This window comes from Staurois parvus, unplaced genomic scaffold (genome assembly GCF_062004578.1).
Source record: "Staurois parvus isolate SC_StPar_1 unplaced genomic scaffold, SC_StPar_1.0 ptg000287l, whole genome shotgun sequence".
In the NCBI taxonomy this organism is placed as follows: domain Eukaryota; kingdom Metazoa; phylum Chordata; class Amphibia; order Anura; family Ranidae; genus Staurois; species Staurois parvus.
In genome coordinates, this window is record NW_028318083.1 from 16,251,332 (window position 1) to 16,323,420 (window position 72,089).

Below are 72,089 nucleotides of genomic sequence, written 5' to 3' on the forward strand. Positions count from 1 at the left end.
TTGTATTAGAGAATTTACACTGACCACCAATGTATTAGAGCATTTACACTGACCAGCTGCATAATTAGGTAAGTGAGGGACCCCCCTAAAAAAGGAAATATGGGACTTTAAGGGCAACTTAAAAGACAAAAACTGAGGTAAAATCAGACAATACTTTATTACAATGTCTAAAAGACAAACAATAATACAATTATAATAAAACCAGAAACCATGTGCTTGGTTTTACATGGCTGCAATAATTAAGAGAGATGCAATATAACCAGCAAAGTCAAAATGGAATGTCCTCCTTGTCCTATTGAAATATCACCAATGGAGAACCCGACGTGTTTCAGATCATTCTCTTTCATCAGGGGTAAGTTGAGGAGGAAAATGCATAATTAGCTGCATAATTAGAGTATTTACTCTAACCACTTACGTAACAGGAGCATTTACACTGACTATCTATATAACAAGGGCATCTGCGTTGTCCAACATTGTCCTCAATTCATAACATTAAGGATCAGTGTAAATTCTCCTTTTATGTTGATAGTCATTGTAAATACATCTGTTATGTTGATAGTGTAATCTCATGTAACATTGGTGGTAAGTGTAAGCTCCCGTTACACTAGTGGTCAGTGTAATTTTTCCTGTTACATTGGTAGTCAGTGTAAACACCCTTGTTACATTGGTGGCCAGTATATATTTCCATGTTACATTGGAGGCCTGTATTATTTGTTTCCCCTGATTGTTGGCTGGTGTAAATACTTTTATTATATTGGTACTCAGGGGCAGGAGAGTCATGTAACAATAGGATTTAGTGAAGTGGTCCTAAGCATTGATATTTAGTGGAAGAAGGTGTGTGATGTCATTGGGTGAAGAAGTCACATTCATTACTATCAGTGGGAAAACGTCCCCCCATTCTTTGGTGGCCAGTGGTTACTTTTTCTAAAACAGGAGTTCTTCTGGACATGTTGGTTCCAAAACCCTTTTTGTTGATTGGCGTAAATGCTTTTATTATATTGGTACTCGGCCAGAAGAGTCCTGTAACAATAGGGTTTAGTGAAGTGGTCCTAAGCATTGATATTTAGTGGAAGAAGGTGTGTGATGTCTTTGGGTGAAGAAGCCACATTCATTACTATCAGTGGGAAAATGTCCCCCCATTCATTGGTGGCCAGTGGTTACTTTTACTAAAACAGGAGTTCTTCTGGACATGTTGGTTCCAAAACCCTTTGAGCTGGAATCATCAGGTACTGCACATACAGTTGCAAGAAAAAGTATGTGAACCCCTTGGGATTACGTGGAGTTTTGCATGAATTGGGCATAAAATGTGCTCTGAACGTCATTTAAGTCACATTCACAGTGCAGGGAGGAAAAAGTATGTGAACCTTTGGACTTAAGAACTGGTTAACCCTCCTTTGGCAGCAATAACCTCAACCAAACATTTCCTATAGTTGCAGATCAGACCTGCACAACGATCTGGAGTAATTTTGGACCACTCCTCTTCACAAAACTGTTTCAGTGTAGCAATATTCTTGAGATGTCTGGTGTGAATCGCTCTCTGAATCGCCACAGCATTTCAATCGGGTTTAGGTCAGGACTCTGACTGGGCCACTCCAGAAGGTGTATTCTGTGCTGTTGCAGCCATTGTTATGTTGAATTACTTGTATGCTTTGGGTCATTGTCCTGTTGCATCACCCATCCTCTGCAGAGCTTCAGTTGGCGGACAGATGGTCGTACGTTTGCCTGCAAAATGTCTTCATAAACTCTGGAATTCATTTTCCCATCAATGACAACAATCCGTCCGGGCCCTGAGGCAGCAAAGCAGCCCCAAACCATGATGCTCCCTCCACCATGTTTTACAGTGGGGATGAGGTTTTGATGTTGGTGTGCTGTGCCTTTTTTTCTCCACACATAGTGTTGTGTGTTCTTCCCAAACAACTCAATCTTGGTTTCATCTGTCCACAGTATATTTTGCCAGTAGTGCTGTGGAACATCCAGGTGCTCTTTTGCATGTTAACATGTTATGTGCAATTAAACCATGGCAACATCTAATGTTTGTGTAGTATTTTGTTCAGCAGACTGTGTTCTTCTATTGTTGTGACTTAGATGACGTTCAGAGTACATTTTATGCTCAATTCATGCAAAACTCCACGTAATCCCAAGGGGTTCACATACTTTTTCTTGCAACTGTAGAACCAGAATCTGGTGAGGGTAATTTCTTACACTAAAAGTACACTCGGGATGATCTGGCCACTGAGATTCTGCGGCTCATTATAGGCAGGAGCATTCCCTAACTGTAATGAGCCCCAGGATCTCAAAGGACCTTGTAATCCTGCCCAGGCTGCACAGCTGTTACAACCACCCCCTTCCTGACCCTTCACATTTCCCAGTCTTTGTTTTTTTTTGTTTTTTTATGCATTCAGTGGTCTCATTGACTAGGTGGGGTGGGGTGAAGCTTGACTTTTACAGGAAAAGCTGAGATTTGCGTGTAACTTCAACTGATGATGTCTCTAAAGCTACTAATGATTTTGATGGGTGGTTTTCACCTAAGGTAAGAACTGCCATTGCTTTTATTTTATAAATAAAAGTAAGGCTGAATTTTTGTACAGCTCCTCTTTGTAGGAACAGCTGCCAAACATACATGGCTCCACAACATATATTCTATATGTACAGCCTTTACTGTGACAGAACCTCTTGGGAAGCCAGTTTGGCTAGCAAAAGGTGGGGTGTGTAGCTGAATACCTCAGAGCAGGGGCGGACTGACCATTTGGAAACTCGGGCACTGCCCGAGGGCCCAGGGTCAGTAGGGGGCCCCATGAGATGCCCCTGAACCTTTTTCACAGGCTTTTTTGAGTTTGGGCAAGGACACAGGGGCCCCATGATCCCCTATTGCTCGGGGGCCCCATGAGTTGTCAGTCCACCCCTGCCCCAGAGTAATCAAGAGCAGTTCTGCTACTGCTGGGATTATTCTTGAGAGCAAAAGAAATTGTGAGTTTTTTTATCTCCATAAAAACTGGCAAACCTCAGGGAAGCCAGAGTATGTTGCACTACAGAGAGACATGGTATAGTGGCAGATTCAACTGGTAAAAACTATTGTTTTGGGTATGTGGGCACAGGGTCTATTGACTAGAAGGGGTTTTGATTCTTTAGTATAAATTAGTATTACTATATTAAGGTATTGCCATGCAAATTAGGATTTATTTTTATTGTTTAATTATTGCTGTGAGCAAGCAGTTTGTTTTATCTGATATGGAATGTGACCAGTTTGAAACTAGAAACTGCTGGGCTGGTCTTCACTATAAACTTCCTACTTGAGACTGTCTACCTGAAGAGATGATAAAGACTGTCAAGACAATGATTATTATTTTAAAATCAGTTTTTCAGATACACCCACATATCTAAAGTAGCCCTTAGGGTCCTATAGATTCTCTTAAAATTGGATTTATAATTAGAGATGAGCGAAGTATTCAAAAATTCGATTCGACTGATTCGGCGAATTCGTGAAAAAATTTCGATTCGAATCGAATATATTCGCTGCGAATTTAACTTATAAAAGGGTGTTTCTAGGCTTCAGAGAGCCTTTATATTAGTGCAGAACACTGTACCTTTAATTTAAATGCCCTTGGAGTCTGCTGGGGAAGAGAAATAATACTGACAGTCAGTATGACATGCAGATGAGTGCCGTCGATCTTAGAATCACCGCACACTTCACTCATTTGGGCAGTCACGGGGCCAAAACCAGAGTGTGGAGCCACAGTGTGGCGGTGGAGGCAGCAGCAATGGGAGGCCATACAGCACCCTATGACAAAAATGGAAACCACCAGCAGTGTGAGGAGACCTGAAAGTGGCACATGGCAGAGTGTGGCGATGGAGACAGCAGCAATGGGAGGCCGTACAGGGACCCATGACACACTCTGGACCTGGCAGCAGCATGAGGAGGCGGTACAGGGGCCCATGACAGATTACGGGCCTGGCAGCAGCATGAGGAGTAGGTACGGGGGCCCATGGCAGATTACGGGCCTGGCAGCAGCAATGGGAGGCCGTACAGGGACCCATGACACACTCTGGACCTGGCAGCAGCATGAGGAGGCGGTACAGGGGCCCATGACAGATTACGGGCCTGGCAGCAGCATGAGGATTCGGTACGGGGGCCCATGACACACTCTGGACCTGGCAGCAGCATGAGGAGGCGGTACAGGGGCGTATGACAAATTACGAGCCTGGCAGCAGAAACTTGGACAGGAGGACGTTCAGCTTCTGCACCGTCGGGTGCGTGCTCGCAAACTGTTGTCTCTTGGAAACGTATTCCAAGAAAGACTGCTGACGGAATCCGTGAAGAGGAGTAGCAGGAGAAGGAGCATCTGAACGAGCGGAATATGCCAACAAGCGACAACAGGGGCCCATGACAGATTACGGGCCTGGCAGCAGCATGAGGAGTCGGTACGGGGGCCCATGGCAGATTACGGGCCTGGCAGCAGCAATGGGAGGCCCGTAATCTGCCAGCACCCTATGACAAAAAATGGAACACACCAGCAGTGTGAGGAGACCTGAAAGTGGCACATGGCAGAGTGTGGCGATGGAGACAGCAGCAATGGGAGGCCGTACAGGGACCCATGAGAGACTCTGGACTTGGCAGCAGCATGAGGAGGCGGTATAGGGGCCCATGGCAGATTAGGGGCCTGGCAGCAGCTATAGGAGGCCCGTAATCTGCCAGCACCCTATGACAAAAAATGGAACACACCAGCAGTGTGAGGAGACCTGAAAGTGGCACATGGCATGAGAGACTGTGGACCTGGCAGCAGCATGAGGAGGCGGTACAAGGGCCCATGGCAGATTAGGGGCCTGGCAGCAGCTATGGGAGGCCCGTAATCTGCCAGCACCCTATGTCAAAAAATTGAACACACCAGCAGTGTGTGAGGAGACCTGAAAGTGGCACATGGCAGAGTGTGGCGATGGAGACAGCAGCAATGGGAGGCCGTACAGGGACCCATGAGAGACTCTGGACCTGGCAGCAGCATGAGGAGGCGGTACAGGGGCCCATGGCAGATTAGGGGCCTGGCAGCAGCTATGGGAGGCCCGTAATCTGCCAGCACCCTATGACAAAAAATGGAACACACCAGCAGTGTGAGGAGACCTGAAAGTGGCACATGGCATGAGACACTGTGGACCTGGCAGCAGCATGAGGAGGCGGTACAGGGGCCCATGGCAGATTAGGGGCCTGGCAGCAGCTATGGGAGGCCCGTAATCTGCCAGCACCCTATGACAAAAAATGGAAAACACCAGCAGTGTGAGGAGACCTGAAAGTGGCACATGCAGAGTGTGGCGATGGAGACAGCAGCAATGGGAGGCCGTACAGGGACCCATGAGAGACTCTGGACCTGGCAGCAGCATGAGGAGGCGGTATAGGGGCCCATGGCAGATTAGGGGCCTGGCAGCAGCTATGGGAGGCCCGTAATCTGCCAGCACCCTATGACAAAAAATGTAACACACCAGCAGTGTGAGGAGACCTAAAAGTGGCACATGGCAGAGTGTGGCGATGGAGACAGCAGCAATGGGAGGCCGTACAGGGACCCATGAGAGACTCTGGACTTGGCAGCAGCATGAGGAGGCGGTATAGGGGCCCATGGCAGATTAGAGGCCTGGCAGCAGCTATAGGAGGCCCGTAATCTGCCAGCACCCTATGACAAAAAATGGAACACACCAGCAGTGTGAGGAGACCTGAAAGTGGCACATGGCATGAGAGACTGTGGACCTGACAGCAGCATGAGGAGGCGGTACAGGGGCCCATGGCAGATTAGGGGCCTGGCAGCAGCTATGGGAGGCCCGTAATCTGCCAGCACCCTATGACAAAAAATTGAACACACCAGCAGTGTGAGGAGACCTGAAAGTGGCACATGGCAGAGTGTGGCGATGGAGACAGCAGCAATGGGAGGCCGTACAGGGACCCATGAGAGACTCTGGACTTGGCAGCAGCATGAGGAGGCGGTATAGGGGCCCATGGCAGATTAGGGGCCTGGCAGCAGCTATGGGAGGCCCGTAATCTGCCAGCACCCTATGACAAAAAATTGAACACACCAGCAGTGTGAGGAGACCTGAAAGTGGCACATGGCATGAGAGACTGTGGACCTGACAGCAGCATGAGGAGGCGGTACAGGGGCCCATGGCAGATTAGGGGCCTGGCAGCAGCTATGGGAGGCCCATAATCTGCCAGCACCCTATGACAAAAAATTGAACACACCAGCAGTGTGAGGAGACCTGAAAGTGGCACATGGCAGAGTGTGGCGATGGAGACAGCAGCAATGGGAGGCCGTACAGGGACCCATGAGAGACTCTGGACTTGGCAGCAGCATGAGGAGGCGGTATAGGGGCCCATGGCAGATTAGGGGCCTGGCAGCAGCTATGGGAGGCCCGTAATCTGCCAGCACCCTATGACAAAAAATTGAACACACCAGCAGTGTGTGAGGAGACCTGAGAGTGGCACATGGCAGAGTGTGGCGATGGAGACAGCAGCAATGGGAGGCCGTACAGGGACCCATGAGAGACTCTGGACTTGGCAGCAGCATGAGGAGGCGGTATAGGAGCCCATGGCAGATTAGGGGCCTGGCAGCAGCTATGGGAGGCCCGTAATCTGCCAGCACCCTATGACAAAAAATGGAACACACCAGCAGTGTGAGGAGACGTGAAAGTGGCACATGGCAGGGGCATGATTCATGGCGGATTTAGTCAGTTGTGTCAGGAACTGGTGGTTTGAAATCCAGACTAATCCACGCCTGATTCATTTTCACAAACGTGAGTCTCTCCACACTTTGGGTGGACAGTCGTGTCCTCCGCGGAGTTACAATACCTCCTGCCGCACTAAACACGCGCTCCGATGCCACGCTACTGGCCAGGCATGACAGCCTTTCAAGGGCAAATTCAGCTAGTTGGGGCCAAAGGTCAGGTTTGTTGCCCAGTAGTCAAGGGGATTGTCTACCTCGGTTGGCAGGGTGCTGTCCAAGTAGGCCCAAGCCTGTTGTTTGAGGTCCTGCTCCAGGTCCACCTGATGCTGCTGCTGCTGCGGCTGGTTAGTAGTTTCCTCACTGCGCTGGTGAAGAAAGCTACTCATCATCGACTGCAGACTGAGGCAGCCGCTGCTGGTGGAGCTACCACTGCTCCTACCACCCCACCCCTCCCCTGCTGCCATGGCAGCGGAACGCGAGCGCACAGGGCCCACAGTGTCTGAGGATGGACGTTGGCGCACAAAGGCAGAGACCAACTGACTACATAGGTGGTTTTTATAGTACGTTATTTTGGCCTCCCTCTCAGCAGGTGTGAAAAAGGCCACCATTTTTGAACGGTAGCGAGGGTCCAACAAGGTGGACAGCCAAAAGTCATCTCTCTGTCTGATGGTTATTATTCGGCTGTCGCTACGCAAGCAAGCGAGCATGCTATGGGCCATTTGTGCCAAGGAATGCGAGGGACTCCCTGCCTCCATCTCCACAGCATACTGCCACGGTGCGTCTGGGTCCTCTGTCTCCTCCTCCTCCTCCTCTACCAGATGCTCCTGCTCCTCCACTCCTGTCCGCTGAGTGGAAAAACCACCCATTTCACTCAATAATTCCTGAGCACAAATGTCCTCCTCTACCTCCTCCTCTTCTTCCTGTCCTGCCCCCACAGGGGTCATGTGGCGTTGAGATCTGTGCGCCACGTCTACCGCACCCTGACCAGCCATTGTTAACAGCATTTGTTCCAGGACGTGCAACAGAGGAATGACGTCGTTCATCCCATAGTCCTGCCGACTCACGAATAGCGTGTCCTCCTCAAAGGGCCTGAGCAAGCGGCAGGTGTCACGCATGAGCTGCCAATGGCTGACATCGAAGTTACACAGGGTAGTACCTTTATCCGCTTGTAACATCAGGAAATCGGTGATGGCCTTTCGCTGTTCGTAAAGGCGGTCTAACATGTGTAGGGTTGAATTCCACCTTGTTGCAACGTCGCAGATCAGGCGATGCTGTGGAATTCCGTTCTGCTGCTGCAGCTCAAGGAGGGTGTGCTTTGCGGTGTAGGAATGGCTGAAATGCATGCAAAGTTTACGTGACATTTTAAGGATGTCTTGCAGTGGGATGGTGGATTTTAGGAACCGCTTGACAACCAGATTGAACACGTGAGCCATGCATGGCGCATGGCACAACCTTCCTTGACGCAGAGCAGACACCATGTTCTTTCCGTTGTCGGTCAACATGGTTCCGATTTTCAGTTTGCGCGGAGACAGCCATCTGTCGATTTCTCTGTTCATTACACTGAGAAGTTCCTCCCCTGTGTGACTACGTTCGCCAAGGCATACCAGGTGCAGCACAGCGTGACACCGTTGCGCCCTGCACATGTGATATGCCGGTCGGGTAATGGGACTTGGCACGGGGGTGGCGGCTGAGGACACGGCGGAAGAAGAGGTGGTAGAGGCGGACATCTTTTGTGGACCAAGGACGTGCAAACGTGGTGGCAAAAGCGGCGTGACCTGTCCAAGTTGCTGGTGCGGCTGTGACGGCACCACGTTCACCCAGTGGGCCGTAAATGACATGTACTGTCCCTGACCGTAGTTACAGCTCCACACGTCGGCGCTGCCGTGCACTTTGGCAGAGACCGACATGCTCAAAGACTGGCCCACCATCTCTTCTACATGTGAATGGAGGGCTGGCACTGCCTTTTTGGCGAAGAAATGACGGCTTGGCACTCTCCACCGTGGCGCGGCACAAGCCATCATTTCTCGGAAAGGTGCTGAGTCCACCACTTGGAAAGGGAGGGACTGCAGCACCAGCAACTTGGACAGGAGGATGTTCAGCTTTTGCACCGTCGGGTGCGTGCTCGCAAACTGTTGTCTCTTGGAAACGGATTCCAAGAAAGACTGCTGACGGAATCCGTGAAGAGGAGTAGCAGGAGAAGGAGCATCTGAACGAGCGGAAGATGCCAACGAGCGACAACTCCCCTCAGCAGAGGTGTTAGAGCCTTGACTGGCTGATAGAGGGCGATTGACGTCGGGTGACAGAGCAAGTAATGGAGCGGGTGATGGAGCGGGGGCTGGGGCAGGCAGAACCGCCGTATCTTTATCACGGTTTTCCCAGGCCACCAAATGGCGACGCTGCATATGCTGACGCAACGCTGTAGTTCCAACATGGGCCCCCTGGCCACGCTTGAGTTTCTGGCCACATAGTCGACATACGGCTACGTTTACTTCATCGGGCGGCTTGACAAAAAATTGCCACACCGCCGAGTAGGAAACTTTGCCCCCGATACTCCTCACTGGCTGACTGCTGCTTCCTCCGTGCACACCGGCACCACTACTGGCCGTGGTGGTAGGCTGCAGTGGAGCTGGTGCTGTACTCCGTGGCCGTTTGCCTCCACTGACACTGCTGCGACCCTGTTGCCTCCTGGGCAACCCACCGACTGTTTTGCTCGCTGCCAAGCTGCCACCCTCTTCTCCTGATGATGCGGAAGCAATAGCCTGATGACGACGAGGCTGCCAAGTGCGATCAGCCTCATCATCATCAATTAGGGTCTCCGCCTCACTACTAGCCCCCTCGGCTGCGTGTGGGTCAGGAGACAGACCTGTCTCTAGACCGGCTACCGAGCCACTCTCCTCGCCACTACTTCTTTGCCTGGCTGCTGAAGAGGCGGATGTCTCCCCCCGTTCCTGACCGCCCTCTGTTAGCTCTTCCTCACTGTACAGTGGGGCTGAGCCCACAGCATGCGATACTTCGCTTGGTGAGGGAACACCAAAGGACAGGGGCAGGTAGAGGACACGTGATTTCAGTGGGCTTGCTCCCGGGCCATGCCAACTAACGGTTGTGTCTGACGTACCCACCGACCGTTGGCTGTAGGTGTCAGAGGTGACCTGGGAAGAGGAAGACGACCGAGCCAACCAATCGATGACGGCAGGGTTGTCGGTGGAGACACGACTGCTGGATGACACCGGGAGCACTGGCCTCTGGCTGCGAATAGTGCTGCCTCGACCCCTTCCTCTGCTGCCACGTCTGCTCGCTCCTAAAACATTGCCTCCTCTGCCACTCCTCTGCATGTTGTCTGACATACTCTTTAATTAAACGATTCTGTGTCCCTGAGTAACAATTCTGTGTCTGTCCCTGAGTAACAATTCTGTGTCCCTGAGTAACGTTTCTGTGGCCCTAAGTAACAGTTCTGTGGCCCTCAGTAACAATTCTGTGTCCCTCAGTAACAATTCTGTGTCCCTCAGTAACAATTCTGTGTCTGTCCCTGAGTAACAATTCTGTGTCCCTGAGTAACGTTTCTGTGGCCCTAAGTAACAGTTCTGTGTCCCTCAGTAACAATTCTGTGTCCCTCAGTAACAATTCTGTGTCTGTCCCTGAGTAACAATTCTGTGTCCCTGAGTAACAATTCTGTGTCCCTCAGTAACAATTCTGTGTCCCTCAGTAACAATTCTGTGTCCCTCAGTAACAATTCTGTGTCTGTCCCTGAGTAACAATTCTGTGTCCCTGAGTAACGTTTCTGTGGCCCTAAGTAACAGTTCTGTGGCCCTCAGTAACAATTCTGTGTCCCTCAGTAACAATTCTGTGTCTGTCCCTCAGTAACAATTCTGTGTCTGTCCCTGAGTAACAATTCTGTGTCCCTCAGTAACAATTCTGTGTCCCTCAGTAACAATTCTGTGTCTGTCCCTGAGTAACAATTCTGTGTCTGTCCCTGAGTAACAATTCTGTGTCCCTGAGTAACGTTTCGGTGGCCCTAAGTAACAGTTCTGTGGCCCTCAGTAACAATTCTGTGTCCCTCAGTAACAATTCTGTGTCTGTCCCTGAGTAACAATTCTGTGTCTGTCCCTGAGTAACAATTCTGTGTCCCTCAGTAACAATTCTGTGTCTCTCAGTAACAATTCTGTGTCCCTGAGTAACAATTCTGTGTCCCTCAGTAACAATTCTGTGTCCCTCAGTAACAATTCTGTGTCCCTGAGTAACAATTCTGTGTCTGTCCCTGAGTAACAATTCTGTGTCCCTAAGTAACGTTTCTGTGGCCCTAAGTAACGGTTCTGTGGCCGTCAGTAACAAATCTGTGTCCCTCAGTAACATTTCTGTGTCTGTCCCTGAGTAACAATTCTGTGTCCCTAAGTAACGTTTCTGTGGCCCTAAGTAACGTTTCTGTGGCCCTAAGTAACGATTCTGTGGCCCTAAGTAACGTTTCTGTAGCCCTAAGTAACGTTTCTGTGGCCTTAAGTAACGTTTCTGTGGCCCTAAGTAACAGTTCTGTGGCCCTCAGTAACAGTTCTGTGGCCCTCAGTAACAATTCTGTGTCCCTCAGTAACAATTCTGTGTCTGTCCCTGAGTAACAATTCTGTGTCCCTAAGTAACGTTTCTGTGTCCCTAAGTAACGTTTCTGTGGCCCTAAAAAACGATTCTGTGGCCCTAAGTAACGATTCTGTGGCCCTAAGTAACGTTTCTGTAGCCCTAAGTAACGTTTCTGTGGCCCTAAGTAACGTTTCTGTGGCCCTAAGTAACGGTTCTGTGTCCCTCAGTAACAATTCTGTATCCCTCAGTAACAATTCTGTGTCTGTCCCTGAGTAACAATTCTGTGTCCCTAAGTAACGTTTCTGTGGCCCTAAGTAACGGTTCTGTGGCCCTCAGTAACAATTCTGTGTCCCTCAGTAACAATTCTGTGTCTGTCCCTAAGTAACAATTCTGTGGCCCTAAGTAACGTTTCTGTGGCCCTAAGTAACGTTTCTGTGTCCCTAAGTAACGGTTCTGTGTCCCTCAGTAACAATTCTGTATCCCTCAGTAACAATTCTGTGTCTGTCCCTGAGTAACAATTCTGTGTCCCTAAGTAATGTTTCTGTGGCCCTAAGTAACGGTTCTGTGGCCCTCAGTAACAATTCTGTGTCCCTCAGTAACAATTCTGTGTCTGTCCCTAAGTAACAATTCTGTGGCCCTAAGTAAAGTTTCTGTGGCCCTAAGTAACGTTTCTGTGGCCCTAAGTAACGATTCTGTGGCCCTAAGTAATGTTTCTGTGGCCCTAAGTAACGTTTCTGTGGCCCTCAGTAACGTTTCTGTGGCCCTCAGTAACAAATCTGTGTCCCTCAGTAACAATTCTGTGTCTGTCCCTAAGTAACAATTCTGTGGCCTTAAGTAACGTTTCTGTGGCCATAAGTAACGTTTCTGTGGCCCTAAGTAACGGTTCTGTGTCCCTCAGTAACAATTCTGTATCCCTCAGTAACAATTCTGTGTCTGTCCCTGAGTAACAATTCTGTGTCCCTAAGTAACGTTTCTGTGGCCCTAAGTAACGGTTCTGTGGCCCTCAGTAACAATTCTGTGTCCCTCAGTAACAATTCTGTGTCTGTCCCTAAGTAACAATTCTGTGGCCCTAAGTAACGTTTCTGTGGCCCTAAGTAACGTTTCTGTGGCCCTAAGTAACGATTCTGTGGCCCTAAGTAATGTTTCTGTGGCCCTAAGTAACGTTTCTGTGGCCCTCAGTAACAAATCTGTGTCCCTCAGTAACAATTCTGTGTCTGTCCCTAAGTAACAATTCTGTGGCCCTAAGTAACGTTTCTGTGGCCCTAAGTAACGGTTCTGTGGCCCTCAGTAACAATTCTGTGTCCCTCAATAACAATTCTGTGTCTGTCCCTAAGTAACAATTCTGTGGCCCTAAGTAACGTTTCTGTGGCCCTAAGTAACGTTTCTGTGGCCCTAAGTAACGATTCTGTGGCCCTCAGTAACAATTCTGTATCCCTCAGTAACAATTCTGTGTCTGTCCCTGAGTAACAATTCTGTGTCCCTAAGTAACGATTCTGTGGCCCTAAGTAACGTTTCTGTGGCCCTAAGTAACGTTTCTGTGGCCCTCAGTAACAAATCTGTGTCCCTCAGTAACAATTCTGTGTCTGTCCCTAAGTAACAATTCTGTGGCCCTAAGTAACGTTTCTGTGGCCCTAAGTAACGTTTCTGTGGCCCTAAGTAACGGTTCTGTGTCCCTCAGTAACAATTCTGTATCCCTCAGTAACAATTCTGTGTCTGTCCCTGAGTAACAATTCTGTGTCCCTAAGTAATGTTTCTGTGGCCCTAAGTAACGTTTCTGTGGCCCTCAGTAACAAATCTGTGTCCCTCAGTAACAATTCTGTGTCTGTCCCTAAGTAACAATTCTGTGGCCCTAAGTAACGTTTCTGTGGCCCTAAGTAACGGTTCTGTGGCCCTCAGTAACAATTCTGTGTCCCTCAATAACAATTCTGTGTCTGTCCCTAAGTAACAATTCTGTGGCCCTAAGTAACGTTTCTGTGGCCCTAAGTAACGTTTCTGTGGCCCTAAGTAACGATTCTGTGGCCCTCAGTAACAATTCTGTATCCCTCAGTAACAATTCTGTGTCTGTCCCTGAGTAACAATTCTGTGTCCCTAAGTAACGATTCTGTGGCCCTAAGTAACGTTTCTGTGGCCCTAAGTAACGTTTCTGTGGCCCTCAGTAACAAATCTGTGTCCCTCAGTAACAATTCTGTGTCTGTCCCTAAGTAACAATTCTGTGGCCCTAAGTAACGTTTCTGTGGCCCTAAGTAACGGTTCTGTGGCCCTCAGTAACAATTCTGTGTCCCTCAATAACAATTCTGTGTCTGTCCCTAAGTAACAATTCTGTGGCCCTAAGTAACGTTTCTGTGGCCCTAAGTAACGATTCTGTGGCCCTCAGTAACAAATCTGTGTCCCTCAGTAACAATTCTGTGTCTGTCCCTAAGTAACAATTTTGTGGCCCTAAGTAACGTTTCTGTGGCCCTAAGTAACGATTCTTTGGCCCTCAGTAACAATTCTGTATCCCTCAGTAACAATTCTGTCTGTCCCTGAGTAACAATTCTCTGTCCCTAAGTAACGTTTCTGTGGCCCTAACTAACGATTCTGTGGCCCTAAGTAACGTTTCTGTGGCCCTAAGTAACGTTTCTGTGGCCCTAAGTAACGATTCTGTGGCCCTAACTAACGTTTCTGTGTCCCTAAGTAACGTTTCTCTGTCCCTAACTCTCTCCCTGAATACAGCCAGGTCTGCCTCTGTTGAATGACTGGAGGCAAATGGAGAATTCTAAAATGGCCGCCATTTATAGCTCAACCATTACACTGTGCTGGCTGGCTGGCTGCTGATTGGCTAATGCGATCACATGTCATGAATGAATGCATTATGGGTCAGCGCGCCTTGTCTGCGCGCCTTCCCAGACATCCCCGCTCCGTCGCCGCACATGTCGCCGCCATTTTAGGAAAAATTTCGATTCGCGCATCCGAAGTCTGCTTATTTTCGGATTCGACGCGAATCAAAATTTTCCTAATATTCGAAACGAATTCCACTTCGCCTACTTCGATTCGCTCATCTCTATTTATAATGTGTATTATTCTTTACAGCTAACTTAAATACTGACCAGCAGAGGGCTCCCCAAATCCATAAAATTCGACTAGCAATTCTTATGAGAATATGAGTGTGGTCATAATCCATACAGTAAATCAGAATTCTGGAAATCACAAAGGCTGCCTGCATGCATTTGGAGTAAGATAATCATTAAAATATCTCAGACGCATAGCACCAAATTTACTAAAGTCGCACTTAATGCTGTCAGTAAGGTCGATCAGTAAATGTCCCTCTGAGTGATAAGTTAACATATACATTTATAATTAATTTGGAATATTTTACAGCTGCATATATTTATTTAAAAAAAAATCCACAAATAGAAATATATTGAAAGCAGCTGTAGAATAACTAATAAAAATATAGCAATAAATGTGACACAAATACATTTATAATACTTTCTTCTATTAGGAATATATGTAATGCTTAAATCGTCAAGTAAAATAACAGCACTGATTGGTGGGCCTACAATAAAAAAAAAAAAAACTTTAGGCTTAGTTCACATACATGCATTTTGCGTTTGATGCTTTCCTCAGTGCTTTTTGCAGTTTGTTTTGCTTTTTTCGAAATGCTTTTTTGACGCGTTTTTACTGCGTTTTGTTCAGCTTCTTTTTTTTTTGTTACAGTGGAATTTTACTTGTTTGAATAAAAATGCAAAACCCGAAAAAACTTGGCAAAAACGCACTACCATGCATTTCAGAAGCTTCTCCATTGAACTCTATAGTAGCAAAAACATTGCTTTTTTTTAAAACAGTCCCTGACCCTTTCCGAAAACGCAGCAGCTCAAAAAAGCATAGACGTGAACATGTTTCATAGGAAACTATGTTAAATGGACTGTAGTGCGTTTCTGCAACAAGCACTAAAAAAAGCATTGGTGTGAACGGAGCCTAAATTCCTATTATTGCTTAACTTTCTTAAAGTGTTACTAAACTCACAGCAGTAAAATCAGTCTGTAGATGCAGTAAAGCATACTTGTTATACTCACTGTGGAACCTAAGGGGTTAATCCCCTGCATTGTGTAAAAAGGCTGTTAATCCTGTCTTCTCTGCCCCTCCTCTTGTTGAAATGACCACTTGATACAGACTAAATCTGTAGACACATGCACATGCTCAGTTTAGTGTGCATTGCTAGTTTTTTTTTTTCTTGGGAGAGTGCATGTGATCAGCACAGAGCCAATCAGCACTGTCCAGACAGAGGGTCGGGACTTTCACATCCTCCTAGAGCAGAAAGAAAACTCCTCCTACAAGCTCTAACCAATGCTCTGCTGAAGTCACAAGACAGCTTTAACTGCTGCTGAGAAAAGGTATTTAGCAGTTTATATTTATAAAATAATTGCATTTCCATGTAGTGGGTACTGTGGGAAACCAGATATAGTGAATGCAGGGGCCTGGGTTTAGTAACACTAAGTGCTACCTGTCTATTCTGTAATTTCTAATTGTACATGTTTGTGTGCTCATATACATACCAAATGAATATGATAAAAGATTTTTTTTACAGTTTTATAAACAAGTAGCCAATAATAACCTTACTATATATAAAGTAAAGAAAGCGATATAGTGCCCCACGGATTACACCTTTTGATTACATGAATGTATGAATATAATTTAGTTGCCAGATTCCAGTCGTTGCAGTCATAACGATACCATGTTCACAGCATTATCAATAACTGGAAAGCTATAAATATTATTTATTTTATAATTAAAATAATACCAGCGATTTATACAAATTAAATATGGGACAACAAATCAATCATTTTAACTGATTGAAATAACGCATTTGTTGTGTAAACAAAAATACAAACAATGGAAACTGTATAATATTAGAATTACAATAAACAATTTTACTGATACTAAAATGCTTATTTGTATGTGTTATAGCATCAAACATTGAATGTTTCAACCATATGAATAAGGACCTGGCTGTGAATTTCAATGTATATAGTCCAAAGACTGATTTAAGCATGCATTTCATGTGCAATGGTTTGTGCATCCCTGCTGTATCCTTGAAGATCCACAGCAGGAAAACCAAGCTTATGAACATAATAAATCAAGCCTTCTGTTTTCTTCATTACAAAAAAAAATGAAATCCCCCCCCTTTTTTTTTTACCAGCCTTAGTGACATGAGTGCATATATTCACAATGAGCCAAGGAGGATATGGCAACATCTAAAACTGAAAAGTAATACTGCAATGGTGTTGGCTGAACGTTAAGTATGGAAACTGATCATTCATGTTTTAGTATTACAGAGTGTATATGTGCTCTCAGAACAAGCTCTGTGTCCCATCAAGGCAGATGTAGGTTCATGAATAATTTCATTGATTATTACTGAGGTTTTATGTCTCGGTTTGAAGATGAAGACATACGTGAAAGACATGATCTAGAGGAGAAGAAGAAAAGTGAGAAACACAAAGAAAGGAAAGGCAGAAAGGGGAGTGGAGGGCAGGGTCAGTGTTAGACTATTTTGCGCCCTAGGCAAGACCAGCTACTCGCACCCCCCCCCCCCCCAAATAAAAAAAAAACTCACAGGGAAAGGAAATGATGAGAAATCTGGAAATGGGGACAGTAGTTCTGTCTACCCAGATTTTTGCTGAAGATTTTCTTTTACTTCTTGTTGTGTCACCAGGACTTGAAATGAGGAAAAATCTGCCAATGGGGACACCGGGCCTGTCAACCCTGATTTGCTATTTCCTCTTGTTTCCTGTTATGTCACAGGACAGGAAATGAGGGGAAATCTGCCAATGGGGACACCGGTTCTGTCCAACCTGATTTTTGGAAGATTTCCTTTTATTTCCTGTTGTGTCGTCGAGACAGGAAATGAGGGGAAATCTGCCAATGGGGATGCTGGGTCTGTCTAAACTGATTTTCTGAAGTTTTCTTTTTACTTTCTGTTGTATCACCAGAACAGGAAATGAAGGGAAATCTTCTGATGGGGACACCTGTGACAACTAGGAGAGATTTCCTGTGGTGTATTTAGCACAGGAAGTGGAGAGAAATCTCCCTAGTGACACACAGGATAACCTGGCCAATTTCTACTCTATCCAAAACTAAAATACACTGTGGTGAGAGGTGTAATAACTCTGCGGTCCAGGGGTCACCTTCCTCACACCTTCATTCCACCCCAGGAGTGCAGATATTTACCTCAGTCCCCTGTCCAGCTAATCATGGTCAGCTTCAACAGCGTTTTGAGGTGCAACAGGAAATAGAAGTGAAGAAAAGACAGGACTTTTCTTAGTGACTGATACTTCGTGGGCGCGCTACAGCTAACAAAGAGTGGGCACAGCTGGCTTGATGAGCTGCAAATTGCTGGGCGCAAACAAAATTGGCAATTGGGGGAGCCAATGAGCAACTACGAAGTGATGCGAGCATGCTGTGTGAGCGACAGCAACACAGTTCAAGCCGCTGAGCAGCCAATAAGTGCTGGGCAGGTGTTGAGCTTGCCAACCAATGAAAAGTGAAGAAGCATCAGCCATGGCTGAGCTCTAGGCAACAGTGCACTCTGGGCGGCTTCCTAGTTCACCTAGCGATAGCTCTGGCCCTGGAGGAGGGGGCTAAAGCAATGGAAATAAGTGATAAGGCTGTCCATACATTATACAATTTTCTTGAGATTTTTGGTTTAGATTTACCAAAAATCATATAATATGAGGTCAAACCTAACAACACTTTTAATTGTATCCAATTAGGCAGGCCCTTGCACTACATAGTTGAAGTTAAATCTAAAGGAAATTGGGCAGAAATTGGACAGAAATTTGTATAGTGTATGGCCAGCCTTAGGAGACGTCTTAGAGTGGTGTGTCTCCTTCAGCCTGCTGGAAGGCTTCTCTGTGTCCTTATAGTGTATGTTCAGCAAGTTTTGGATGGAATGGAGAAGGTTTTTACTACTATCCAGTACTACATTGGATACATTTCTTTCATTTTCTGTCTCAGTGACACTATTGGAATTCATTGACAATAGTGTAACCAGACACTGCCTGTTTTTCTTATGGAACCTTACCCTCCAGGGGCGGACTGACCATTTGGAAACTCGGGCTCTGCTCGAGGGCCCGGGGTCAGTAGGGGGCCCCATGAGATGCCCCTGGTACCTTTTTCATAGGTTTTTTTGAGTTTGGGCAAGGACACAGGGGCCCCATGATCCCCTATTGCCTGGGGGCCCCATGAGTTGTCAGTCCGCCCCTGTTACCCTCAATTCCTGTTTTGTGAAACTGAGGGGTTTATTTTCTAAAGCTCGTTCATTCAGAATCTCGCTCACCTGTCCATGGTAGCCAGTCAGTTTCTAACTTTAGCTTGTTCAGTTAAGCTTTAGCAATAAAACCTGGAAGCTGATTGGTTTCCATGAAAAAGTGCACGTGATTCTGTGTAAACCAGCTTTAGTAAATAAACCCCATCAGGCCAGAAAGTGAGAGCAGTAAAACCCAACAGGGATCTAACCTTTCAACCACTCTATCCAAAACTAATACAAACATTTTAGTTGGACATAAACTTTAACATCACATTATTGATTTTCAATGATCAAGGTAATTTGCCTTCCATTGATAGGGAAACCTCTAGATGTCAGGTCCTCTTATATGCATATACAATCACTGGCCTCTTTATTAGGTACATCTGTTCAATTGCTTGGTAACACAAATTGCTAATCAGCCAGTCACATGGCAGCAGCTCAATGCATTTAGGCATGTAGATGTGGTGAAGATGACTTGCTGAAATTCACACTAAGCATCAGAATGGGGAAGAAAGGGGATTTAATGACATTAAAAGTGGCATGGTTGTTGGTGCCAGATGGGCTGGTCTGATTATTTAAAAAACTGCTGATCTACTGGGATTTTCATGCCCAACCATCTCTAGGGCTACAGGGAACGGTCTGAAAAAGAAAATATCCAGTGAGAGGCAGTTGTGTGGACAAAAATGCCTTGTTGATGTCAGAGGTCACTGGGCAGACTGGTTGATGCGACACTCATATGGTAGGGTCAGAATTTGGTGTAAACAGCAATGGATCCATCCTGTCTTGTATCTACGATTCAGGCTGGTGGTGGTGGTTGTGGTGTAATGGTGTGGGGTATATTTTCTTGGCACTAGCAAGGTGTACCTAATAATAAAGTGGCCGGTGAGTGTATGCATTGCTTTTATCTATGTATGTATGTACGTATGTATGTATCTATGTGCTATCATTAATTGTTTGACTTTCCTTGTGGTTATAAAAGTAGATTTTGAGCTCTTCCACACAATTGAAATACATGTCTATGCCATGTTAAAAATATGTATCAGTACTGATTTCCTGCAGATCTTTCTTAGGAACTCATTGTTGGGCATTAGGAAGAAGAAAGGATAATTTGGGGTATGGATATCTGCGAATCACTGTCATAGCTCCCTCAACTCCTTTCAAAAACTCATCAGTCTGAGAGGCATGCCCAGAAGGTATGAGGTAATGTCTCTTCAACTTTGCATCTACTGCATATGCTTGTTACTGAAGAGAATAGGCACTACTAAAATTAGTTCTCTACCAACCTGTTAGCAGTTTACAGTCTCTTCAAAGACTCAAGGTAACCACTTCTAGTACCAGTATGTCCTCTCATTCTTGCAGCTTGTGCACAGCACAGCCCCAAAGCCACATAGCAGCTCCATCTGTGATTGCTGTGTCCTTTGGAGAGCCCATTTGTTATATGGAAAATTGATATGTACATATCCAATATCCATATTTCCAATGTCTATATCTCTGGATCTTCTGTCCTTCACATTCTTTTGATGGTAGCTTTCACTTAGTACTGCTTAGATGCAGTCAAGAACAGTTAGGTAGCCAGGCTGGCTGGGCTTTATAAATACGAGAATTAAATGCACAGAAATACAATACTTTTTTCAAGTAAAGAACTCTTATTTCATCTGTTTGCCTGGAGTTCAGCTGTAATATTAAATACGGTACATTTTACTATAGTTCATGCTTAGGCATCACAAAACGCCATACAAATAGAGTGAAAACCTCCAGGCCAGAACCTATCGTAAGATTTGGTAATGGTTTATGACTTCCCTTCCCTTCATTCAGGTTTTCTGTCACCTCCTGTGGAATATTAGCAACTGAATTCTGGTAAGATTACAGGTAGCACAGGTAAACCTTGAAAGCTTTGTAAAGAGCAGTATAGAATGGACTGCATAGTAAAGTTTAAATGCAGTGTTAGACAACCAAAGAAACCGGTTAATAGCTGCTTGTTATGCTTGTGGCTCATAAATGTCACAAACAGTGTAATTTGCAATATGTTTCTATGATTATTGTGGGATATATTTGGGGTTTACAAAGCACATTTATGATATGAAAAATAATGTTTTTTTATGTGTATAGTGATTGAATACATGTTCCAAAAATACACATATACAGTAGTAGAGATTTGCTTTGTAATACTGCATTTTAGACCAATGACTTAAGATTACTTACATGGGGGCTGAGCTCTTAGTCATCCAATGACCTGTGTGCTTTGTTATCTACTAACCAAACACAAGTATGCTGATGGTCTGATTTCATTTTGATTTCTCTAATCAGCAATGTTTCAATTTAGCCAAGCAAATAGACAAACAGTACATTTTTAGAAGAAAGTCAGCACTCGGCAGTGTCAACCTAAATATTTTTCTTAGTAGCAAGCTGAGTATGCAACCGACCTTCAACATCAACTATGAAATTGGGATAGTCCCTTTATTGAAATCTTACTAGATAACAGTCATGATAGCATTCACTGAAATCTGTTAGTTCCAATAGAGTAACAAGTTTTATGTGCAGGCTATTCTGCTAAGCCAAATGCTACATGTCAGATATCATCAGATATCAAATTGTCCTAGTCATTCTATTTGTTTGGCACACACCAAAGTTGCCAGATTGCCATTCTGGGCCTAATCACCACATTATACTTGGGATCAGTTCTAGTGAAATTAGGTGATACACATTTACATAAACAAGAATATGAAAACAACTACATTCTCTATGCACCCTGTTAAACATTGTGTTACATTATACAATTTTCCTTTAAATTTATCAAAAATCATTTAACATGAGGTCAAACCTAAACACTTTCAAATTGTTTGCAATCAGGCAGGGCCTTCCCCTTGAAGATAAATCTAAAGGAAATGGAATAAGAATTGTATAATGTATGGCCAGCTTAAGGCCCCTTTCACACAGGTGGACTGATCAGGTCCTCCTGTCAGTTTTTTATGCGGATCCGATTGGACTCACAATTATTTATTTATTTATTTCAGGTACTTATATAGCGCCGTCAATTTTACGCAGCACTTTACATATATATTGTATATTCACATCAGTCCCTAACCCTCAAGGGGCATACAATCTAAGGTACCTAACTTACATTCATACATACTAGAGCCAATTTGGACAGGAATCAATTCACCTACCAGCATGCCTTTGGATTGTGGGAGAAAACTGAAGTACCCAGAGGAAACCCACGCAGGCACAGGGAGAACATGCAAACTCCAGGCAGGTGGTGCCGTGGTTGGGGTTCGAACCAACGACCCTAGTACTGCCAGGCGGAAGTGCTAACCATGTAGCCACTGTGCTGCCCCTATGGAGCTGCAGATGTAAATGTGTTCACCTATATCTGATCCATTCCTATCCGCTAAAAACTGATGGATGGGGATCTGATCAAATCAGATCGGAAAACAGTCGGGTGTAAATGGACAGGTGGCCTGTTTACATCTGACTCACCATAGAGGGCAGCAGGCTGTGTCTGTGTCTGTTCTGCATAAGCAGAGAGGACACGGACCAGCCATCAGCTTTCCCCATGTGAAAAGGACCTTAATCTAACAGGCTGATCAAAAAAACAAACAAATGGATTCCCCCATCCACACAAGTGAGGTAGATGAAGGATGCCTCCCTGATGTGCTATAGAAATCTGACAGCAAGGACTCCTCTTTAAATGAAAGCTTTCCAACAGTCCCATTCAACAGAAGTGAGTAATTAAATCGACTTCTGTCAAGCAGGAACATAGATTGATTAAAATTTGTCCAGTCCCTGCAGAATTTTGATCCATCTAAGTTCAGCTTTAGGCACAAGTATGGAATTTTATACAGTAGACTCATGGTAATTTTAGAACCTTCAGCTATCCCGCTTATATAAAAACACTCTAGATCAGGGGTTCTTAACCTGGGGTATCCAAACTCCTTAAAGTATGGAAACCAAATTTAAATAATTAAAAAAAAAATAATCACAATTTTCTGCATTATTGAACCTGCAAACAAAGTGGAGAAATTGACCTGTTTTATGATTTTCCTTCAACTGTTCTCTTCCTAGCTATCCATTACTTTCTAGATAGTGACACATTTTGAAATTTTGTACCTAATAGGACTGGTGATGATGATTTTGACAGTCTAGCACAGGGGGTAAGGGGGCATATTGAGAAGTCCATTGGGGATCTGTAATTGTGAAAAGTTAAGGACCCTTGGTCTAAATGGATTTATTAAAGCTTCTGATGCTCACATAATCAACACACCATTAGAAGTTGGAAAAGTAAATATAAAACAAACATTTTATCCCTGCACACAATTTGAAATGTGTCCTCTTTGAACCAGGAGAGATAAAAAAAAACCCAAAACAGAAAGCAATGCAGATCTGTTATATTAGCCTGCCATTCTCAAATATTTTAAGGTTAAAACAAATGATGAGACTCTGGAATGAACTATTTCAGTGACATTTAGTATCACATTAGGTTGTCTAGTCTAGGTGGGTATGAATATGGGGGTTGATTTAATGGAGAGTGCAAGTTCTGGTTCATCTCTGCATAGCAACCAATCAGCTTCCAGGTTTTATTACCAAAGCTTAATTGAACAAGCTGAAATTAGAAGCTGATTGGCTACCATGCACAGCTGTACCAGATTCTGAGTGCTCCAGTTTTAGTAAATCTCCCCCATGGAGTATTTCTTATCCTATTCTGTCTGGTGGAATGCTCCAGTGCTATTCTTTTCTGCCTGAAGTACTTCTCTGTGGGAGGTCCCTCTGCATCATCATGTACAATGCAGGGGTATTAAGTCTGCAATGTATGTGGAGAAGGTGAACATACAACTGAGGCTGAGAGTGCCTTGGAAAGGCAGCAGTGCTGGAACTGATCATATGGATTGAGGGAGCGTACCATAGTGAGGAATACAGAAAGTAATACATCTTATCTCTGCACCCCTAGACCAAATGAGCATTTAGCGCTTTCAGTGTTGGGGATTTGTTCCTAATTCTCTGAGTATGGCTTTAACTGTAAAAGCTTACCTTGTGTAGCCACCATCTTTGTGATGTAGGCAGCTGCAGCAGACTCAGAGCTGTCACTCACGTAACCTTTTCCCGTGCTCCTCAACTGGCAGCTTTATAACAGTTTGTTAGGTGAAGGGAGGAGTAGCTGGGCCAGCACAGAGAGTAGGAAGGTGCAAGGAAGGAGGTTGCAGTGCTAGGGAATTGACTCTTCATGGAGCAGTCACAGTTTGTAGCAAGTTTAAGGGCACATTGCTTTAGGAAACAGTTCAATACAAGAGGGTTAGGAGGGCCCTGCTCCTGGGAGCTTACAATCAAATAAGGAAGGGCTGGTGGAACAAAGGCTAATAACTGTGGGGGATGAACTGATGGAAGAAATAGAAGATTCGGTTATTAGCTGAAGGCAGGATAGACTTCCCTGAAGAGATAGGTTTTCAGGGATCGCCTAAATGTATGGTTGTAGCATTTGTCAGGCTTCTGCAATACACTAAAAAGGAACTAATACTAAGCTAGAAATTTTTTCTTTATGTCCCTCCCCCCCAAAAAAAAGAAAAACATATCTAAAGGGCACACTTTTGTAATCCACCATGCTGTGATGTTTAGATGTATAGGGGGCTGTCAATGCTTTCCTGAGTCTGGCTGACTGCAGAGCATGATTTCTGCTGTGGGAGTGTAGGAAGATAGATTTCAGGTAGTGACTTTAACAGTGTTTAAAATATATTTAAGTTATCAACTGTTCTAATAAATCCCATAATTTTTGTTCTCTTTCTTCTCAGTTTCATGGGTAGCACAAAAGAACATAGATGCAGACTAAGGGAACTTTTTACTGCCTGGCCTGACCTGGCCAAAGCTGGGCAATGTTCACATCCTTTAGACGTTTGGAATTGTCATTCATTCACTCACTGGGGTTTGCCAAAAAAAAAAAGGCACTCACTATCACTAGGTTTATGCACAAGGTGTATATATATATATATATATATATATATATACACACACATATATATATCTATATATACTACACTCACCAGCCACTTTATTAGGTACACCTGTTCAATTGCTTGGTAACACAAATTGCTATTCAGCCAATCACATGACAGCAACTCAATGCATTTAGGCATCTAGAAATGGTGAAGACAACTTGCTGAATTTCAAACCGAGCATTAGAATGGGGAAGAAAAGGGATTTAAGTGACTTTGAGCCTGGGATCACATATATGCGGTGCGGTATATTGCATGTGATTCACACAGGAACCACACTGCATTGCTGTGCAAATCACATGCGATTTGTGTCACATTTTGTATGGCTCTAATCGCACCACATCCGTACCAAAAGCATGCAGGACCCATTTTTGGTTCACACAGCCAATCAGCCATCCCAATGGCCAGGATGTGCTGACAAAGTCTCACTGTGTCAAATCACAGGGGAGTAGGTGGGCAGAAGCACATACCCGAAAACCAGATACAAGCCTGTAGGAGCCACCCTGTCTCAGTATATGTACTGCGGTGGGTCAGAAAGTGATTAACCTCCCTGGAGGTATTCCCGAGTGTAGCGCGGGGTAAAGTTTCAGCACCACAAGCGGTAACCCCGAGCTACACTTGGGAATACCTTGCAGCGCTGCTCCGGGATCCCTTCTGCACTTACCTTGTTTTTTCTCCCACGATGTCCCTCCTGCAGCGTCCCCGGCAATGTCCTCTGGCCGATGCCGGCATCTGTCTTCCGGGTTCCGTTCCCTGCGATGCTAGGACGTACAGGGGATGGAACGGCGGGAAATTTAAATATCAAAAAGTGACATTCACTAAATACACTAAAATCACATAGTAAAACATTACTGTATCAAACCATTTCACATACATTTTGTCCCGAGTGCTTTGTCCTGTGCCCTGCCTGCATTTTTACTGTTCTTTCTGCCTTGAAACTGAGAAAAGTCCATGGCGTCCAAAAAGCGTCCCTTTAGGTCAAAAGCGGTTTTAGCCCAGCTAGAGAACAGCAATAGTAAATTAGAACCACTTGCAGAATTGAGTGATAATTATTCGTGGGGAAATTCGTCATCAGACACTGAAAATGATTCTGCGACTTTGCTCAGTGATGTGCAAACTTGGCGCTATATTTCAAATTTCAGTGTTTTTGGTTTGATTATATTATTGAATTACATTTATTATTATATTATTATTTTTAATTATTATTTATTAAATTATAATTTATGATTTCGTGTTTCAAATTTTAACATACCCGAGATGTTTACTAGACTCTTGTTCGGACAGATTTCAGTGAGTTATTCCTAAAAATTACAGGCCTGCAATAAAAAAACTACAAATTTCCATGCAAAAAAAAATACAGCTTTGAGCACAGAAATACTGACATAATCAGACCGCTAGGGAGGCTACAGTAAACTGGGTAGATATTCTGAGTTTAGCACAGCTGCAATATTTCCTAGTTAGCTTTACCACCAATAGTTTACCAATGGAATTCATTTGTTTCATGGTGTTGCCTATTAGACATATGTTGTACTTGTTTCATATTTAATTTTTTGGAAGACTGATCAGTGGGTAGCACATTAGAAAATTCTTGATGAAAGTCTTTAGATCAAGCAAAAAGTTGTTAAGTCTATATCCTATGCCACACTTCCAATTTTGATAAACTATGACTTCATCATTTACACACTGGAACGCATAGTTACAGATCTTTAGATACATATACTATATGATAGAAAACTTTTAATTTAATGTTCAAAATAACTCTAATTTTGAAAAGAATTTATATGATGGATGTAGATTTTTTTTTTCCTTTGCAAACTTGTGATCATATTCATTTGTAGGATTACATAAAATGGGTTTTCTTTGTTTCTATATTTGAAGTGTGGGGGTGTATAATAATTCTCTTACTGCTACACATCTAAAGTTACAATAGTTTAATGGTGTATAAAATGCATGTCAAACACAGTTCAAGTGCAGCCAGAGCTTGCAATGACATACAAGCCTATTATCTTGTAAAGGTATATAGCAAGAATGTTATAATAATAGGTTTATTTATCTAGAACAGAATAAAAATGCAGAACTTTTGTTTCACTGATCACGGTTGCCGCCATAATGAGCCCAGGTGCTGGAAATAAGCTCTGTTATACTTGCCATGTTGAAGAGATGGAAACAATAACATCCATACAATAAAATTCTGAGCCGTTATTATTTTTTCCTCAGTTTCCAATCGTGGAGCACAGAAAGCAGTAAAAAAAAAAAAAGCATAAATCACAAGATTACCTTCACCCTTCTAAGTGAACATAGGGAATGCACCTGTTTGATTGCTCAGATGCAATCTATTAAAGGGTGCGGCAATGATATGGCGCTATCGTACATACATCTTTATTTGATTAGGAAATCTAGGAACTAGAGCTAGAATTATGTGTTTGCAGTTAGGGGTTAGGAATGCATAATGTTTTTATTAAAGTACTTCTCAAAAGTAACAAAGGCAGCCATTGGGTTCAATTTAAAAAGTGTAAAAAAGGAAAGGTGGGCATAGGCAGGGCAATATACAAAACAATACCCAAAATTCCCCAGCACATTTTCCACCTAGCTGGCACAAAAAAAAACTAACTAGACAGCATTACTATACTGCTCTGTCAGAATACACTGATCAGCGACTGCAGATGATTGGCTGCAGCCACTGATTGATGGAAAATTTTCCAAAATCTCCCTTCAACAGAACAATCAAATTCTGTACAGTGGGTAAGCCCATACACCAATCAAAATTCAGCCAGTCCCTGCTGAACTGACCTAATTTCATTTGATATATGGCCAGCTTTCGGGACCACACTTTACAGAAGTGCTTCATGTGTACCACTAGATGTATATGTAAAAATAATTTAACATCAGATGTTTAAGCAGTTTCATAGGGTTAATTTTTTTTTTTACTGACTAGCTGGAAAATGTCCTGTAGAATTTTTGTATTCCTCTGCATCTGATTTTTTTTTTAACTTTCAAAGCTCCCTCCTCACCAGATTTGATTAACTGCAACTCCCACTGCTGCCCGAGTCCCTGTGTTACTCTTGGGCACAGCACTGGTTCGGGCTTGGGAAAGTATTTAGGGGGGTTGGGGAGGGGAGCCGTGCATGGAAGGTGTTTAACCTTAATGCAGAGAATGCATTAAGGTAAAAAACCGTAAGCCTTTACAACCACTTTAATCTAAGTGTTATTGTATATGGGTGTCGGTGATTTATTTCTGACTTGGGTTTGTGTAACATATGCAAGATATTTTGGCTGAAAGTACTTTAATGTATGCTGTGTTTAACTTGTGTAGTGACCCCCAGAAAGAAAACCCACAGTGTTGGAGTGGACCAACCTCACCCCAGGGTGAATCCATGGCTGAAATAGTTACTTCAAATAATGTCGGGCTCCAGTAATTTTTTTGCTTTTTTTTCAACAGATTTTATTTCTCCAGGCTCACATGGAGAGAGAGAGAGAGAGAGAGTCTTAGGGCTTTAGATACCTCCAGAACATTTTTCCAGACTACAACCCCACTCACGATGCATAAACAGAATTTGGACCAAGATTTAGTGCAAAAATAAGGACCATCAGGAAAACGCCAATAGAACTGTCTCCAGAACCTGGGCATTGGGTACCTCCATGCTTTTGTAAGGGAGTACCAGGTTCTTGTTATTGTGTAACTTAGTGAAAAGCCAAGTGAGATGCTACAAATTAGCCTAGGCAGGTTACAACGTGGTAGAACTAAATTTGTCTAGTCACCTCTGCTTTTGGCTTATCTGATGCCTCTGCACAAGATCTCTAGTTCTCCATGAGTTTACTAGAGAATTAAAAAGATGGAAAAGATGACAGAAGGTCTGAATGGTTGTGAACAGAACCACAGCAATACATTTTATTCTATAACATTTAAAATAATTGGATCATAGCATCCATGTGTAACCAGTTGCTTGGCTATACAGAGAGACATTTAGAACACTGTGCTGCATTTGCTCTCTGTGCTTTGACCAGCCTGTCCTGACTGTCCTGCTGAATTTAGTAACACTGTTTGCCTCTGACCAGTGAGGTGAGACTACAAGCATAAGGAACTCAAGAGACTCTAGAGCAGAGGCGGATTGACCATTTGAGCACTCGTGCACTGCCCGAGGACCCGGGGTCAGTAGGGGGCCCCATGAAATGCCCCTGTTACCTTTCATTGGCTTTTTCATAGGCTTTTTTGGATGTGGGCGAGGACACAGGGGCCCCATGATCCCCTATTGCCCGGGGGCCCCATGAGTTGTCAGTCCACCCCTGCTCTAGAGTAGGCTGCACTGGACTACTCTGTGCAGATGTTGTTTGGAAAAAGAACCCTGCTATGAAAGTCAATAGGCCGGTGAACTCTAATTCACAAAAAGAGATTGTTAGGAGGAGAGAGGAGCTGTATTTTCCTGAGCTGTAGACTGAAGGACTTTCTCTTGCTGCGAGGGAACTGAGGAGTACACATCGGTATTCCTGTGTGCACATTTGCCTTCTACAACCTGGCGGCCTAAGACAGAGAGCTGGAGCACTGATATCCTTTAAGCAGAGGACCGAGATCATCTGGGTGCAGAGCCAGAAGGGAACAAACATGCTAGGGTACCAGCAGGGCATGTTTGAAACATTAACAGATTCCATTATCCTGAAGGTGATACAATGTGGTATGAGACTTCCGTATACAACTTAAGCAGCATAGCTCAGTCATTACCTGGGATTCTAAGTTCGGGTCTTGGTTGGAGAGTATACAAGGAGGGCAGCTGTAGGGTTGGACTACATGTTCCAAGAACAACCTGGCAAACGTTGGAGCCATTTGGTCCTTCACGGGTATGACTATAGTGAAATTGATCCACAAAGACCAGGGCATGGAACACTGTTGGGAAACTGGACACTGTCAGGAAGTCCATGGTGACCAGTTTAAAGGGCTCCAAGGTGGTACTGGTCATAGGAGTGGTCTTTTCAGCAGTGGCTTTGTGAACGGAGCAGGCTGTACATTCCCGACAAACCTGTTGTACCCACTTCTGACCAGGGTTTCCGTCTTGTCAGCCCCAAAATGCATGCTTGTGACATGCAGCACCCAGCAAACATGAAGGATGTGTGACTGGGGGACCACGACCTGTAAAATGTCTCTCGGCTTGGTGAGGATGGAGGCCTGGTGGTAAAACATATTGCCCCAGGACTCAAAACAATGCCACTAGCTCAGGACAACTTTAGTGATGTCAGAAAGTTTCTGGCACTCCTGTGAGGACGATTTGTGCTGTCAGACCAGGAAACATTGGAGCTGTATCTGGGCCCACTCTTCCAGAGTGCATAACTCCACGGGTCCCGTTAAGGGTGTGGCCGGGTGACCTTTGAGTGTGCAGGTGGTGCCGGCTGTGGGTGGGGGGGGACAGGGGCCACCTCAACATCCTCCTGATTGAAATCCATGTCCTCTCCCAGTAGAGGACATCAGCATTCCCATTAATAGTTGAAGTGGGCCAAGCAGGCAACCCACCTCTTCTCCAGCTTCCCTAGTTTGGCTGTTTCAAGGTATGCAAGGGCATTGTTATTCATGAAGACCTCTATCTTCACCAACATGAGGTACTCACACCAGCACGAGCAATTCTAGCTTTTAGGAGCTGTAGTTATGGGGGTTCCACTTGGTGGGTTGCAGACTGCGGCTAGTGTATGCAATTACCCGCTCATGCCCTTCTTCCTCTTGTGCCAGGATGGCCCCCAGACCCTGTAGGCTCCCATCCGTGTATACCTGGAAGGGTTTTGAAAAGTCAGCATAGGCCAAAAGATTTGCTGACATGCGGTTCTGCTTGAGAGCTTTTAAGGCCTTTAGTTGGGGTTTTTTCCACTGGGACTGGATTGCAGCCAACCTGAATGCTGCCCCAGGAGCCAAGGGAGTCATAGAGAAACTCAGTTTCTCTTGACTTCCTACTCTAGCTGCACTGCCATTCTGTATAAGCACCACCTGTAGTGGAGAATGTAAACTGCACCTGCCTACAAACAGTTGAATGCCTTGAGCAAGGTTTGCTGTATCACTTGGACTGGTGAGTTGCCATTGCTGCAACTAATTTATCACTGCTAACAGAGACTGAGTATGAAGGAACTGACCATCTATCTAGCAATCTCTTCAATCACTGCATGCAGACTTTAAAGAGGCTGAATTTACATGCACCACCTTAAAGACTGGGCCTCAACACTAGCTGATTAGAGGTTTAGAGCTAAAAACTGCCTACCAACCAACTGTTTCACTGGAACTTTGCCCTGATTGCTCATAGTCAGAGGTACCTGGCAGCATTTGTGGTTAAGATCCCACTAGTGATCTTGAAGGCGTGCAGGCCCTTTTGGGTCGCTTTATTAAGGTGAGGGGGCAAGTCAGCCAGAAGAGGATTGTCACTCACCATCACCAGAGTTTTGTCTATGCACTTTGCATGAAGTTTTACTGCGTTGCAGGCACCACCACTTACTGTTTGAGAACTTTATTCACGTTTGAATCATTTACCTACCTCACACACCATTTTATAGAGTGGGATTGAGGGGGGCACGGCTACTGTTATCATTACTATTTCTAGTCACTGTTTACGCATATGTGGTTATATGTATATTTAGCTAATTGAGTTACCCCATTTGAGTGTGTTATATGTTATTGTATTATATTTATTGGGGGGTATTTGAAGCGCTACACTACTTTTCCATATATTGTATTATTTAACTGTTGGGTATCAGTTCAAGTGTTAGCTGCTCAATACGAGATTTTTAGTTACTCCATTAAGTGCAGGAGGATTTTTACATATTTATATGCTTCCATAGTACACATCCACACACGCCCACTCCCCATTGTGGGAAACCTCCCTGTACTGCTCCTGTGTGAACTCAGGTGTAGGTTCACACAGGAGTAGTGGGGAAACCACATGCAAATTAGACAAGAATCGCATTCCTGTTCAAATCGCATGCTATTCTTTGCGGTGCAGTTTGCGTCCATACATATTGTATAGACGCAAATCGCACCGCAAAATATCGGTACTCAGTATCGGCAAGTACTTGACCAAAAGTATCGGTACTCGTACTCGCTGTTTAAAAAAAATAAAGGGTATCGGTGCATCCCTAGTAATTATTAGAAAGTCCACAGATATTGCTCCATAAGGTAATTTATATCTTTGTAACCAGGCCTAAACACGAGCTGTGTAAAAAAAAAAAAAATGGGTGTGCCAGTGTAACGAGTAAAGCCACAAGTTGAATCAAAATGTATGAAGGATCCACCTCATAGCCAGCAACTGCTATTGAGAGATGGTTTAATTGTTTTTGGCTCAAAGAAAGTAGAGTGATCAGCAGATAGAGAAATAACACAAGATATGAAGTGAGCGCAGATGATATGGTAGACGCTAGCACAAAAGGCAAGGTTTCTGAGTTGCAGACAGTAATCAATTCAAATGTGAGTGCAGCACTAAAGCATAAGTGACAAATGCAATCATAAAGTGCTTATGTGAATAAAAGTGCTCATACAACATTCCAGTGAAATAAATCAAATAAAACGTCTCAGATCACATAGAATCATAAAATCATCAAAAAACTCTAAAATTCTGAATATAAATAGAGGATAGTCCGTGACACTTCAGGTCACAGAAATGCCAAGTGATATATGTGTGCTTATTTAGCAATAATGGTGATTACACATAGTCCCTGGCACTACAGGTCACAGCAATGCCCAGTTTTTGTGGAACTACAAGGTGCAGCAATACTAGCTGGGATGCTCAAGAGAGCTCATGGTCCAACATAGGAATCCACCACCTTATATGGATGTGCACTCACCAGAATGCTACTTTTATAATAGCATTAATGCTATAATGCCTTTATTGGGGGTCTCTAGAAGCCATAAATAGGGACCGGACTTCTCCAGGGTCAGGACTATACAAAACCAGCAAAGGATCCTCCTAGGGGGAGAAACAAAATGGCTGCCACTCCGAGCTCCGACCGCGGCATTGTGACTTCAGCACATAAGGCTCCATCCTACGCGTTTCGTGCGCAGGCACGTTTTCAGGGGTATGCTTACTAGACTATGTATAATCACCATTATTGCTAAATAATCAGATAAAAATAGTTGCATGGTATATAAATATACAGCTCTCTGTTAATATCCGCAAATCAAGGAGCAAAGGGATTTTATACCCAGCCCGAGATTTGGGATTAGTATCGGGTATAGTATAAGGCACGCCTAGGCAGATGCAGAAAACTCAGATGCTTTTCTGAGTTGCAGACCAGCAATCCAGCTATACAGGACAGTAGTAAGCCTACCCCCTCCATCATCAGGATTTATAAGGTTACTTTTCCCCTTGGAGCAGTGAGGCTGCTATCCCATTCATAAGAGAGAGTCAACGGCTGTCACTCAAAAAGCACACCAAGCGGAAAAGCCCATTGCTTTAGTCTATAGTTTTATTAATATTATCTCCTGTTTATAGATTTTATTCCCTTTGGTCACACCGCTGCGATTTAAAATCCCAAGATTTGTGTTCAATTTCAGCACGATTTCAGGTGCAATTTCTGAAGACTTTATTGCGACTTGTGAAGATTTTCAAAGATTTCTTGCAATTTGCAGTGCGATTTCCATGATATTCTATGTATTTTAAATCGCAACAAAAAGTAATGCAAGAACTACTTTAGAATTCGCGCTGCAGCAAATCGCACATGTTGACCACTTGCCTACCGGGCACTTTTAAACCCTTCCTGCCCAGACCCATTTTTAGCTTTCAGCGCTCTCATACTCTGAATGACAATTGCGCGGTCATGCAACACTGTACCCAAATTAAATTTGTATTATTTTTTTGACGGTATTTGATCACCACTGGGGTTTTTATTTTTTGCTAAACAAACTAAAAAAGACCAAAAATTTTGAAAAAAAAAAAGTTTTTCTTAGTTTTGTAAATAAAAATAAAGTTTTGTAAATAGGTAATTTTTCTCCTTCACTGATGGGCACTGAAGAGGAGTCACTGATGGGCACTGATGAGGCTGCACTGTTAGGCGGCACTAATGGGCACTGATAGGTAGCACTGATGGGCACTGTTACACTGCACTGATGGGCATTGATAGGCGGCACTGATGGGCACTGTTAGGCGGCACTGATGGGAAGCACTGATGAGCGGCACTGATTCAACTGATGGGCACTGATTGGCAGCACTGATTTCCAGCACACATGGGCACTATTGACTGCACTGATGGGGCTTCACTGATCACCAGGAACCTGATGATCAGTGCCCTGATGATCAGTGTAGATGTTCCCCTGTAAAATGCTGCTTACCAGCTCTCCTTGCAGTCAGCGTGAGGAGAGGGACTGCCGATAACCTTGATTTCCTATTTACCAGGTGATCAGCTGTGATTGGACATGGTAAAACCGGCTGTGATTGGCCTTGGTCATGTGATCAGCTGTGTCTGAAGAACACAGCAATCACAGATCGTGTGCAGTGTGTGCCCCAGGGAGTGCTGTTCTCTGCGGATGTCCATGGGCGCCCTCCCAGAACTAGCCGACCGCACTGTAGCCATCTTTTGGCTTTAGCACGGTCAGGAACTGGTTAAGACACTGACATTCACATTCATTAGATACTGAAATTGCACTGGTATGACCGGGCACTTATGGTATTCTGGAATGAGAGCTAGTTGAATAGTGGCTAGGTGCTCACACCCAAATTCTTGGACCACAGAAGCCCACGGAAAATAACCTACTGATGCACACATGCACAAGTTATCAGGAATACCTTTTGTTTGAAAGGACTAGAGTGGTGTCTAATTGGGGAGCTGCATGCATCTGAGATTCAGAATACAAGGCATTCCAAAGCTGCAGGCTATAACAGTTCTGCAAATGCAGACACCTACCTGCTATCTCCTCACAGGCTGTGAATGACAGCAGAGGGAACCAATGGCTACTGCTGCTGCTCCTATGTCCAGTGAAGAGAGTGAGAGCAGAGAGAGATGCTGTTCTCAGGCACAGCGCTGGATTGTAATCGGGCTCAGGTAGGTAGTATTTGGGAGGAGGGGGGAATATCCTATGCACAGAAGGTGTTTTACAGTAATGCAGAGAATGCTTTAAGGTTAAAAACCTTCTACCGTTACAACCACTTTATTTGCATTTCGTACATATCTATATCATCCTGTTGAAATAGAAATATGTTGCAGCCTCCCTTACTGAGAATGTTAATCCACTAATGGGTGTTTGCTATTTCTCTTCTTAATAAAAATTACTGAACAGAAAACAGACTTAAACAATCTACTCTAAAGCTGCCTTCTTGTTTTAACGTTGAATGATTTTTAATTAGTATTTAAATTTAGGTCAGAATAAACAGAAATACTGTGGTGGGCTCTGAAACAAGAGATAACTGTAACATCAAAATGTTTGCTAGCTCTGTGTAATTCATTGCTTGCAGTAGAATTGTAAAAGGATACTTATTTGTAATAAAGGAAAGGATGAGACTCTTATTTAATGTTTTACGCTTAGAGGACTGACCTAAAAGCCATTTGATATTGCTTCTGATAGTTATTATTAAGGATAGTAAAAGATAGTGCAGCACATAGTGGCAGGAATATTAAACTCCTTTGCTCTTTGTCAGATATGCCCCACTGTCCTTCTCTGATTCCTGATTTTCTCTTATTGCTCTCCAAATCACATGCCCCACAGTCATCTTCTTTATTTGTGCACACCCTCTATTTTTTCTTTTCTGGCTTTCATCCACATTGCCACTCTGTCTATCTGACTACCGTGTCCTCAGGTTGCTCTGGTTTTGTCCTAACAATCTTCAACCCTCTTTTTCCAAATGACTCCAATCAGGGCCATGGATAAGGGGGTACCACCAGTCCTCCTGTACGGGGCCCAGGCCAGAAGGGGGGCCCAGGAAGTTGAGTGAATCGGTTGTGGGAGGGTGATCAGCATGGTGGCCTGGCAATTACTGGAACCACTGTATGGCTCTTTCTGCAGCAGCTGAAAGCTGGCTTCTTTTCCTCTCCCTCCCATGTTCAGCTGCTCATAAAGAGCCATAAGGGGACTGGTTCCAGTAATTGCCTCTCTGCGCATCCATCACCCTCCCTGTGCACCATATGGTTTCCCCCTTCTGCCCAGGCCCCCATGTGTGCCCTACCCCTGCAATGCTGCCAGGTTCCATCTTCTTCTTCCCACTGGCAGCTGCAAGCACACAATAAGATTCTTCAGGATGGAGAGTGGGGGATGGGGCCGGTAAATGTTACCAGTCGCTTCCTTTCCTGAATGAACACAATCAGTGATCAGTACTGATCACTCACTGTGTTCATTCATAACTGAAGCAAAGTAAACTGTTTTTTTTGGGGGGGGGGGGTAGTCAGGTTGGCTGTATGCATCCCCATGGTTTCTAACAGCAGCCCTGACTCCAATACACATTTTCACTGCATCTGCAGCAAAGTGACCATTTACTCACCATGCTCAAATGCAGAAACAGGCCCAATTAACGTCTTTTCCCACAACTCCCTAGGTTTCTGGACATGGCAGTGAGGATACAATTCTCTGCTTCCCACAGCATCTCTGAGAGGCCACACCTGAGTATCAGATGTCAGAAGTAGCTGGAGAAGTTATCTGCAGCCAGGTGAGAGGTTCTCCACTGTCCAGAACCAGTATGCAGGCAGTGGTGCCAGAGCCTAATAACACACAATTTCTCCAAAAGATCCAGCTACTGTGGGAAGTGCCTCCCTGATTGCTACCAGAGGCAGGTTCAGTTAGCCATTTTGCCACTAGGTGGCTCTGTACCAGAATAGTGTCTGGTTACAGCAGATAGTGTCATCAGGTGCTAGGACCCTTTTAGGTAGAGCGCTCCTACAATGATGCCAGGGGGAGGTCAGCACCCATATATAAATCAAGAATGGAGGAGCACTCACATTCTTGGAGCATGGAAGCTAAACACCCCACACCTGTGTGGATTTAACTAGCACACGTAGGCTCTGGACAGCGCAGGAAGCCAAAATGAGTAGGAGTAGCTGTCTGTAGTCTTTCTGTCCATTATAGAGGTGGGGGCTAGGGCAGATTGCATAAAGCCTTTTAGGATAGGCCATGAGACCCCTGTGTAAGACTGCTTCCCAGAAAGGTCCCTGGGAGAGATGTACCTACAGTAGCTACAGAGAGCACATTCCTGTGAGTACTAGTGGCCCTGGGCAGAGGAGAGACTGTAGGGGATATGACTGCTGAGGTGCTGCATATGGTTTCACTTGTGGCTACTGCAGACTGCCCACTAAATGTTATTGACTGTTTAATGTCAAGTGACTCCATAATGTACGTATGTCCTTGTGATGTGGCTGTTATGCCATTTCCTGAATGCCACCAATAAAGTGCAGCAAAGCTACTTGAATGTGCAGACATTCTTCCTTTGGGGGAGTAAAGGTCAGTGGTGGAGAATGTGGTGTGGAGGCCTCTGGCAAGGAGTGGGGCACAAGATAGCTGAAGGTTCTTCCTCAGCAGGAGGGACAGTGTTTTAGCAGGATAGGAGTGGGGGTATGGACTTCAGCCAACTACAAAGCCCCTCTTATAACTGTAGTTGAAGTGAAGTGGTGCTTTGTCCTCAGGCCTTGGATTCCTCCAGCTATTCACCCCACCAGAGCTACACTGGACTTCAAGTGCTTGTAAAATATATATTTTTTTAAGAAACATGTTATATTTACCTGCTTTTTGTAATAGTATTGCACAGAGCAGCCCTGATTCTCCTCCTCTGGGGTCCCCTGCTAATGCTACCAGCTCCTCCTGCCTTTCAAGTATCCCCCCAGCAAGCCATGCATCTTTTGGCACACACAGAGTGGCTCAGTCCTATCCCCTGCAGGAGCCGATGGGAGAGGGAGAGCAGTGCTGCAGCTCTTGGATACAACACTGGATCGAGTTTGGGCTTCGGGGGCACGGGAGGAGCTGCACCTAAAAGGTTTTTTACCTTAATGCAGAGAATCCATTAAGGAAAAAATTATTTAGCCTTCACAACCACTTTCACTGGGAAGGATGCTGTTTATGATGATAATCACAAGTAGCTGTGTTTTGATCTCTTTTGCATTTATTATTTTTGTTTACAGGAACCTGGAAAGCATTGCACCGGCGATCAGTAGATCACTGATGCCATGCAGGTCTCCTGCAGACCTGTCAGAATATCTGTTTGCTGTACAGGATGTATGGCCAAGCAGATATTCTGACAGGAAGCTTCAATGAACTACCACGGTGCACCACTGTGCTGTGGTAGTTCATTAAATACTTCAAGCCGACAGCTGCTAAGGCTTCCGGGACTTGCAGTTCATTCATTCATGGAAGTCCGCTGTCTTCAAATTTGACTGATAGTATGGGGAGACTTCTCTCTGTACTATCAGTCGGGGGGGGGGGGGGAGCCAGGCAGCTGTGGCTATAGGAACATGAAACATGTTCCCCCCTAAAAATGGGTGAAACATGTAACATGTTCCCAAAGGTGAACTTATCCTTTAAGCAGTGATTTTCAGCTTGACTCTTTCTTGTTATAGAGCAGGGGTTTCCAAACTTTCCAAACAAAGGGCCAGTTTACTGTCCTTTAGGCTTTAGGGGGGCCAGATTGTGGCCAGTGGAGGTAGAAAAAGTCTCAGGCCCAACATTAGTGAGAGTAAGGTGTCTCAGGTGTGGTGTTCAGTTGCATAGTGCCTGTGGTCAGTAGGAGGAGAAGTGCCTCATAATTGCTATCACTGGAAGGATAACATCATTGATGTTAGTGGATGGAATAGGGCCCCATTGCTGGTGTCAGTTGGGGGAATTATGCCCCACTTTCAGTGTCAGTGGTAGGAATAGTGCCTCAAGGGCCAGATAAAGGTTGGCAAAGGGCCGCAGTTTGGAAACCACTGTTATAGAGTTTTGTAGAGTGTATGCTATCCAGCCACATTTTTCCCTGATTGAGTAACAGAGACATTGCTGTGAAGGCTTTTTGTTTGTACAGCTTTGATATATTTGTGTAGCTTTCATTATTCTGCAGTGTATGCATGTTTTTTTGGCCACCCTCAACTTGTTTTTTATTATTGCTTTTAACTTTACACTTGTTTAATAAACTACAATACAGTTTCTCCCTGTCTGATCATTCGGTCCATCCCTTCTTTTTCCCTTTGCTCTTGTACAGTGCATCCAGAGAGTATTCACAGCGCTTAACTTTTGCCACATTTTGTTATGTTATAGCCGTATTCCAAAATGGAGTAAATTCATTTTTTTCCAAAATATTCTACATACAATACCCCATAGCTACAATGTGAAAGAAGTTCTTTTTGAAATCTTTGCAATTTATTAAAAATAAAAAACAAAAAAACCCCCACATGTACATAAGTATTCACAGCCTTTGCTCAATACTTTGTTGAAGCACCTTTATCAACAATTACAGCCTCAAGTGGTTTTGAGTATGATGCTACAAGCTTGGCACACCTATTTTTGGGCAATTTCTCCCATTCTTCCTTGCAGTACCTCTTAAGCTCCATCAGGTTGGATGGGGAGAGTTGGTGCACAGCCATTTTCAGATCTCTCCAGAGATGTTCAATCGGGTTCAAGTCTGGGCTCTGAAAAATAATAAAAGTGCTTGTGAGCTACTATGGTGTGTTTAAATAAATTAATATTCCGATGAAAAGAATATGTTTGTGGTTCGTTTACATTCTACACATACTCATTATAATGTGTGCCTTAAAAAAAGAATATTACACAATAGTGTCTCTCTCCGCTAATATATGCCTAATTATAATGTGAAATGTCTAATCTTAATACTGTATAAATAAAATTAAAATATAATGTATCCAACACAGAGGCCCCATGATCCCCTATTGCCTGGGGGCCCCATGAGTTGTCAATCCTCCCCTGCTCATAGGTATTTTCCAGGTGGGTATATGGTTAGATGAGTGTAGTGGTGTGCTATTTCCACTGGGGGTCTCGCTGTCCTCCACTTCACTGTACGGCTGAATTAGGATGGATGGATGGATGTTTTCCTCTGTGTTGCAGGTGTCTCTCCACTTCCTGGTTCTTCTCTCCTTATTACTCCATGTGTAGATGACATGTAACCAGAAAAATCAAATAGTGCTTTATCCTTTTTAAAACATTTGTTTTTGATCCAGGTTATATTGCACTCACATGTTAAAACAATAATATACGCTTTTTGATAACATTTGTAAATTTTGTGTGTTTTTCCTCTCTTCCAGTTTTCTCCTAGTATTTCTCCTTTAACGTTATGACGTCATAGCCCCTCCTCTACGCGCTACGTCACAGGGTCACGTGAATTCATCATGGGGATACAATACAAGTCTGGGCTCTGGCTGGGCCACTCCAGAACATTCACAGAGTTGGCCCGTAGCCACTCCTTTGTTATGTGGGCTGTGTGCTCAGGGTCATTGTCCTGTTGAAAGATGAACTGTCGCCCCACTCTAAGGTCCAGAGCGCTCTGGAACAGGTTTTCATCAAGGATGTCTTTGTACATTGCTGCATTCATCTTTGCTTCGATCCTGACTAGTCTCCCAGTTCCTGCTGCTGAAAAACATCCCCACAGCATGATGCTGCCACCACCATGCTTCACTGTAGGGATGGTATTGGCCTGGTGGCGAGAGGTGCCTGGCTTCTTCCAGACATAACACTTGGCATTCAGACCAAAGAGTTCAATCTTTGTTTCATCAGACTAGAGAGTTCTGTTTCTCATGGTCTGAGAGTCCCTCAGGTGCCTTTTGGTAAACTCCAGGCGGGCTGCCATTTGCCTTTTACTGAGGAGTGGCCTCCATCTGGCCACTCTACCATACAGTTCTGATTGGTTGAGTGCTGCAGAGATGGTTGTTCTTCTGGAAAGTTCTCCTCTCTCCACAGAGAAACGCTGGAGCTCTTTCAGAGTGACCATCAGGTGCTTGGTTACGTCCCTGGCTAAGACCCTTCTTCCTCGATCGCTCATTTTGACAACCTGCTCTAAGAAGATTCTTGGTGGTTCCAAACTTCTTCCTTTTAAAGATGATGGAGGCCACTGTGCTTATTGGGACCTTTAATGCTGCTGAAATTTTTCTGTACCCTTCCCAAGATCTGTGCCTTGATTCAATCCTGTCTTGGAGGTCTACGGACAATTCCTTGGACTTCATGACCTGGTTTGTGCTCTGATATGCACTGTTAACTGTGGGACCTTATATAGACAAGTTTATGCATTTCCTAATCATTTCCCACAGGTGGACTCTAATCAAGCTGTGGAAACATCTTAAGGATGATCAGTGGGAACATGATGCACAGAGCTCAATTTTGAGTAACATGGCAAAGGGTGTGATAACTTATGTACATGTGTTTTTTTTAATTTTTAAATTTTTACAAACATTTCACAACGAACTTCTTTCACTTTGTCATTATGGGGTACTGTTTGCAGAATATTGAGGAAAAAAATTAATTTAATCCATTTTTTCATAAGGCTGTAACATAACAAAATGTGGCAAAAGTTAAGCTTTCTGGATACTTTCTGGATGCACTGTGTATCCTTCTTTTTCTGCATCTGGCACTGCACGTTTTGCCTCTGTGCTCCCTGCTAGCTCGTGCCACCTCCTCGACCTTTAGCTTTCATCCACCTTCTGCAACATCAACTCTCATAGTGATACAAATAAAATTTGCAGTGCTGCTCTAATCTGAGATCTAATCTAATCGGTTGCAGTGAAGGGAGCTGGTGTCAGTGCACCATTCAGAGGTGTAAGAGCATTATCAAAGAGAAGAAAATCTGCCACTCACCAACCCAGTGCATTAGCATTTAGATGAATGTGGCCTCATTGCCACTGGCTGTATAGTGTGTAATGTGTGCTGCTTTTACTCACAGATTAGACTGCCTTTTCTCCCTGAACTCAGAGTTGATTTCAGGGAGAAGAAACAGTCAGATTGCTGTCTGTGTACATAGTTCTGTGTGTTTGTAAACACAGAACTCTGTGCTGTGATTGGCCACAGCTGATCAGCAGGTATACAGCCAAAATTATTGACTGCAACCTGCTGACCAACCCATGTTGTGTCCAGTGACAGCACAGGTTAGCATGGGGCGTGCACATATGTGTCTGAAAACCAGAAAGTTCACTGTGATGTACGGGTATGTCTCAGTGCCTGGCTGTGCCGCCTGCTAGCAGGAAATGTACTGTTGGTGGGCAGCAAGTTGCACAATGCAATACTTTGCATGGTACTGTATATTCTAAACTCAACAACATTCCACTGTGTACACTGTGTCCTAACTATATTACACTGTACATTGTATGCTGCATGCTGCTCCACTTTGCTTATGTTATACACAGCATTTGTCTATGTACTAACCTGTTCATTAGATGCTCTGTACAGTTGTACATTTTATCATTATATTGCATGTTTTGTGTTCCTTACATCTCCATACTTTATACTGTGCTGTATATAATATGTTGTGTGCTGTAATCTGTGTTGGAAGTGTAGCACTACCCCCATAGGATTCACTGAAGTTTTGGGTCTTCCTATAGACCTGCACAGCCAGGCAACATGCATTGTCCACATCAAGGAGATAGTTAGCCTGTCCTTGAGCTTGTTTTGAAGTTTATTTAGGGGATTTAAAACTTGGATAGTGTTAGGGGTGTATGGGATGCCCAAAGGAACTGTGAAACCGAGGACAACTTCTTAGAACTACAGTATATACAGTACATGTTTTTTACAGCAAAATCTTATTTTTGGGTTGTACCACCCCAGACCCTAGGGGACCCTGACTTCTTTATCCAGCTGTCTTGGGTGAGTCGCTGAGCAGGGGATCCAGTGCCTGTCACTTTAAGAAATAAGACAGTCCTGGATAGTTGCTAATCTAATTTCCCACCATAGGGCAGGTTTACTCACTTAGTCCTCCTCCCGTGTTGCTGGTTGGTTGGTGGTCTTCTAGCTAGGCTGCTCCTTTCCTGCCACACAGGTTTTCCTCCCTCAGGGGAGTTCCAAGATTTCCTTTTTCCAAGGTCCTCTTGCCTGGAGGTGAGCCACTCTCACATCTGGGCCACCTCCCAGGTTCCTGCTCTCCAGCTTCACATCCTCATCTTCCACCCGAACTCTCCGACTCTCCTGCTGAGCAGGCTTAGTTCCTCTTAAAGGCTGTCCTGGTCCCTTGCCAAGCCTCCTGTTGGGGTTTGGCCAGGATCCTGTCATTCCTCACATCTGCCCACTGCTTCTAGATCTTAATCCAAAGTCCTAAAGCAGGGGGGAATTCCAAATAGCTGGTCAGCCGAGCCTCCTAATTCTGAACGCAACTTGAATCATGATAACTGTCACACACAGGCTGCTACTCAGCCCTCCTAGCTAACAATTAGAGTTTAGCTCCCCCTAGCTTACTAGGAGGGTGCTACATAAGTTATATCACACAGCTCTGTAAAGTGTACTGCACATTACATTGGTCCACTTTGTATTCTGTGTTTCATGTTATTTGAGCCATACCACTCCACTCTATGCTTTTATGTTACTCACTGTATGCCATTATGCTCCACTTTCCAGAATGTGCTGTTGGTGACACACTCCATAATGGATGTCATACACTGTACTGTACAATATATTTCCTTAAATATCAATTCTGTATGCTGTGCTGCACATTATATACTGTAATACACACTACTCTACTGAACACACTCTGCTTTTCTTCAGTATATAATTTGCCTATGTCAGTTTTCTTACTCCAACTCATCATACACAGGGTCACAATCATTGTTTGGTTCCTTCTTTGTCCAAACTGCCCAACTCATGTGTACATACAGTATTTGTTAGTTACCATAACAGAGGGTTCACACCGGTGCATTGTGGTTTGGATGCAGCATGATTGTATCTGTGTTTTACATGAGGTTTTAGATTCGCTCTCAGTGATTTCTTATAGACGGTGTGTTTTCTGAAAGCGCATCAAAGATGCAGCATGCAGGACTTTGATGCCCTTCATTAAAGTATATGGGAATCCTTACCTTGTAGAACAACCCATTCAGTTTAAAAGAAAATTGAAAGGCAAAACATTTGAGTATAGATATAAAAAACATTATAAATTACTCCCCTTTTTTAATAAGTGATCACATTCCCTTTGTTCTCAGTTGCATAAGAATATTAGAAAGATGGGGGTGGAGAAGAAGCAGCAGCACATTGATCCTCTCAGTGAGTAGTTGTCCATTGGGGGGGTTTACATGTCAAGTCTGATCATTGAAGTAGAGCAGGCTGAGTTCTCAGCACAGCTACAAAACTTTAAAATCTGACCACACTGTGCTCCCAAAGCTAGTGTGGTCAGATTTTAATAGGAAAGCAGAGGAAATGACAGGAGCACCAGGGATTTTACACAAAGAAAGCACTACAAAGAGAACGGGATACATTTTCATACAAATACATTGTACAACAGGCACATATCAGGAATATGACATTTTGGGTTCACATTCTTTAAAAGGTACAGCCTAATAGAAGTCAATGGGAGTGCATTTAAAACCGGGGTGTACCTGGACTAACTGTTACATTTCTTCGAAAGAAAAGGGGATCTTTGCATAGCTGTTACAAATAATCTCTGTCATTTGTCCAACTTGTTTATTTCATATGATCGTCCGCTCCATCCAGTGGTCAAGGTGTAGTATTTTCCTTTAATGACAATCATTTATTAATATAGTCTTAGGTAGATTGGTGGTTATTCGCCTGAGCATTATGGGGGGATTGTGTCTGTGGGAGCAAACCGAAAACTTGTATTGGGAAATGCACTGGCCATTTCTGTATAAATTGAATTACTCCATATATTTAAGAGTTGTTCTTTAGAACAAAAATACCCTAAAGGCAACTTCTTTGTGGGACCAAAGGAAGGAGTTCGAGAGCTGTGGTTAAGTATAGAGCTTACTAGACTGGCAATTTACCTTATAGGCCATTCATCCTCTTCTGTAGAGGATGACTGCTATGCTTTGCTACTGAGCAATTGAACTACTTTCGGGCAGTCAAATGATTAGCAACCCATTGAATTTCCTCTGGATCAAAGTGCACCTAGAGTTGTCAGGCCAAGTATTCAACGGTGAGAAAAGATGGACAACAAATTTTTTTGAGGACTTGACTTGAAAATAAGTATCCAGAGTTTGGAGATAAATCAGTTTAAAATGTACAATTACAATTTAAATACTGCAGTAACCCACAAGGAAGAAAAATATATTTTAAAAATATTCTTCCCAAGTATATTGACATATACAGTGGGGATCGAAAGTTTGGGCACCCCAGCTAAAAATTTGTATTAATGTGCATAAAGAAGCCAAGGAAAGATGGAAAAATCTCCAAAAGGCATCAAATTACAGATTAGACATTCTTATAATATGTCAACAAAAGTTAGATTTTATTTCCATCATTTACACTTTCAAAATAACAGAAAACAAAAAAATGGCGTCTGCAAAAGTTTGGGGACCCTGCAGAGTTAATATCTTGTACTGCCCCCTTTGGCAAGTATCACAGCTTGTAAACGCTTTTTGTAGCCAGCCAAGAGTCTTTCAATTCTTGTTTGAGGTATCTTTGCAAAAGTCTTCCAGTTCTTTGAGATTTCTGGGCTGTCTGTCACGCACTGCTCTTTTAAGGTCTATCCATAGATTTTCAATTATGTTGAGGTCAGGAGATTGTGAAGGCCATGGCAAAACCTTCAGTTTACGCCTTTTGATGTAATCCCCCGTAGATTTCGAGGTGTGTTTAGGATCATTATCCATTTGTAGAAGCCATCCTCTCTTTAACTTCAGCTTTTTCACAGATGGCATCAAGTTACCATCCAAAATTTGCTGAAATTTTATTGAATCCATTTTTCCTTCTACTCGTGAGATGTTCCCTGTGCCACTGGCTGCAACACAATCCCAAAGCATGATTGATCCAACCCCATGCTTAACAGTTGGACAGAGGTTCTTTTCATTCAATTCTGTGCCCCTTCTTCTCCAAACGTACCTTTGCTCATTCCGGCCAAAAAGTTCAATTTTAACCTCATCGGTCCACAGAACTTGTTTCCAAAATGCATCAGGCTTGTCTATATGTTCATTTGCAAAGTTCAAACGATGATTTTTGTGGTGAGGACGTAGTAGAGGTTTTCTTCTGATGACTCTTCCATGAAGACCATATTTGTACAAGTATCTCTTTATAGTGGAATAGTGTACCACAACTCCAGTGTCTGCCAGATCTTTCTGGAGGGATCGTGCAGTCAAACGTGGGTTTTGAATTGTTTTCTCACAATCCTGCGAGCTGTTCTGTCTGATATTTTTCTTGGTCTTCCAGATCTTGCTTTAACTTCCACTGTTCCTGATGACTGCCATTTCTTAATTACATTCCCAACAGAGGATATTGACATCTGAAAACGCTTTGCTATCTTCTTATAGCCTTCTCCAGCTTTGTGAGCGTCAACTATTTTCAGTTTCAGTTTTCTAGACAACTGCTTAGAAGAACCCATGGTGCTGATTGTTGGGGCAAGGTCAGATGAGTCCGGGGATTTAAAACCTTTGAGATTGACATCACCTGGTCTTCCCAGACGATGATTGAGAACAATCCATGACACTGGCAGGTCTCAGCTTGGCAAAGGGGGCAGTGCATGCTATAAATTCTGCAGGGTGCCCAAACTTTTGCAGACAACATTTTTTTGTTTTCTGTTATTTTGAAAGTGTAAATGATGGAAATAAAATCTAACGTTTGTTGACATATTATAAGAATGTCTAATCTGTAATTTGATGCCTTTTGGAGATTTTTCCATCTTTCCTTGGCTTCTTTATGCACGTTAATACAAATTTGTAGCTGGGGTGCCCAAACTTTTGATCCCCTCTATATATACACTCCATGTTGAAATGCATTTTTTATATATTACAAAATATATGAAGAATATTTTTAAAAATATATTTTTTTAACATATTATTCATTTTAATATATATTTTTACATATATGTGTAAATGCATTCCAGAAATGTAGATTTGTGTTTTTAAAGACATACAGTATATTTGAAATGTGTTTTTAAAAATATTTTTCAGATATTTTGTAATAAAAACACATTTCAACATACAGTGTGTGTGTGTATATATATATATATATATATATATATATATATATATATATTTATATTTAAATATATGTTGAAATATATTGAATATGGCCAAAATTGTAGTGTTTCCAATATATATCAATATATTTGGGAGGAATATTTTTAAAATATATTTCAAATATTTTTTTTTCCATATAGGGAATGATCAATCCTAAACAGTATCCACTATACCCCCTACCTTATTTTACATATGGGGACAATACAGATCAAGTATTTCCTGTATATACTTTGTGCATGTACCCAAATGAACTTAGTGCAACATTTGCTGTGCTCCCCATATAAGGCATCCAGCTTGCCGGCTAGATCTAGCTGAAAAGTTATTGTCAACAGATGTGTCCTAACACTATAGCACTATAGTTGGTTTAATAACATAAAAAAAAACTTGCCATGAAATCTAAAAACTAGGAACAACTTAAATCAAACAAGAGGTTTCAAAAGCAGACCTAATTACTGTAGCCTTCCTGTGAGGTTACCCCTAATTGTTTCAGCCAATATTCAAAATATAAAATACAATAGATAGAAATCATATTAATTAAAGTGAAATGAAAAGTATATACCTCCAACAGCATTAAATCACACTAACATATGCTTATGCCAGTCCCTGCTGATGTTGAAAATATGATACATACTTAGAAATAGTAATTACCTTCAATGATCTTAACTAAATTCATACAGAGTGATACATTTATAGAGAGGTAATGTGAAGCAACTATCGACCTCTACGGGGAGGCCATCACCTGCAGTGAAAGTTCTAACATATGTGGATCGTTCAATAGCACTGTTATTTTTGTATGCATTCATACTTTAGCATACTTTATTTAAAATTTCATGCAGTTCACTTCTACTGGTTTTGATCAGCTTATTTATGTGATTGAAAAATCACAATTCCTTAACCAAGTATTGCTCTAGATATAATCTTCATGATGCCTGTACTTGTACATTATTACTTATAGTGGTGTTATACTCAGAATGAAGTGAAGATTTGCTAAGTCATATAGAGCAATTCTAAATGGTAAAAAAGTTCCTAAGGAGTATCCTGAAAAATCGACCTTTGAATTCCTTCTTAAAAATAGAAGTGCATTCCTAGTATGTGAGGGTGCCTAGGGACTTCTGTGCCTACAGCCTCATAGCTGAATATCTGCAGTGTGAGATCTAAGGCAATGCTTCCTCTGAATTCTAGTCCCAGGAGATTTGGAGTGAGATTCAGTGACTTCTGTGTTGCTCATTGTTCTCTATGCTGGGGGCTCCAACATGAGAAAGTAAAGCCTGCCTCTACCAAGATGGCAACCTTCACACAGGGACACGGTGCAGAAGAAGGCATGCCAAATCAGTAATGGGGGCAAGGTTGGCTGCAGGGAGACCCCATGCAGTCCTGGAGACTAGTCATCTACCTGTCTTTTTTTAAACACAGTTCAGTTATTCTTTAAACCTTTTCAATGCAGTTTAAATCAGGTTTAATTAATACTGACATGTATGTCCACCCAAACCTATTTTTGCTTTGAATATAGTAATGAAATTGAGAGAAACCTTTCTGGGTTTAATCAATATAGAGGGCCTCATTAAAGCGGAGTTCCAGCCTTTTTTTTTTACTCCCTTGAAAGACAATGGTCTCCTTCTTCACAGTCCATTTTGGCAATATATGCAGTATATATATGTAGATTTTTTTTCCTAAATACCTTTTATTGGTAATTTCTGTCTCCACTTCCAGTCCCGGCCTCCTTGGCGATTTCTGGGATATCAGCGTCATCTATCCCAGCAGTCCTAGGGAATGCCTGATACCAAAATCTTGCGTTATTATGAGACCCGAAGTGACACGATTGCAGAGATTTCTTCATACTGCGCAGGTGTGAGATTGCTCCTTCTTCACACTGCGCAGGTGCGAGATCGCTCCTTCTTCACACTGCGCAGGTGCGAGATCGCTCCTTCTTCACACTGCTCAGGTGCGAGATTGCTCCTTCTTCACACTGCGCTGGTGCGAGATCGCTCCTTCTACACACTGCGCAGGTGCGAGATCACTCCTTCTGCATACTGCGCTGGAGCGAAAGTGGGAAGTGCATGCTGGGTAGCCAGCTGCACAATTTCCTGGAAGAATGTCTGAGTGAGCTTCAGGTGCCCACACTTAAGATGACAGCGTTCACAATATGAGGGTGCAGTAAGTAAATGTATTTTTTATAAGGAAAGCAAAGGATTCAAAGTACAGGTGATCTCAACTTGCATTGCCTAAGCTGCCACTCTCAAGTGGGTGCCTTTAGAAAAACAATAATTAAATGGCTGTAACTCTGCTTTAAGGCCTGGTTCACATCCATGCATATTGCAATCTGCTGAGAGAAAAAAGTCCCTGACCCTATCCAAAAACACAGTGGCTGAAAATGCATATATATGAACATGTTCCATAGGAACCATATTAAATGGACTGTGGTGAGTTTCTGCAAAATGCAAAAAGCACTGAAAAATGCACAGGTGTGAATTAGGCCTAAAGAGTATTCAGACAACATTTTATGGCTGTCTGTGTCCTTGTTGAAGATTTTCCCTCCCTTCCTGTCTGCTGAAACTGTTGTCACTGTGATATCACTGTGAAGTGAGAGGGAATCTCTTTAACAGAGCCCTAGGAGGAAATACTGTATCAACCTGATAGTGCTTCGAATTCTTGCTCACCCCAGATCAAACCAAAAAAGTTTTGGATAGACATACACTTTAAAGTGTCAATAAACCTACATCATTAAAAACTGTCAGTACATACTGTATTACATGTTGTTAATACTCACCCAGTCACTATGGGATTTGTTGGCTGTATTCTGCAAAAAAAAACCTGGTTGATCCTTCTGTTCACTGCCCCTCCCTCCTTTTCTGTGTCCCCGCTGAAGCCTGAGATTATGTAGACCAGCCATATCTACAGTGCATGCTCCAGCTTCAATTCACTTCCGTTCGATACCTCATTTTTCCCACATGACGATAAAGTCACCATGTGGGCATTTACATTCTGGTAAATGACAGTCCAATCCCACCCCTCCTCCTCCATGCCCACCAAACAGCTAAACACTATGGGGGAGGGATATTACATGTTGATTGATGGAGATGTCACCTCCCTATAATTCTAAGCACATACAAACAATAGACACAGGCTGGTGGAGCTTGAAAGAAGCTGGGATTGGCAGAATCTCCCCCTAGATAGTCCACCCACACCATGTTTCTGCACATAAAATAATGAATATTTGAGTTCAAATACATATTTGTATGACAATTTAAAACATCTATGTGATATTAATTTTTCCTTTTTTATTTTTTTTTAACATGTGTCCGGCAGCAGAGGACAAAAAGCTCCTCTGCCAATGTTTCCCTGCAGATGGGCTGGGAAAGAGCTGGGTCACATAACAGCTGTATAGCTGTATATCAATTATGATTTTTTTTTTTTATTAAAATAAATACAGTGCCATCAACTATACGCCTAAAGAGAAGGGATAATGTAACCTATACAGTGTGTTTAGTATCAGTTTAATGATCAACTGTATTCCTGTGCTAGAAACAGTTGCTAAAAATCCATAATTATGGAACAAGTAGGACCTCTCTTTGTTAGGAGTAGGCCCTTTATTATTCTAGATGGAGAAAGGTCATTTGGATTATAGAAAGGTGGAGACTATGCTAGTGATCGTCCATTAACAACACAGAGCCCCGGAGTAGTGAAAAACAGCAGAACACTTCTTGAACCGAAGTACTAAAATTAATTTAATGGCAATTTTAAAACAAATACAATAAATGACTCAAATTTTTGGTAAAATATAAAAGACTAGGGTGCACCAAGTAAATATATACCCAACATGTCAAACCTTAAATTTGTGTGTGCCCATGAAATGGCGACAAACTTCAGTACCCTTTATTTTCTATAGGCAACTCTTCAAAAGTTCTGTATAGGTCATCAGTTTAGCGTTACATAGGAGGTCTTGTGCTAGAATTATTACTTTCACTCCAGCATGCGTGACAATATGTAACATGTGTATTGCAATTGAGGTTTTCATATGTAGGCTCCCTGATGCGTGCGTTTACGTTTGCAAATGCGTATACATGGGAGTGGGGGCCTACATTTTTTTGGGAGGGATTTTATGTGCCTTAGCATAACTTTGGTCTTTTGCAATAAAAATACATTCTTTTTTTTGCCTAAATTTTTTTAAATCACATAGGGGACTTATAGTCCCCTCTGTGATTATTTTTAGGTGACAGGTTCCCTTTATTGAGACATGCAGAGTCTAAAAGACCCTGCATGTCTTCTCTGTGCTCCACTGTCTGTATTTCAATGCGAATCGCATTGCAATACATTCTTTAATGTCACTTACACGTCACTTACACGTCACTTTCCAGGTCATCTGCAAGAAGGGGAGGAAAGCGGACATGTTTCTGCTCTCCTCCCTCCCCTCTGCCTGGCAGCACCCGCTATGTCAGTCCTGGGTCCGCAAATGGACACGTAGAGCCTGGAATACATAGGGTGTGCAAGGAGGGGGGGGCGTTACCGGAGGTGTGTGGAAGCAATTGTGCAGCAGTGCAGTTTCCTGAATGCTTCTATCTGACAGGCAGGAATCTGCTTGTCAATTGTACACACAATCTCAGCGGCTGAATCCATCGGATTGTGCCTAAACCCCCCGCTGTTAGGTTCGTACAATGTACGGAGCTGGCAGAAAAAGGGTTACAGCCACTAGCTTGTTGACTGATAAAAGAAAAGACAATAAAAGGGCATATCTCAACATTTAAACCATTTTTTTCATTTTGGATAAAGTAAGGGAGGGCTATAACCTGTCGATTTTATTTTAGACATTTGCTTTGCATTGGGGAGATTCCTTCTTCAAGTGAGGACCACACTAAAGTCTGCTGTCTGCAGATATCACAAAGCCGGTCGAGGCTGGGCAAAGATCATGACCATATGGTTGGGATCCACCCAGGAGCCTGGACCAGACCCTGGCTCAACCTCTTGGTGAGCAGCTGAGAACCTGAGCCAGCCACTCCCTCCTTCACTGCCCAGCGCTACAGTGAGTGCTGGTGGGGAGAGCAACCAACGGTGACTGGCAGTTACTGCTCCCTACTCAGAGTGACAGGAAGAACTGAGCGATCAGCGGTGTCTTAGAGTCGGTTGGGGACAGATCTGATGCTGCATCCACCTAGGTACTGTAAGTATGATTTAAAAAAAAACCCCACAAATGTCTCTTTTAACTGCTTCCCGTTCACCCTGTGATGGATTTGGTAAAATGTCTATTTCATTTCATATTGAATATATATATATATATATATATATATATATATATATATATATATACACACTTTTTTTATACACATTTTTTTACATATTTACTTTTATACTTTAATACTATTTCTTTCCACATATTTATAAATGTTTAGCATGAATATATATGTTGTGTGAATATTTTCTGCCTGCTGGGCTTTGTGGTACTTTAAGAAATCCTTGCTTAAGAAATGTTTGCTCACAGGCACAGACCCCCTCCCACCGTGTGAATTGGAAGACAACAGAATGTTTTTCTTTCTTTAAGATAAGATGGAAGAAGATCACACCTATACCATGACGGAGATTGTTTTCGTGTAAAGTGACCAATCAAAGACTAATATAATGCTTATGCTTTTATCACGTGATGTTCGAATCATTTTTCATATATAAACTCACGGTTTCATTTCAATAAATTAGAGAGAAATTTTCACAGACCAAACGTGTCAGTGTGAGTTTCTTTATGTGCGCACATTCCAGAAACTGGCCAGCATCATAAATTAGGACAGGAACAGATAAGCACTGGACAATTCAGTCCTCTACTAAATCAACCCTATAGCAGAAATACTGCTACAGGGTGGCATGGGTGTGCTAAATCATGTATATATACGTGATTTTGCATCACCAACGGCTGTCAATCACTGGGTCCCAGACGATGATTACTCGCCAGCGCCCGGTGACTTCTGATGATCTCAAACAGGGAGGAGAACTTTTTTGTTTACTAACAGTTCTCCTCCCTGTCAGCTGGGTCACACTGCTTTGGATGGCTGTGCACTCTCAGCACACAGTTAACGCTTTGATCGCAGTTAACCACTTCCTCTCAAGTGCCATTAGTTCAGTGTCAGTGTTTTTTTTTTTTAGCACTGATCACTGTATTGGTGTCACTGGGGATGTCAGTGTCATCAAGTCAGTTCCCCCCAGTGTCGGAAAACCCGCTGCAGTCCCGCAGTCCCAATATAAGTCGCTGATCACCGCCATTACTAATAAAAAATAAACAAACGCTTAAACTTTCACGTAAACCATTTAATTTAGACGTATTGGGATTTTTTTTAGCAAGGACATGTAGCAGAATACATTTTGGCATAAATTTATGACGAAATTTGATTTTTAAACTTTTTTTACTGGACATGTTTAACCTCTAGGTGCCGGCCGAACGCAAATGTGCGGCCTCCCGACGTCTGGGCCCTGACACTGATCGGCCGCACATTTGCATGCAATTAAGAAAGACATATGTGCTGAGAGCGCGTTCCCTGCACACTCCCAGCACACATGTCCGGTACTCATGGAAAGGTTCTGATCTCCTCTTTCGATCGGGACCTTTCCCGATCATGTGACTGCCATGACAGCAAATCACGGCTGTCACATGACCCTAAAATCCCATCCCGCCTCCCGTCTTCTGAAACATTCGAAGGGCCGGCGCCAAGGGGTTAATAGCAAAAAGTCAAAAATATATTTTTTTTTCTCAAAATTGTAGATCTTTATTTTTTATAGCTCAAAAAATAAAAACCTCACAGGCGAACAAATACCAATGAAAGGAAGCTCAATTCGTGGAAAAAAGGACGGAAATTTAATTTGGGTGCAGTGTTGCATGACCGCACAATTGTCAGTTACAATAACACAGTGCCGTAATGCAAAAAATGGCGTGGTCAGGAAGGGGGGTAAATTCTCTGGAGGGCAAGTGGCAGGTTATGCTAACTAGTGAACAGCCTGAGCTATGTACATAAATGCACCTGCATTGCCCATATAACTGCTAGAGGCAGCACAGTAAGAGCATATAGGACTATACTATTTAAACCTTTGTTTTTTGTTCTGCACAGAAAATGAATGCACCCATATTATACTATATTATTGGATCTATCTATCTATCTATCTATCTATCAATAATATATATTGCGCCATGTGCAATAACCAGCTCCATCTATGGCAGAACTCATTATAGGTCCCCGGGTGGGGTCATAAATGGTCTGACTGTTGCATATCAATTTGCCACAAAAAATATAGCTACGCTAAGTTTGGAATTGAGAGTCCTTGAAGTGAGAGGTTTTATGGAAGAAGGGGAAAAATGAAAAGCCTAAGGTGTTACCTTGGTGATAGCAAGCCTGAATTTGTTATTAAGGGCAAGAACCAAGGTAATGCCATTTCTGTGGTGCTAAAGAGTACTGGTGTAGTGATAATAAAACAGCATAAACATATTTATAGATTGTAGATATAACCTACAGATTATATATATTATATATTATGTACCACATATGATGCATTCATTATGGTTTGTATAAATTCATTTAAGACCTATTTCTCTACTAGGGTATTAGATTTGTTGTGAGCCGAGATAAGAAGACAAAAACAACATTTTATTTTAGTGACTAATGGACTTCCAATTGGCCATTACCGGGGAGCAGAGGGGCTTTGTTTATGAAATGCCACATGCTGACAAGTGTCACACTTACACATTCTCAGCTGATGGCTGCTTTAATTAGCCTTCTCTTTGAGAGGGTCACTCAATGGGACAATTACAGCTATGAATCTATTTGCAGGCAGCTCAATGGGGAAAAAAAATCTCTGGAAAGCCACTGTGTCAAGCTAAAGTCTAATTAATTAACCATATTTTTTTTCTAGGAGAAACCAGCTACAGTAATTTAAACCGGGTCCTGTTATTGTACATTTTGTGGTCTGTTAGAAGGTAACCCCCCAGTTATGTATGTCTTTATATTGTCTCTAATAATGTGCATATAGTCAATCCTTTTTATGCATGAGATGGGAACACAAAAAAAATTGGATTTTCTTTTTTTTACTTTTCATTTCTTATTTGATTAACATTTATAAAATGTAATAGCACATCCAGCAAGGGCAGGATTCAATTAATTGCATATGAAATATTTATAGCAAGGCTCTGTATTTATACCCAACTCGTATGCAAGAGACCTTCTCATTAGCTTGTGTGGAAAGTGGAAGCTGATTTTTATGCTGTCACAGTCATTCTGAATTAAAATCCAATTAGTCCAATAATCCTGTGAATGTTATGAAATTACTAAAAACACCCCATTAAGGTTATAGCATGCAATCTAAACAAGAAGCAAGCATACAATCAGTCTCCGGCGTTTATATATGTCCGTTCAGCCACATGATCAGTCCATGTATACAGCTGATCAGAGAAAGGAAAATGTCTCTGCTGCTAATAGTAACTAGTCAAGATTTCATTTACTGAAAAGGTCAGCTGGAATCAGGGTGTTTTGAGCAATATTTCTAATTTTCTTTCTTCCAGTTATTACAAATCACTTTTATCAGGTATATTTTATGTTCGTACTGTTACTGAATTTAAGTCGAGGTGCTCAAGGATGGGCAATATTTTAGATGCAAGTTACTTGAAGGAAAAACAGCATGTTAAAGTTGTACTAGTAAGCTCTATTGAAATGTATTAAAGAGATCCTGTAACCAACCTAATAAATGCCGGTAAAAGCACAGAAAAGTCCAGTCCAGCACTTACAATGCTTACTTCTGTGTTTTTCCTTCCATAAATATTTTTTATGCAGTTGTCAGGGGAGGAGCGAAGGGAAATTCCAGAGACAGCTTTGAGTGTGCTGGGGTTGCTGACATCACATCCAAGATGGTGGATAACAATTGTAATAGTGATGCTGGGTGCAATTACTAAAAACAAGTCATATACACGCACAGAATCAACATGCAGTCGTGCAGGTACTTTTAATCAGCATTTAAACCATTACATGTTCTATGCATTGTGAAAGACCACTATCTGAATACCTGCTCTGGCACATCATAGCATTCACGTGGCACTCCAAGAAATAACAGAATCCAACTGCAATATTCTTGCACTGTCAAAACTTCCACTTTTATTATCACACGACACACAGGAGGATATATCTTATAGTCATTACAATCTGCATAATAACACACACCAGTAATAATGTGAGCATTACAGCATGAAATAAAAACATCATTTGACAGCGTCACAGCATAGAATTAATACATTACCGAAGCTATGTGGAAGCGGGAAGGAACAAATCCCATGGGAACCAAACTTCCCAGGGGGTCACGGAGAAGCCGTAGGCGCGACCAGTTGATGAACCCATATAGCCTTTGTAAAAATCCCAGCGTCAGAGCGTCCTCTAGCCACTAGGGGAGCTTCTACTGGTCTTGCCTGGACCAGTGCCTTATAAACCCTTTTTCTGCAGGCGGTCCAACAGTGAGCGGCGCCACACCCACCACAGGAGGGGCTGGCAGAAGGGTTCCGCGAGGATAACAGTCATGTTCAACCACCATATTCGTTATCTGAAAAGTCACACTTTTACTTCTTATCTACCCCAAAACCTCTTTTCATCTCCCCCAGACTTAAGGATTTCTAACTTAGATGTTATCTCCTAATGTGAGCTTCCTAGATGTCATAAGCACGTTTCATTCCATAAACAAGTTTTTACCTTGCTCTCAGCAGAATATCTTGTGACTCTGTTCCTTTGGCTAAAGAAAAGACATCAGTCACTTCTCATGCCCCTGGCATTTGCGCAACAATGCTTTTTTGTAAAAATTACCCAAGAAACAAAGGGTCCAAGGCCAACACATTTCATAGGCATTACAACAACAAAGAACATAAATGCAGCAATGGTACAAGAAGATAAAACTGGACTTTGGAACACAGAACTGGACTTCAAATAAAAATACATAGTAATGTAAATGCAATTATAACCTTATGGGAAGACTTGTGTAGAAATAATTGGCCTGGTGACAGGTTCTCTTTAAAGATTTTTCAAAATTGAAAAGGATAGATAACTGTTCAGTTAATACTCAGCATTCATATTAATAAAACGACACAACTGAAGCAGAACCAAACTCATCGATTTCAAAAGGAAATTATATTCCTAGCATGCCAGGAAAGCTAATTTTCACATTTACTTGTGCTCCACCCAAACTGTCAAAACATAAAATGGCTGGTGTCATAACTAATCACATGTGTAACAGCATGGCAGTTGCAGGTCAAACAGAGCCTAAGATGGCAGCTTCCTTGCCTGAAAAGGATAGGTGGGTTTAGTTTTACTTCTTGCCGGAGTGAAACACGTTAAAGAGAGGTAAAGAAGCAGGGGGAGCAGCCTTTGGACTGGAAAGTACTAATACATTTTCATAGCAGGCTTTTATTATGGAGAGCGGCCTCTTTATCTTTGTTGGAATACTATGAGTGTGGAGTGGGTCATGGACCACTTGAAGCCAGCACCTGTCAGATGGCAGAGCAGTGGGTATAGTGCCTTGAGCGGATCAACCAAGTTTGTTCGGGTATGTTCAGTTAACACTCAGATAGTAGGGGTAAAGCCAAATGGCCATCATAAATCAAAAACACCCTTTTATTGATTGAGTCCTGAAAAAAAAGACAAACAGCTGACAAATGTAAATAAATCTCTCAGTATAAGCCCCCTATACATAACCCAAACTCTAGTTTGCTAGAGGGAGGGAAAACTTTAGAGGCCTATATGGATAGGCTGCAGGTCAAGCATGCTGATTGCAGGGGAGAACTACAATCTGGGGTGTATGCAAGATCAGGCTTTATGGTGCAATGAAGCCTTCATGAAGGTCTTACAAAGTGAAGAATCTCACTTTGCTGTCTGGCAGGGGTGCCTAGATCACAAGACTGCCTGGAGAAAATTATAATTCATTTAACAGATGAAACAGTTCTTGCATAGGATAAGCATTATAGCATTTAGCTGTTGCACTGGAATTTAGATTTAATTAAGGACATTTGTGCATTATCACCATGCAAAGAATACAATGGCCTTTAAAATACAGGATAAAATCTCCTTGGGCCACTAAGTAGCTTACATATTAGCTGTTTTGAACTTCAAACCACATTATAATAAGTTGGTACAAGCCTAAACATTTGTAAGCCCTTTCTTTGGTTAAACTTTGAGTGGAGCCATTTCCTTTATCATTCATTAAGGAGCCACTATACATGTTGATAAAATTACATGTTCAAACAAAATGTTAGCAAAGTTCATGGATAGATATGCAAAGGTTTCAGTAAACGTAATAGCAGTCATCTCAGTTATTTAGAAGTATGAGGTTTTTTTATTTATTACAGGTACTTGTATAGCGCCATCAACTTATGCAGAGCTTTACATTATATTATATTGCGCATTCACATCAGTCCCTAACCCTCAAGGAGCGTACAATTTAAGGTCCCTAACTCACATTCATACATACATATACTAGGGCCAATTTAGAAAGGAGCCAATTAACCTACCAGCATTTCTTTGGAGTGTGGGAGCGAACCAGAGTACCCGGAGGAAACCCACGCAGGCACAGGGAGAACATGCAAACTCTGTGCAGGTAGTGCCATGGCTGGGATTTGAACCGACTACCCTAGTGCTGCCAGATAGAAGTGCTAACCACTTAGCCACTGTGCTACCCATTATACATGTTATTGTTAGCTATTTCATCCTATATCTTGCATTTACTGTAATACATTTTTTTTTTGTTTACAGTGGTCCTAGCTTCATAGCAGAATGAGAAAGAAACCTTGTATTGCATATGAAATATAGTTGCCTATTGATATTATTGTGATGACAAAATTTAACAGTGTTGACCTTCATCACATTCTACACATAATGTAATTGGATAGATGTAAAGATGGATGGATGAATGGATAAAGACAAATAAATTAATGTAATCTGGCATTCACTTGCATGTTGCTCCAGGTCTGTCCACTTTGTCCTCTAACATTTAGGATGTTTTGTGTTGTATTTTATGGCTATATTAGCATGACTATATCTGTGTTTACTACTTATGAGTGAACTGATCAACAATTTCACTTGTATTTTATTTTGTAAGAGAGCTCTAAACAGTATTGCTAATGTAGCAATGACCCCTGAAGTCGCTGTTGGATTTTCCATAATTCTCTACTGGTGACCTAAACTCACTGACTCACTTGTTGCAATTTATTTGCTCAAATGACTAGGGAGAGAAGGGACTAGGGAGAAGAATTTCCTTTCCTTTAGTGCCGATTCACATATGTGTAGTGCGGCTTGACAGCTCTGGTTTCAGTGCAAATTGAAAAGCAGTCGTTCAGCGGTTCACATAAGGATTTAAAGAGAGAAAACTAGCCTCAAATTGTGTCACAAACTCATGACATGCGTAATTCAGAAGTGGTTCCCATAAAAGTCAATGAGTCTGTAATCCGCACCTGAACCGGACCGCACTGCACAGAAATCAGACTGGACTCTTTATCAATCCACAATGAATCCACACTGCCGGTGCACCGGATGTATGTGAACAGGCACCATAGGAAGCAATGTTATTTCACATGTGGTTCAAACTGCATCCAATCCGCATATATGTGAACCAGCACTTAGTAGTTTCTTCTAAAATCTTTTGACCTCTACCAAAGTCAAATGCAAACTCCATGGACCAGATGGACAGCTACCTTTAGGTATTTTTGGTCTCTGCCAGAGACCAGGTTAGGAATCTTCAAATCCCTCTCGCAGGCCAGTTGTGGACCCTTAAGCACAGTTGGGCAACTATCTTAACAGAATAATAGCTGCAGCTTCCTCTCTGCAACTTCATCCTAGGAGGAAGGACTGGACCCTGCTAAACATCCTCTCCAGGCAAAGCCTGTTAGACTAGGGCTATGCTCAGGGGTGGACTGACCATTTGGAAACTCAGGCACTGTCCGAGGGCCCGGGGTCAGTAGGGGGCCCCATTAGATGCAACTGGTACCTTTTTCATAGGCATTTTTGAGTTTGGGCAAGGACACACGGGCCACATGATCCCGTATTGCCCGGGGGCCCCATGAATTGTCAGTCCGCCCCTGGCTACGCTACACACACATCCTCTCCAAACAGAGCCTGGGAGGCAAGGACCTTCCTAGGTCTGATCAAATATCTATTGTGTTCCCCAGCTCACATCACTGGCATAAACATTTCAGGGATAGCTCAGAGCTAAATAAATATTCATAAACCAATATAATGTACCCCATCACTCTACCGTTAACACTCCACCGAAGCAGGCAGAAGCAAACTATGTCCTTGGGCTTGAGAGAAACCCTTAAGACAATCCAACATAACATAAACAAAGCTCAAGATGGCTACAGCTCAGATGCAAATTCCAACCATAAGCTGGTCATACACAATTTGAATATCAGCTGATTCCTACTGAATTATCTGAAATTTATAATGTGGTTGGCTCTGTTAGCATCACCTGGCTCAACAAAAGTTAACTTTTCAATTGACCTTTGTTGAAGGATCTTGGCGGACAATTTTCAGCTGAACAGCCAAACTTAGTCCCATGGGCTGAATAAGGGAAATGCTAACCTGTATGGCCAACTCTAGATTAGGGACACTCCAGCTTAAGGCAGGGTCCTCACACCTATTATTACATTAATATGACCAAAAATGGCATCATATATAGATCAACATTGCAGCAAAATGCCAGTAGCAAATTTTACACAAACCTTTTGTGACTGGAAAAGACTTGCTGGTTAAATAATGGATTTTGTTTGTTCACAGAACAGACCGTAGGCAAATTATCATTAATCAATATGCTAAAAGATGTCTCATAGAGAAATTCTTCATTCACTCACATGAAAAAATAGAATGAGGGGATTACCTCAGGGAAATTTCAGTTGAATTAATCATTTCATCTAACTAAATGACAAATCTTTGTTTTTTTTATATACAATACAAATTTCATGTGACAAAATGTCATTATTTGTGTACGCCTCACATGAATGTCACATGCATTTTTTTCAACAGTTGAACAATGATTACAAGATGAATTGTTTTTTACAAAAACATGCAAAATATGTTGATGTTCGTTGTTTGTTAAATGAATTATGTGTGTTACATATTGAGCCATATGGCTACTGTGGTTTAGCCTTAATTTCAGGTTTGCTTTATTTTTCTTTTTATAACTGAGACAATATTTTAATATTGTTGACAATTTGAGCGCTTAACGGTGTGAAAACCAGGCTATCCATGGAAATCGTAGGGAATCTTTAAGCTTATAACGTTAAGCTATAAGCAAATGGTTATGCTTCAATCTGACACTCAAAATTTTGTCATTTGGCATTGTCATATTCCAAAAAATGCAAAGGAATTTACTAGCTGCATAGAATGCACCTACTTGTGTCATATCTTGTCTTTGGAGTTCCTGCTTGTTTCGCCTCTGTGTTGAGGTACCGACCTGATAAACCCCAAATTCTAGGTATAGAGCAGGGGCGGGCTGACCATTTGGAAACTCGGGCACTGCCCAAGGACCCGGGGTCAGTAGGGGGCCCCATGAGATGCCCCTGGTACCTTTTTCATAGGCTTTATTGAGTTTGGACAAGGACACAGGGGCCCCATGATCCCCTATTGCCTGGGGGCCCTATGAGTTGTCAGTCCGCTCCTGGTATAGAGCAGATGTTCTCATTCTTTGCTCCATCCTACAGTGCAGTGTTGGTCATATACATCAGACCCGAGTCTGATTGTTCTTACGGTCCAAGCTATAGGATCATATATGAATGAATTTCAGAACCTTTGGCATTGCTTTAGGATTTTTAGAGCTGGGCTATCTTTTATGCTAATTCTTGTTGGTTGTATAATTTGCATAGTACAATCAAGGAAATTACCCATTAATATAATATGTCTTTACTAAACCAAAATGCTGCATATACAGACTATTTACTGTTACAGGAATAGAATACAAGACTTACAGAACGCTATACACTGATCAGCCATACCTTTATGACCATCAACAGGTTAAGCGAATAACACTGATTATCTTGTTAAAATGGCATCTAAACGTTGGTGGAATATAGTAAGCAGCAAGTAAACATGCTGCTCCTAAAGTCGATGTTTTGAAAGACAAAAAAATTAGCATTGCATTTTGTTGTGCATGGGACCACATAGCCGCAGACTGGTGTCCACAACCAAAAGCACCTACAATGGGCATGTGAGCATCAGAACTGGACCACACAATGGAAGAAGGTGGCCTGATCTGATGAATCATACTTTCTTTTACATCATGTGGATGGCAAAGTGCATGTGCGTAATTTCTACCAAATAGTGTATCTAGGTGCATGTGCGTTACTTACCAAGGAAGAGATGGCACCAGGGGACAGTATGGAAAAAAGTCAAGCCAGCAGAGGCAGTATGATGCTTTGGGCAATGTTCTTCTAGGAAACGTTTCTTGCCATTTATGTAGATGTTCCCTGACAAGTACCACTTACCTAAACATTGTTGTGGATCAAGTACAATCCTTCATAAAAATGGTATTCCATGATGGCAGAGGCCTTCTTCAGCAGGATAATGTGCTCTGCCACACTATAAAAATGGTTCAAGAATGATTTGAGGAACACAACAAAAGGTTTGAGATGCTGACTTGGCCTCCACATTCTCCAGATCTCAATACAAAGGATTATCTGTGGGATGTGCTGGAAAAACAAGACTGATTCATGGAGGCTCCACCTTGCAACTTACAGGACTGAAAGGAGCTGCTACTGATGGCATGGTGTCGGATACCACAGCAGATACCAGAGCATACCTTCAGAGGTCTAGTGAAGTCCATGTTTTGGCGAGTCAGAGCTGTTTTGGTGGCAAAAAGAGGGACCTATTCAATATTAGGTGGGTTGTCATAAAGTTATGGCTGATTGGTGTAACTCTGCATACATACACACATGCACAGTCTATCTAGTCTTTACTAGCAAATGCACTAGTTTGTATGCAATAGGGATACAGTAAATGATCTACTGTATTTAGGAAAAATATGCATAGATATTCTCCCAGTTAAAGTGCATGAAAAATGATCCCATTCCCCTATCCACACATTCTGCAGTTAGAATACAATTATCAATGTTGGCAAATAAAGCCGGTAGCACATTTCATTTGGGAAAAATCTGAAAGACTGGTTGTACACAAGTTGATTGCTAGATTCACTACCACTGTCACCACTTAGCAAAACGCCCCCCCCCCTCCATTTCCATCACCAATATATCAAAGTCCCCTCAGCACTCTTCCAAATACACCAAGATGCCCCCCACCTCTCACCACTCTGCCAATGACAACCCCACTCTTACAACACTGCCAACCATCCCACCAGCTGTCGACACTTTGCCAAATGCCCCCCTCACTATCATCTCTCTGTCAAACACCCCGCTTTCTCTCACCAGTGTGTGAAATAACCCACCCCCCACATATCACCAGTCAGCAAAATGCCCACCCTCAACAGGATGTGAATTACGCTCTCCATTTCTGTTACCAGTATGTCAACCCCTGACCACTGCCGTCCAAACATACCTCTTTTCTCTCATCACTCTGCCAAATCAAATGCCCCCGCTGCTCTCACTACTCCTGGCTTCCAACACACTTCAAAATGCAGCTCCCCCTTATTGCCATACTGCAAAATGCACCTCTGCCTCTCATCACTTTGCCAAAAGACCCCCATGCTTTCACCAATCTTGGAACCTCCATTCTTGACATGCTGCAATAACCCCTATTTTTCTATCACTACTATGTCAAAGTTCCAAACACCTTCTCTCTCTCACAACTCTACCAAACACATCCCCCCTGCTCTCAACACTCCTCTCTTTGCTCTTATCACTCTTATTATCACTCTTGTTATCTTAAACACGCTTCTTAGCACCGATACTGCAGCTGATCCTTAACCACCATGCTTTTACCATTCTGCCAAATGCCTCTGCTGCTCTAACCACTCTGCCAAAATGCCCCCACCTGGCTTTCAACACTGCCAAATGCCCCCCCCCCCACACACACACACTATCACCATTCTGCAAAATGCCCCTCTGCCTATCACCACTCTACCAAAATACCCCCCCTGCTCTCATCACTCTGAAAAATTCCCCTCCCCCATTCTCAACATTTTACAGATCCCCCTTCCAGTTTTTCTATCACCACAATGTCAAAGCACCAAACACCCCCTGCCAAATACATCCCCTCCCCCACTCACTGGTGTGGTTGCCACCACTCCAAACGTACCTTGCCTGTTCGGGAAATACATTTTAGGGAAGCTATTATACTCGCTCACAAAGTAGAAAAAGGAGAGGATCGGGCGTAATAAGAGCAAGACCAGTTAACTCCAGTATCACCACTGGGCATTGTTATGAGTATCTCTGTACCAGGGTGATGGCACTGCTAGAGCAACAAGGACTGACATCCACTACAGGAAGGGAATTACTGAAACTTGAGAGGAATTATTGTAACAACAAGCAACTGATGGACACTAGAATAGATCACCAACAGAAAATACCATTAGCTACAAACGAAACAGTACAAAAAAGAGGGACTGACCACTACTATAACTAGAGACAGATAATCATTAGACCCAAGGCTTTACCATGCCTACTGCCAGGGACCCCCAGATCTAGAGCCAAGTATTGTTTGACATTAGATTTATGACTGTTCACAATCAATCAGGGAGAAACTACAGCAACAAGAAGAGAACATTATAACTGCAGCCAGAAAGCGATCATTCCATAAAAACCAAGAAGCAACCACTAGTAAAGTCATGGAGTGATCTATCCTGCAGCCAGGTAATAGTCACCATTTGTACATCACTATCTCTGTGGAATGAGAGCCATGTTAGCACTACCACAACTATGAAAAGACTACAACCACAGCCAGGGAATGATCACCACATTTCAAATGATCACCACTTATTTAGTATTATAGCCAGAGAGTGGCCTTGACATTAACAACATTTGGGGAATGAATATCACAATAAAAAAGCTACAGCCAAATTTAGTGCATGTCCACTTTGCACTTTTTGATGGCATCAAAAGGTAATTTTTTTTCATTTACAGTTTCTAGAGGTGAAATAGGACAGATCTGAGTAAAAGTTTGTGAGAAAGGTATTATCTGGATGTCTGTATAATTATCTCCTAAAAGTGTATAAAGTCACCGTGTCCTGAAAAATAAATATTAAAACCCTTGTTACATGTAAAAGAATAGTGTATAACCTCCTTTTCTGGCACCCGTGCTGCAAACATCACTTCATTCATGAGAAATTGTCGCTTTTAGGCTAAGTTCACAATAGTGTTGTCAGCAGGCAGCAGGGAGGCGTTTGGGAAGCGTTTTTACCGCTTTCCAAACGCCTCTGAAAATTCTGCACATTGCAGCACATAGTACTGTTCACATGGAAGCGTTAGCGTCGCGGCAAAACTGACGCCTCTGGTCGAGTCAGGAGGAGTTGAAGCCTCCTATTCAAGTCTATGGTGCTGCTCTGCAAATGCCTGGCCGGCGTTTGCGGTGCGGTTGCGAGGCGTTTGCGGAGCGTTAACACCATTCAAACTTCACTATAGGTGTTTGTGGGGCATTTTTAACGCTTGGCAAACGCCTACCAACCGCCACTAAACCGTGCATACGGCGTTTTTGGAGCATTAAAAATGCTTCAAACACGCCGGACCAATGCTTGTCAAACGCTATAGGGACGTTTGGCAAGAGCTGGAAAAAAAGTCAAGTGTGAACGAGCCATAAGTCTGCTTGGAAACCAACACGTTCAGGAGTGTTAATATCCTTAAAGACAGATGCCCATGTACAGGCTTGTGCATACTTTGTAAGAAGAAAAGCGTAATATGATGATATGATATAAATAACACATAAAAATATATATATATTCATATGTGGGTAGATATCATAATAAACATACAATCATGGCCAAACATATTAGCACCCCTGCATTTCTGTCAGACAATGCACCACTTTGCCCAGAAAATTGTTGCAAATACAAATGTTTAGGCATTCTTATGTTTATTTCTTTTGTTTTTATTGGTATGATACCAAAAGTGGAGAAACAAAAAGCCAGCTCTGACACATTCCATGCAAAACTCTAAAAATGAATTGGACAAAATTATTGGCACCCTCAATTTAAAAGAGAAGTATGGCATTTTTTTTTTGTAAATCATACTTAACTAGGTGGATGCAGCATCAGTCTGATGCTGCTTCTGTTCCCCGCTGGCTCTAAGTGTGAGAACTCAGTGATCACATGACCGCTGATTGCTGAGTTGTCACAGTTGATCTGAGCAGAGAGCAGTGACTGTCAGTAACCACTCTCTGCTCTGCCCCCTCTGCACTCACTGGAGTGCTGGGCTGTGGAGGGTGAGGGAGTGGCTGACTCAGCCTCTCAGCAGATCGCCGTCAGGCTGAGCCAGGTGCCACTTCAGTCTCTGGGGTGGATCCCGACTTTAAAGTTGAGAATTTTCCCCAACCTGGACTGGCTGGGTGATGTCCGCTGACAGCGGGCTTCAACCCACTGTCAGCTGAAAATGGGTCACAGGAGTGCAGAAGGAACTGCACTCCTGTGATCCACAGGAAAAGTACAGCCAACAGAGCTTTGGCTGTACTTCTCCTTTAATATTTTGTAGCACACCCCTTGGAAACAATATCTGAAATCAATCGCTTCCTGTAACCATCAATGAGTTTCATACACCTATCCACTGGAATTTTGGACCACTCTTCTTTCTCCAACTGCTCTAGGTCTCTCGAATTGGAAAGGTTCCTCTTCCCAACTGCTATTTTCAGATCTCTCCACAGATGCTCTATGGGATTAAGATCTGGACTCATTGCTGGCCAGTTCAGTAATCTCTAGCACTTGTCTGAAACCATTTCTGGGTGCTTTTTGATGTGGGCTTTGGGTCATTGTCCTACTGTAAGACCCATGGATGGAGACCAAACTTTTTGACACTGGTCCCTGCATTGAACCCCAGAATTATTTAGTAGTTTTCAAATTTCATAATGCCATGCACACGGTCAAAACATCCAGTGCCTGAAGCAGCAAATCAACCCCAAAACATAATCCACCATGTTTAACTGTAGGGACTGTATTCATTTCTTTAAAGGCATCATTTCTTTTTCTGAAAATAGTAGAATGATGGGCTTTACCAAAAAAGCTGTAATTTTGTTTCGTTTGTCCACGGCACATTCTCCCAAAAGGATTTTGGCTTCCTCAGGTGAGTTTTGACAAACTCCAATCTGGCTTTTTTATTTTTCTGTGTCAGCAGTGGGGTCCTCCTGGGTCACCTTCAATAGCATCCCTTTTCATTCAGATGGTGATGTACAGTGTGAGCTGACACAGTTGTAGCCTGTGCCTGAAGGTCAACTTGAATTTGTCTGGAAGCTGATCGAGCTTTTTTAGCCACCATATGAACAGTCCTTTGCTGCAATCTTTCTCCTTCATCCACGTCCAAGGAGATTAGCTACAGTGCCATGGTCTGAAAACTTTTTGACCATGTTATGCACAGTGGACACAGGAACATTAAGATCTCTGGAGGTGGACTTGTCCCTTGTGATTGTCCATGGTTTTCCACAATTTTTGTTCTCAAATCCTCAGACAATTCTTTGAAAGGTTGAAGGTTGAGTCAATTGTTCACCATTTTAACAGGTTGCTGGAGTGATTTCTATACTGTCAGCACCTGTTAATTGATACAGGTGAGTTTAATTGAAAATTACATGAGCATCACAAACTTGGAATGCAATTATTTCTTACCATTTTGAGAAGGTGTCATTAATTTTATCCAGTCCATTTTGGAGTTTTGCGTGGAATGTGTCAGATTTGGCTTTTTTGTTTCTCCACTTTTTTGTGTCATACCAATACAAACAAAAAAATTAAACATGAGAATGCTTAAACATTTGTAATTGCAACAATTGTCTGTGTGAAATGGTGCATTATATGACAGAAATGCAGGGGTGCCAATATTTTTAGCCATGACTGTATATGCAATACAAAATACGTAATAAATATAGTAGGATACTTTTCTGTGAGCAGTTGGAGCTTTCAAGTAAGAGACAAACTGAAAATGTAAGACGCTATTCACATTGTTATTTTGTAGACAATTCTACCATGGCTGTCATATTATATGAATGTGCAACGGCATCATATGAATCTCAGTATTTTCATAACATGCAATTATTCTGTTGGTATAAATGTCATTCTATAGTTTGTATTGTATAGGCAAGGCTGCACAGTTAAAAGAAATAGTGCAATGTGAATAGAGCTTATTCTGGTGCAAATGTAACATAAACACTGAGCTCTGCTACATGTACAGTACAAAGAGTATTATTTTTTCAAAGCAAAAGTTGTAATAGACTCATGCTGGAAAAGTGGCACTTAGTGATATTTGTATACATAAAACTCCAGCATATTGATAAAATACAAAATATGACTTGTTTTAAAGGTGTTGGCAGGGGCGGATTGACCATTTGGGAACTCGGGCACTGCCCGAGGGCCCGGGGTCAGAAGGGGGCCCCATGAGATGTCCCTGGTACCTTTTTCATAGGCTTTTTTGGGTGTGGTTTGAGTGTGGGCAAGGACACAGGGGCCCCATGGTCCCCTATTGCCCGGTGGCCCCATGAGTTGTCAGTCTGCCCCTGGGTGTCGGTTTCATTTTCTTCTGCTACAAGAAAAAGTTGACATGGAAAGAGATTCCACCTTGGGGGTAACAGTAACAGGCTTCTGGTTTTAGCTTGATATTCTCCTGCATGTGGAGAAACACTCTCTTTTTTGCACAATATGCATGACATGGATCTCATGAACAATTATGTCCTTGATCTTTCACTATAGGTTAAGTCTTGGCTGACAAGTAGGGGTTGTGTTCTGCTGGTGGAGCTTTATTAGGATCTATTAACGGACAGCACCGGCCTCTATTTGTCCATCGGTATCAAGGAAATGGCAGAGATCCGGCCACAGGGGAGGTAGGAAACATCAACGCTGCAACAAGGGATCTGGCACTCAGTCAACCATCCTAACAGATGATTCATCATCAACAGAAATAGACGGAATTCTCACCTTCTCCTCAGCTGGACTGACATTGGGTTCATAATAGCACTTTATTTGTATATTTATTACTAGCACTTTATCGCAATAGCACTATATTTGCACATTATATTGCGCATTTCTTTTTGATGGTTACCAGTATTTTTAGTCCTGCTTAGCGCTGCACATTTTATATATCATATTGGTCTTGGAGGTTTTTTGGTTGCCTTTTTGGTGCTTTAGCAGCTTGTGTTTTAGCGCTCACTTGTCTGTTTATATTTTATAGGGGTTGTGTTCTGTATGCAAAAGACATACTTCATGAGCCCAATGAATAACACCTTGTTGACTTGAAAAGATCCCTAGGCAGTTTAAGGTATATCTAAACATTGAAACCCCAAATCAAACATTTAATAAATCTCTCCTTCATTTTCACCTGGTAATCTTGTGAATAACATGCTTTCTGTTCCTATGTTTCTAAACACACTACCCCACTATATCTATAAAGGATGCCATGGCTGTATCACAGGCTGAACTTCAATCATCTTCAATCATCTTCAGCAAGGATAGAAAATATACGTTGCTCTTGTTTATGTTGCGCTACTGCCGGCTTCTCTGTTCTTCTGCCTTGACTCTAAGAACAACCTCAGCCCCACTGACACATCGGGTTAAGCAAATGGATACTGCACTGTTACTGGGAGTACAAATATAGATACCCTGTACACAACTAAGGTTCAGTATCAGCAAACATCACAAACATTAGTGGAAAATTAACCCAATATATTGTCATGGATTGCAGTAAATCCCAATACGCACATAAATGAGTAAGTGTGTAGGGGGAAAAGATGAGGAAGTCCTGGAAAATGCACCAATGCCCAATATGGCCACGCTAATTTGCGCAAAAATGTGTGCATGCGCATAGGCGCACAGCACGATATCGCGCATCCCTGTGCGCGAAAGCGCACCAGCACATGCAGGGCGTGATAATTGCAGACACTCAGTGGCCTTTATAAGGACTGTAGCTCCTCACAGTAAATTGCTGGATTATCGTCAGCCTCCTGTTCCTGTGTTCCTGTGTATTCTCCTACTGCTGATAATCCGTTACCGACCTGGCTTGACCCTGACCTCCTTTGGCTCTCCTCTTGGCTCTCTACCCCAGCTTGATCCTGACCTTGCTCCTGTCTGCTGCTCTGTGTATGACCCCGGCTTGATCCTGACCTTGTTCCTGTCTGCTGCTCTGTGTATGACCCCGGCTTGATCTAGACCTTGCTACTGCCTGATGTTCTGTGTTTGACCCTGGCTCTGGATACTGACTTCACTTCCTACCCTACCCAACCACCTGAATCCACTTGTCCTCTAGAGGACCTCCTCCTGCATCTGGAGCACCCGCAGGTACCATCCCACCTGGTATCGCCAAGCAGTGACACCACTGGCAACCATGCTTCTTTGGGCACTGCACCTCCTGTTACCATCTCCAGGAGTGCACTGCACTTTGTCGTAAGGGAAGTCCTCTCTCTATTCCAGTCTCAGGTCAGGTACGTGACAAAGTGAAGGATTAGGTCAATGACAGTTCACTAGACAATATAGTATGTTCACTATGCTATAGCAGCATTGAATGGAGTTATATGCAGCTAAATTAGAGTAAACCTGGTAGTTCACAAAATCAGCAAAAAATAATGGCATAGAAAACAATAACATCAATGATAATCAATTCTGTGATAATTAATCTGTAAACAGCAGGCTATATCCACTTTGGAGTGCACTTTATATGAATGTTAGCAATGGAATTTAAAACTTCCTATTACTATCCACAATAGTTCTTGTGAAACGGACATCTGAGTGAGCAGTCTTTAGTCATATTTCTTCAGCCTGCTAGCGTTGGGGCCCAGTTTTTATGGTGGTGCACATGAGTACAGTCCCAGTAAAGTTTCCATGCAGTAACAAAATGTTGTTAGCTAGATGGACAGTCCCTATTTGCTCAGACTCTAATAGCAGCAACAGGTTAATGGCAGCAGTGTCCTCTCACCAGTTCCAGTTATACAGAAACAGGGGTCTTACTGTTCTGATGTCAGCGCACTTCTGGATCTGTCTGGAGTGACTCCTCCAAAAAAATGCAAGGAGTACAAGTGGTCTCCTTGCAAAAATAAACCCAGACCAGCTTATCTGGGATCAGGGTAGAATCCGGCATAGTCCTTTTGAAATAATAATACAGCAACCCTAATAATATTTCCATGAGCTAAGCTGTCTTATCAGGGAAACATCAGGTCTCTGGGTGGCCATTGAGTAGCTGTGGCTTGGCTGTCCATCCTTCACAGTCCCTGTAAATGGCCTGGCCTTTACTGCATTCCCTTTTTATGTCCTGAAGGCAGGACGAGGCCCTCTCGGGTGTCTGGGGACATGCATATGGTCCCAGAAAAAGTCCTCCTTACATTGTGCTCAGGATTCCTCAACCAGGTCCATAATGTTTTGAGAGACATTGAGGTAATCCAGGCCCCACTACAGCCACTCTCCCATTGCAGATGGGTGAAGCAGGGCAGGTTTCTCTTGTCCTCCAAACCAGGTTGCACACAGGATTGTGATGAATGAATTACCCATTCCTGTACTTTAAGATCCCTGGCCCTAGGCCAGGGTGAGGAACAGGATTTGGTTGGTGAGGCTTGGGAAGGTATCCTGAAAGGCTCTGACCTACAGGATCGCCCAGCAGAGTCTGGTGTGTAGGGAGGTCCGTCAGCAAATCCAGCTCTTCTGTGGTACCCCCCCAGTCCCATTATTCCTCTTTATCCTCTGAGGACCATCCCTCCTGTTCAATCTCCAGGGGCCGGAACCTCGCTAGCAGTCTGGGCAACTCCCAATCTACCTCCCCCTACTAACACTCTCCCCCAACTCACCTTGGACTGGTCATCCCCTAACCCTAGCTAAACTAGGAGGATGCTACACACAAAAAAGCTGTAAAATGACACCAAGAGGGACAGAGGGGAAGTTTTATGTCAAAGAATATGTTTGATATGAAAAAATATCCCTTTAGCTGTCAGACACATAGTAAAATGCACTTAAAGTGATTCTAAAGGCTTATACTAAAAAAACAAACAAACAAACAGTGGTTTTGCACAGTGCAGCCCGGATCCTCCTGCAGGTGCTCCTGGCCCTTCCCTCCTGTCGAGTGCACCCACAAAAGCAACTTGCTATGGGGGCACCTGAGCATGCGCACTCCCCAGCCGCTGCTCCACGTGTCCATTCACACACAGAGCCGCAGCTCTGCCCCACCCACTATATTCTCATTGGCTTACTGTCTGTGATTGACAGCAGTGGGAGCCAATGAGAATAGGGAGACCTGGGATAGCTGAGACTCTAGTGCACATCACTGGATTGAGAGGGGGGTTAGGTGATTATTGGGGGTGGGGTGGGGGGGATGCTGCACACAGAAGGTTTTTTACCTTCATGCATAGAATGATGAGGCTGTGTCCTGTAAATAGATAACAAATATGCTAAGTTTCTTTAAGGAGACATCACATGTCTATTGAACCCCTATTGTCACCTTTG